The sequence below is a fragment of the Arachis hypogaea genome, chromosome 5 (genome assembly GCF_003086295.3).
Source record: "Arachis hypogaea cultivar Tifrunner chromosome 5, arahy.Tifrunner.gnm2.J5K5, whole genome shotgun sequence".
NCBI lineage: Eukaryota > Viridiplantae > Streptophyta > Magnoliopsida > Fabales > Fabaceae > Arachis > Arachis hypogaea.
The window spans coordinates 28,647,552-28,719,640 of record NC_092040.1 but is presented as its reverse complement, the minus strand read 5'-3'; the positions used below and the strand labels follow the sequence as shown (position 1 = coordinate 28,719,640).

General features: G+C 38.3%; 1 protein-coding gene, 2 non-coding genes and 1 pseudogene across 3 annotated transcripts; 2 read left to right on the top strand and 2 right to left on the bottom strand.

Annotated features, from left to right (window-relative positions):
* Positions 1-18,522: 18,522 nt before the first annotated feature.
* Positions 18,523-20,050, bottom strand: LOC140184864 (small ribosomal subunit protein uS2c-like; annotated as a pseudogene).
* An 11,612-nt stretch (positions 20,051-31,662) lies between these two features.
* On the top strand, positions 31,663-31,770 carry LOC112804588 (small nucleolar RNA R71). The gene has a single exon (XR_003203199.1). It is a non-coding gene; the product is annotated as a small nucleolar RNA R71 (small nucleolar RNA).
* Positions 31,771-42,032: 10,262 nt separating this feature from the next.
* LOC140184863 (uncharacterized) lies at positions 42,033-71,198 on the top strand. The gene is made up of 6 exons (XM_072238054.1): positions 42,033-42,227; positions 69,082-69,238; positions 69,320-69,403; positions 69,494-69,582; positions 69,685-69,843; positions 70,206-71,198. The coding sequence occupies exons 1-6, from the start codon at positions 42,033-42,035 to the stop codon at positions 71,196-71,198; spliced, it is 1,677 nt and encodes a 558-aa protein (XP_072094155.1).
* On the bottom strand, positions 47,514-47,617 carry LOC112804192 (small nucleolar RNA R71). Its single transcript, XR_003202812.1, has one exon. It is a non-coding gene; the product is annotated as a small nucleolar RNA R71 (small nucleolar RNA).
* Positions 71,199-72,089: the final 891 nt, after the last annotated feature.

The following is a 72,089-nucleotide window of genomic DNA, read 5'->3' as shown; positions in this document are numbered from 1 at the left end:
ATATAAAATTATTAGTTTTTAATTATTAAATTTTTTAAAAAGAAAAAATATTTAAATTAATAAGAAATATAGAAAAATCTTAATTAATTAAAACTCAAATGATTAAAATTGTAACTGTAGACCCCTTTAAGTCACCCCCTAAAACTATGATCATAGACCATTTTAAGTCACCACCCAAAACCGTGATCATAGACCATTTTAGGCCACCTTTCCGAAAAATCGAAACCATATACTCTTTTTGGTCACTGTAAAAAACCGTGACCATAGACCCCTTTAGGTCACCCTCAAAAACCGTGACCATAGAGCCTTTTAGGTCACCCTTCTGAAAAACCGTGACCATAGACCCTTTTTGGTCACTGTAAAAAACCGTGACCATAGACACCTTTAGGTCACCCCCAAAACCGTGACCATAGACCCTTTTAGACCACCCCCCAAAACCGTGACCATATGCCCCTTTAGGTCACCCCCCAAAACCGTGACCATAGACTCTTTTAGGTCACCCTTTTTTGAAAAACCGTGACCATAGACCCTTTTTGGTCACTGTAAAAAACCATGACCATAGACACCTTTAGGTCACCCCCAAAACCGTGACCATAGACCCTTTTAGGCCACCCCCAATACCGTGACCATAGCCCCCTTTAGGTCACCCCCAAAAACGTGACCATAGACCCTTTTAGGTCACCCTTTTTTGAAAAACCGTGACCATAGCCCCTTTTTTGTCACTGTAAAAAACCGTGACCATAGACCCTTTTAGGTCACCCCCAAAACCGTGACCATAGACCCTTTTAGGCCACCCCCAAAAACGGTGACCATAGACCCCTTTAGGTCACCCCCTAAAACCGTGACCATAGACCCTTTTAGGTCACCCTTTTTTGAAAAACCGTGACCATAAACCCTTTTTGGTTACTATAAAAAACCGTGACCATAGACCCCTTTAGGTCACCCCTCAAAACCGTGACTATAGACCCTTTTAGGCCACCCTTTTTTAAAAAACCATGACCATAGGTACTCTATGGTCACCCTTTCCACCAAAACCGTGACCATAGCTTTTTTTTGGTCACCCTAAAAAACCGTGACCATAGAGGGTCTATGGTCACGGTTTTTTACCGTGACCAAAAAAACCGTGACCATAGACCCAAAATGTTGCAGTGAATGCACCAACTAAGTGTGCAGCATGTCAATGGACAGAGTAGGTACTTCATCAGTTGGAAACTTCACCAGTTGCAAACTCAAAAACATGTTTAGACTTGTCAAATCCTACGAATATATATACATCATTACTAAAACCACACACACACTTACATTCTCAGCACTAAAGACCTTTTTAATTGCATTATTCGGATGAGTCAACGTTTTGAAAAGAACTCATTCGACTGCAACTCGTTCTTGATGTTCAGGCAAATGTTCTAATATTTGTTCCTATAAAAAAAAATAGATTAGTGTATATAAACATAGGAGGAAACAAACATATCTAGTTAGACGGTACCACAAACAAATAGCGTACTAACAACTTAAAACTACTATAAATGACCAATTTAATATGAAAAAAATTAAAATATCTAAAGAATATATTCTTACTTCAATGTAATTCCACTGTTTCTTTGTGGTTTTTTTCACTGGCCATTAAGTTTCATTATGACTTTTTCATCTTTTTTAAATGTCAAATTTAAATTGTTGTCATTTTTTTATTAGAGATTTTTTCGATAGAAATGTCTACAACTAAATACAACATTAAAAAAATAAACTAAATAAATAAATTCACAAAATAATATAAAAAATCTAGATTACCTGTATCTTTGAAATTCACAACTAAAAAGTCATTGTGATCTTTCCTTGCAGTATCACCCTATCATAATCATTCGTCATCTTTGTATCCAAAGGTCCATTATCATCTTGGTTGATCCTTATTTCATCCAAATCTTTTGCAAAGTTTTTATTATTTTCGATATTATATACTTGTCATAATTTTTCTAGAAGTGCTCTTAAACTCTTACATTTTTTATAAGGAAATAAATACCCGCTAAATAAACTATAAAACCAAAATGAGAAAGAAAAACAAATTTTAGTAGTGTGCTTAAAGAAAGTGCATTTAGGTATTACAGTAATGAAGATTCCAAAGATGTGAGTGAAGTGTTGAGCAGTTATGAAAATATAAATGAAGTATTCGACAGTTATGTTGTAGTTTTTTCAGGGTTTATGGTGTTTAATTTAACTTACCGCCAAAAGAATTAATTAATATTCAAGCACACTTTAAAATTTCAAATCTTAAAAATTCAAACATGGTGTTTAAAATTATCAAACAGTGAAATCAAGAATCATGTAAAACAAAATTAACCTAATTTGAAGAAAGAAATTCTGGTGTTTAAGATTGATTTAGAGAAAACGTATGACAGTGTTGATTGGAAGTTTTTAAAGCAGACTCTCATGAATTTCAATTTTTCTATTCCTATAGTCAACCTGATTATGAGCTGTGTCACTTTATCATCTTTGTTAATTTTCTGGAATGGCAATAGATTGGACATTTTTACTCCTAGACAGGGTCTTTGGCAAGGAGATTTTATGTCATCATATCTTTTCGTGTTGTGTATGGAGAGATTGTCCTACTTGATTAACTATCAAGTTGTTATAGGGAGGTGGAAGTCGGTTGCTATTTCTAGAGGGGATTCGAGAATTTTTCATTTAATGTTCACCGATGATTTGCTTCTCTTCTATAAAGCATTGAAACGACAAGTTCAAAATATAATGGCAGCATTGGAGAGTTTCTGTAAAGCTTCTAGGATAAAAATTAATGTGGATAAGTCTAAAGCGTTGTGTTCCCATAATGTTTCAGCGACTAGAAAAGAAATCTTTAGTGGGGTGTCCTCCATTCATTTCATCCAGCATTTGGACAAATACCTCGGGATTACTCTTAGTCTTCTTGGGTGATCCGAGCATCTTTTAATGAGGTTTTGAATGAGATACGAGGATAGCTAGCCAATTAGAAATGGCGTTTACTCAATAGGGTAGGAAGGCTCTATTTGATCAATTCGGTTGTGGCGGCTATTCCTACTTACCGCATGCAAGTCTTTCTCTTTCTCAAAGAGATAACAAATTCTATAGCATCTATGATGAGGAATTTTCTCTGAAAAGGTCAAGCCAATGGTCAGAGGTTAAATCTTGTTAGCTGGAAGGTGTAGGTCACTCCAAAGAAGTTTTGTGCTAATGTTGCTCTTCTTGGGAAGTTAATTTGGTAACTCTTTCATCATCCCTACAAGCTTTGGGTTCAACAGTTAGCACCTAAATACCGTTTTCTCTGGGTGACGCTTTTAGCCATTCTACGGATTACAAATCTTATGTTTAGAGGAGTCTATGTAAAATTTGAGATATTTTGAAGGATGGTTTTAATTGGTGTATTAGAGATTTGGACCAGAATTTTTGGTTCTCTAAATGGAAGAAAAAGGGGTAGCTATGTAATAAGATGGATTATATTAACATTTCTGATTCGGATCTTCGCATTTTGATCTATGGTTGGTTGGAGAGTGATACCTTGAGTAGGTCTATTCTCCTCTTCACCAGGTTTTGCATGAAAGCATTCTCTCCTACAACCTAGATGTGCAAGCAAATTCAGTGGTAGGATGGACTTGGTCTGGTAGGGTGGCTAAGATTTATGATGCCCATAATGGCTACTTATGGCTCTGCAAGAAGATTTTTGGATAGGAGGAGAGAGGAAACTGGCTTTGGCTTTGGCGTCAGCTTGTTCCGAAAAAGATCAAATTCTTGGCTTAGCTTTATCTGCGAGAGGCATTGGCCACTACTATTTTTTTGTCTCAGAAGAAGCCTTTCACCTACAGATAGTTATCCCAGTTGCTTGACTTTCCAGAAAATAGTTTTCTACTGTATTCGGGATTGTTCGAAAGCTCAATTTGTTTGGAAGACTCTAAAGATTTCAAGTCATCCTCTAGTTTGAAGAATTGGTTCTTGTCCCATAGCAAAGAGCTAGGAACAATGAGATTTTTAACCATCATGAACCTTGGCCTCCTTTTAAAGTGGCTTGTATGGCTTTAGCCTTCGAGAAAAAGCTTTGGAATGTCTTTGAATTGCAACAAATCTCTATTCCTTTTATGATTAGTTGCTTTTGGATTCCTCCTTCGATAGGTACTTTTAAGATCAATTGTGATGCTAGTTACTCTGGTTCTGGAGATCGGTTTGGTTTTGCCTGTGTTAATAGAGCCTGTAATGAAAATTGGCAATGAGGCTATTTGGGGACAATAGAGAGCTGCAATATTCTTCAAGGAGAGTTGTTTGCTATTTAGAGGGGATTTTTTTAGCCTGCGATTTGGGGTAAAGAGATGTAATTTGCAAAACGGATTGTCTAGAGACTTTCATTCTTGTTAACAATTCTCATGATAATGCCGGATGTGTAGATCCTTTGGTGCTTAGAGTCTGTTTGGTTACTGTCTTCAGAATAGATGGACACAAAGACAACTATACCAAAAGACATAGACACAGATAGACATAAATTTTTTAACGTGCTTGGCAACAGTGTACAAGACACAAAAATTTAATCCAATGGTCCATTTTATCCTTATTAGTTCTATACCATCATCTACCACTAACACTAACGCTGCCGTCACCATAACTTTCTACCACCACCGCCGCCACCTGCAATTTTTTAACTTTATCACAAAATACTATCTTCAACTTTCATTTATTCATCAGCTCAGCAATTCAAATTTTTCATAAAAAAAAACTGAAACATGTTGAAATAAATAAAAAAGAGAACGAAGGTGAGACAGACAGATATCAAGAATGGTCGACCACTATTTTAGACTTTTTTGGTTTTTTTTTGCCTTTTTTAATGAAATTGATTCAAGTAATAGTGGAGACAAATAGATCTAAGTAATGCCTGATGAGTGTAGACAAATAAATCTGACCAAAGATGATGACCAATGGTGGTGATGGGTGCGACTAGGGGAAGAGAGAAAGAGAGATGAAAAGGAAGAAGAAAGAAGCGGCGTCAGTGGTGGCGACTGCAGCAACGGTATGGAGGGATACAACAATGGAGGGAGAAGCAGAGTGATGGATGTGGCAATGCGAAAAGAGAAAGAGAGAAGGAGATGAGAAAGAGAGGAAAGGCAATGGCTATGGCGATGGTGTGGAGGAGGGACACAGCCATGGAAGAGGGAGGATGGAGGAAGGGACATGGAGGTTGAAAGGATTCTGCTGTTAGAAATACAGAATAGAGAAGATAATAAGAAGGGAAAAGGGGTATTAGGGTTAGATTAATTAGGGACATAGTTGGAATTTCAAAAAAAGAAAGGATAAAAATGTAAAATTTTGTATCTTATAAGTTGTGTCTCAATGTCTCAACTTAAAGGAGAGACACTAAAGACATGTATTTTGTGTATACTTGTGTCTCACCGTGTACATAAAAAATATGTGTTTCAACAAACAAATGGTGGACATGTGTCATCGTGTCCATGTCTTTAATGTCCAGGGACACCAACCAAATGCACGCTTAAAGTCAGAGATATCATGAATTGGAAATGGGGCGTTGATTTTCGCTTGATCCTGCGAGATGCAAACACAGTGGTAAACATCATGGCAAAGACGGTATTGAGATCGCATTCACAGCATGTAAAGTTTCCAGTGCCTTAAAAGGAGTTTGAGACGAATATTCAGAGGAATCATTCTGCGCCTTCTTACTCCCTTCTTTTTTTTCTTTTTGATGTGGCTATTTTAAATTTTTTGACATAAAAAATGTAACCTAATAAAATAAAAGATATTATAAATGAAGAGTTGATTCATTAAAATATAAGTAGTATAGTAAATAATTAGTATTAGATGTTAACCAATTGATATTGTATAAGACAAATTTAATTTATCTTTACATAATAATATATGAAAACAAATGGTAAAATTAATATTTATCTAAAAAAATAATTGTAAAACAAATCATAATGGTACATAACAATTAAATAATAGTATAAATATAAAAATTTAATTTATAATTTCACAATATAATTTTTAAGAAGATAAGTATGCATATAATGAGTTCTCGATTTATGTTTATTATTAAAAGTGAGATCAAATTATAAGTTAGGGACAGTACTCACAAAGATACGTAATGAGTACTAAATCATATAAATAAAGACTAACTTTTTTTTAAACTTATCTTCATTTCTTTTAAATTCAACAAATGATAAAACAATTTATTTTTAGTAAAAGATTCACTGAAACATACCTTTTTCTACTTAAAAATTACTAAATTTTTTATTATCTATCTAAATTATATTATTTTGGCTAGATAAATTTTATCTTTATAATTACCTCAAATATTAGAATATTATCTTTATCTTTATAATTTTGTTTTATTTAGATTCATTTATTTTAATTTTTTGGATTTAATTTCATAAATTTGTGTTAATGTCAAAATATTTAAAAAATAAATAATAGTATAGATTAACAAATTTAATTAAAAAATAATAATAAATTTATTCAAGGCAGGACGGCCATAGTATACATAGGAGATAGGGTTAGAGAAGGGTTAGAGAAGCAATTCATCACTGAAAGGGCAAGCAAGTAGAGAGAAAGGTGAAAGGAAAAAAGGAGAAGGTCTTCTGATACTAAAGAGATAGGTTAGAGTTTCAATTTTATTTTTGAGAGAAGAGGAAAATAATTTTACTAAAACGAGAAGTATAAACTTCGAATTCAAAGGCTAACGGTTAAAATATCAAATTTTAGCTACTGTGACAATATTTCGGGATAAATACAAGACACACTCATTTATTTTTACCACAATATAGTGTTCATAGTTAAAATTCGATGGGTAAATGATGGAAGGTAAATCTTTGTATACTAATCAATGAAAAATGTGGTACATATGATAGAATGTGATGAGTTAATTGACACTGTAAATTGCAGAAATTGAAAATAGATGCAAAGAATAGAAATAGAGTAGACTAAACAATAGAGAATTAAAGTATCAAGTATAGGTTTTCTATGAATAACAGAGAGACCCAAATTATTCTTCATGGAGCTGAGAACCTGAGAAGATGAATATAAGAATTCATAAGAGTTAGGAAGAAAAAGAAGAGAAGAAGAGAAAGAAAAGTGACAGGAGATGCATAATAGAGAGAGAAATTATACCATAACAGCCTAGTAATGATAGCCTTCCAAATGTATATCTGTAATATGCATTCTTTCACTCCTCCTTAGTGCCCGATTAGCTTGATCAAGCTCCACGTGTTCCTTTCTTCTAACTAACTCCCTTTTGTTGTGATGTGCACGTTACATTTGCTTGACTCGTGATATCTGGTTCCTTCTTCATGTACGTATCATTATTCTCCTCATTAAAAACAACATTGTCCTCAAGGTTGAAGAATGGGGAGACTTTGTTGAAACTCACGGCATGTTCTCATGTTGTTGTAGCAGCAAAAGTGGCGCCCCATTTCACCAAAACTTCTTGTATTTTTTTGCCATCACGTAGCACTATCCTTTTGCTAAGTATTTCATAAGGCTAGAGAATGTGGCCATCCTTAGTTGTTTGTAGTGATAAGGTAAGGTAGGGAGTATCGTGTTCTCCACAAAACTTATTTAATGCTGAAATATGAAAGGCATCATGAATTCGAGCTTTTAGATGTAAGTCTAGCTTATAGGCAACCTCGTTCAATTTTTTCTTGACTTGGAATGGCCCAAAGTAATGCATTTCCAATTTGTGATTCTTTCTCAATACTATAGAACTTTATCCGTAAGGTTGTAGTTTAACCATAACTAATTCCGCTTCATAAAATTCTTCTTATCTATGAAGTTTATCAGTAGCATGCTTCATGAACTGCTGAGTTTGATGTAAATTCAGCTTTAGAGAATCCAAAAGTCAAACACGCTGCACCAGCATCTCTTGCAAGGATGGCTCATCATCCTCAGAAAACTCGTAATGCACTAGTGATGGAGGATCTCTTCCAAACAAGGATTTAAATGGTGTCATCTTGATGCTGTTATGAAAGAAAGTGTTGTACTAAAATTATGCCCAAGGAATCATCTCCAACCACCTCTTTGGGTACTCAAACAAAAACAGCGGAGGTACATCTCTAGTGTGCGATTTAAAACTTTTCTCTAACCGTTCGATTGTGGATATGTTAAACTCATCGCCAAACTTGTTCCCTGTAATTTAAATAGCTGGTACCAGAAATCATTAGCACATACTTTGTTCCTATCCGAGACTATTGATTTGCGAAAATCATGTATCTTTGCCACATTTTTAACAAATGCCTCTATAACTGTCTTGCTAGAAAAGTCATGCTTGAGGGGAATAAAGTGTGAAAACTTTGTGAGACAATTGATGATCACGATAACTATCAAAAAGCCTCTAGATAGGGGTAAGGCCACAATAAAATCCATTGCAATATCCTCCCAAACCTGAGCTGGGATTGGTCAATAGAAAGAAGAACATATCCATTCAATAGTTTTGGCAATGCCAGCATGACCACCTAACGCCCATCATGAAATTTCTTGAGAATTAGTTGGATTCGACTACTGCGCTGAGGGATAACCACACGGCTACGCCATAGTAAAATGCCATTCTTGAAAGAATATTTCTTATCCTCCGAGGAATTAGAGCTACACTACCATCTGTAACAGTCCAAACCACCCGCTAGCACGATATTGTCCGCTTTGGCACACAAGGTCTCACGGTTTTGCCTTTGACAATAGGGATGATGGCCGAAGTCTCCTACACTCACCCGTCAAAATGCATCATGTTAGGGAGAGGTATTCACACCCTTATAAGGCATGCTTCGTTCCCCTCTCCAACCGATGTGGGCCTTACAATCCACCCCCCTAAGGGAGCTCAGCATCTTCGCTAGCACATCGATCCGGGTTCTGGCTCTGATACCATAATGTAACACCCTACCATACTTAATGTTATGCTTAAGTCATAAGACTGAGATAGTAAGGTATTACGACCTCTAAGAATAGTAATATATATAATAATAGAGAAAATGATACTTAACTAGGAGCCTTGAAATAGGGGTAAAACAAAATCGCAAAATAAAAAGCGCAATGCTCAGGAAAGGATTACTTGCGTGCTAAGAAACCTAATAGGAACATGATAAAGATAATCAAAAGAATAAAGGAAAATTATATATATATATATATATATATATATATATATATATATATATATATATATATATATATGTTCAATATCCTTCTTAAGGAGTTGCAGCCATTCCAAACGAGGAGTTGACCAAGCAGCAAGGAAGCAACATGAAAGAGCATCTGTTGGTATATTTTTAGGACCTGGCTTATAATGGATCTCAAAATCAAAACATAGCAGCTTGTATAACCATTGGTGTTGTTCCGGTGTATGTAAATCCTGTTCAAGCAAGGATTTCAGGCTCCGCTGGTCAGTTCGAATTATAAACTTCTTACCAAAAAAGTAATATTTAACCTTTGCAACAATTTACTGATAGCATAAAATTCTGTCACATAAGCAGATTTCTTTTGCATCATTGGAAATAACTTCTCAGAGAAAAAAGCAATAGGGTGCTTGCCTTGAGATAGCACAACACATATACCCACACCAGACACATCTGTTTCTAATTCAAATGGCAATGCAAAATTTGGTAAGGCTAATATCGATTTGGATGAAATCACCAACTTTAGGACATCAAATGCCTTAGTCATTATTGTATTCCACTCAATTGTATCTTTTTTTAGCAGATTAGTTAACGTAGCTGTCAGGAAAGTATATCTTTGAATGAATCTTTTATAGTAACTTGAGGCCAAGAAAATCACGAAGTTGCTTGGTAGTATTAGACACTGGCCAATCAAGCATAACACACATTTTATCCAACTCCATATGAACACCATTTCTAGAAATAATGTGTCCCAAATACCCAAGTTCAGAGATCCCAAACAAACACTTGAAAATTTTGGCAAATAAGGATTCTTGGAGCAGAAGCTACAGAACAATCCCCAAGTGGTATAAATATTTCTCCCAAGTGACACTATATACCAAAATGTCATAAAAAAACCAAAACAAACTTTCCTAAGTAGGGGTGAAAGATATCATTAATCAAGATTTGAAATGTGGCAGAGTATTTGTCAACCCAAATGGCATCACAAACCATTTGTACAAGCCTTGGTAAGTTCAAAATGCAATCTTAAGGTGATCTTCTGGTTTAACAAGAATCTGATGATAGCCTGAGCGCAAATCCAACTTGAAAAAAATAGTAGCACCAAACAGTTCATCTAATAATTCATTTACTATTGGTATAGGAAATCTGTCTTTTACCATAATATTGTTTAGAGCTCGATAATTCGTGCAAAAATGTCATGATCCATCCTTTTCTTTACTAGCAAAATGGGTGAAGAGAAGGGACTCTTGCTAGGTTGGATAACCCCTCTTTCAACATGTCTTGCACCATTAATTCGATTTGAGCCTTTTAGCTATGAGGGTAATGATATAGTCTAGCCTTTACGGGAGCAGCACCTTGTACCAGTAGAATGTTGTGATCATGTATTTTCAGTGGTGGGAGCCTTGATGGTAAAATAGCTGCAACTGAAGACAGAAAAGAGGCCAAATCAGGTGGCATACTCTCGGGCAACTGAAAGTTGGTATTTACTACCATATTCGTTTGTTTAACTTCCAAGGTATAACACTTAGCAATAGCATTAGTATGGGCCAAACGTCTTATGTGATGATACTGAGCCTGAATTGGAGCTGGAGTATGATCACCAAACAAAATAATGAACTTTCCCTCATGTAAGAATTTGATAAAACCTATTTCATAATCTACAATATGGGCTCGGAAAAGCTTCAACCACGTTGATCCTATCACCACCAGCTGCATTGAGAACGTACACATGCAGAAAAATGACATTATACTCTTTGAAATCCATTGCCACAGAAAGAATGCATCCTTCCATCATAAGACATCAAAACTCCCCACGATAACCTTGAAACCTGGTGCTAGTTCAACTGGCAGATTGAGAAACTTTACAATTCTGGGTTGCATAAAGTTGTCAAAACAGGCACCATCCAACAGAACCTGGATCTCTAACCCCTTAATGGCTACCGTCATGCGAATAGTTGCTGGACCATTAGTTCCATGCATAGCATTATAAGACAGGTGATGCTCCAGAACCTATTGCTCAAGCAGTTGCTTCGTATCATCTGCAGGAGAATTGTCTTGTACCACCTGCTCAGTAGTGGCATCGTCTTCTGCTTCCAATTGTAGTAACATGAGCTAGTGGTTAGCACATCGATGTGTGGGAGATAATCGTTCGTCGTGCACTAGTAACAAAGGCCCTTTTAATGCCTACTCTGCATCTCCGCAGGACTTAAGCAATGAATCGGAGGCTTGGGTGGAGCAGAGAGAGCTTGAGGGGATGGGTTAGGTAGCAGTGATGGAAGGGCACTGCACACTAAAGGACGAGCCACTGAAGAATTGGCTGTAGTTGTTATGCTAGCATAAAAAAAAGAAGGCGTGTGTCTTGGGACAGACACAAACTTGTCTTCATATAGTCATGTTAAGGTAAGAGCTCTCATCAAAGATGGAGGGCATTGAGCTTTTACCTCCCTCCTAATGTCTTGCCTCAATCCACTAATAAAACAATAATCCCACAAGGAATCTAGGGATCTATGTTAGTGTGATTTGTCAAAGACACAAATTTAGAGTAATACTCATCCACGTAGGCTGTTTATTGCAGCTTGAACAATATCTCTCTTGGTGATTCAAACAACAAAGGGCCGAATTTTAGCTCAATAACGCGCTTTATCTGAAACCATGAACGAAACTGAGTTGTGCGTTGCGACATTTGGAACCATAGGATTGCTGGTCCAGACATATGAATTACTACAATTTCGATCTATTCATCCTCAAGACTCTAAAAAATTCAAAGTACCGATCCATAGAGAAAATTCACCCCAAAGCATATGTGCCATTAAATTTTAGTAAGTCAAAATTTACCCTCTGATTCAGCCCGGAACAAGGCTAAAAGTCAAAACTCGAGTTTGAACCATGAGTGTGCTCCAACGATGGTGAATGACTTCGTGATCGATCCTGAAGAAAGCTGCGTCAAGGATGATTGAATAACATCATATTTCACATTAGCAGCTTCGTTTGCGCGAGCATGCTCAGCGCAATTTTCTTTATTCATAACCTTAATCATGTATGTGGAACAAATTTTTTAATCGGCTTCGAGACTCTTCATGCGTGTATTATCAGCAATAATAATGGTGAAATGAAAGCACCAATTGATGGAAGGTAAATCTTTGTATACTAATCAACGGAAAATGTGGTACATATGATAGAGTGGGATGAGTTAATTGGCGTTGTAAAGTGAAAAATTGAAAATAGATACAAGGAATAGAAATAAAGTAAACTAAATAGCAAAAAATTAAAGAATCAAGTGAACAACATATAGAGAACTGAATTATTCTTCATGAGGTTAAGAACCTGAGAAGACGAGTAAAAGAATTTATAAGAGTCAGGAAGAAGAAAAAGAGAAGTAGAGAAAGGAGAGTGACAGAAAATGCAAAATAGAGGGAGAAATTCTACCACAACAACCTAGTGATGATAGTCTTCCAAACGCGTAATTGTAATGCGCATTCTTCCACTCCTCCTTGGTGCCTGACTAACCTGATCAAGTTCCAAGTGTTCCTTTTCTCTAACTACTTTTTTGTTATGATGGGCACATTAGAGCAACTCCAATAGGTGAGTTCTCAACCCACTTTTTCTGACAAGATGCAGTTCTATATGTAGGAGAGGAGAGAAGATGAGTCCCTTCACATAATTCGAGAAAAATAAGTTCCTTTTTAGAGGAATTCTTGATATCCAATGGTAACTTACCATGTGGCAAGTTACCTTTAAAATAAATAATTATATTAAATAATTAAATTATAATTAATTAATAAATATTTAATTAAAATTATTTACGTAAAAAAATAAATTTAATTTTTACACATTTTAAAATAACTTTTGGTTAGATATTTATTTTTATCTATAAAATTTAAAAATGCTAATCACATTATAAAATTAGTTGTTACAAATTTAAAAATACTAATTATATTATAAATTTTTTAATATGAATATTTTTTAATAGTAAATTATTTTTAAATTCATAAATTTAAATAATATTATTGTAAAAATAGTAATTAATATAATTTTAATTATTTTAATTAATTGATTAAGTTGGACTATAACAGGAACTAAAATTAGTTCCTTTTAATGGAGAAGAGAAAAATAGTTTGAGTTTCTATTTACTGTTTATAATGCAAAAATTAATGTAGAATTACTTTTTATGACAGGTGGACCATAAATAAAAACTAAGATAAATTTTTTACTGGAGATTTCTTACATTTCTCATTTGCATGGCTCGTTTTATATGATTCTTTCTTCATGCATGTATCACTAAATCCTATTTTTGTGGTAGTGTATATGGAACAGTGAAAAATATTTAAAATTTATGATTCACTTATAAAGTATTAATTAAGATTTTAGCTTTTGAAATAAATAAATCCGTTAAAATTTATATATATTAAATAAAGGGAAAAAAGCTTATATGATTTTTGTCAAATTATTTTGAATTTAATTAATCATGAAAAATTAATGCTACACATATCAAAATATAAAGCTCGGACATTATTAATTCAGTAGATAAAAAGTTAGTTAATAATGTAAGAGTGCAAATAAGTCATATATGTCACTAAATAAAAATTATGAATTACTTGTAAACAAAATAAAACAAAAAAAAGGAAAAATATTGCCATATTGGTTCGTAAATCACAAAATGATTTGTGTATGCAGGTACTAAATACTTTTTTCCTGATAAATCTAGAACTATATAAATATGATGTAGACTGCTCTGAAAGAAAACCTCCATCATAAGAAAATGATGTACCGACAACTGCTCAATTAATAACCAAAGTTCTTTTCTAAAATAAATTAAAATACTATTCTTTTTAATCTCTGGGTGTATCTTTGGCGGAAAAAATATATCAAGAGGTCGATCAGTTCTAAAGGAACCACAGCATTTGCAATTTTGCATGAAAAAGAGAAAAAAAAGGAAAAAAACAAAGAAGTGCGGCTGCCGACTGGTTAACATAGATAGCTGATAATGACTTCCGAAAAAGCGTTCTAAATTTAACTCGGAAAGTTTTCTTTAATTATTTAACGGAATATATGACTAGCATATACACGGATTGATATCATTAAGTTTTACTGCTACTGCGTAATTATTTTTTTATTTATAATATCTGTTAATTTACTGACCTTTATAATATTAAGAAAATATAAAAAAAAATGAAGAAGGCCATCAACAATAAATTGATTAGGTAGCTAAGCCCACTAAAAAAGGCAGGTTGATTTAGGATTTGGAATCCGTCAAATTTAAAAAATTCGCTAAATTCGTACCACTAAATTGGCAGGTTTTGACAGAACGGGAGATGTCAATGGAGCAGGGCGGGGACGGGAGATGCCTCCCTGCTCCCCATCCCCGCCCCCAGATTTACTTCCCGTCTCCGTTTCCGTTCCCCGCCGTGGGAGAATATTGCTCCCCATCCCCATTCGACCACAGGACCCCATTCTCCGCAGGGACCCCATTCCCCATCTATCTGATAATTCTAACTAATTATTAATTTCCATATGAATAGGGATGTTAGTATTCATTTTATACAAAAATAACAAGATTTTATACAAAAAAATCTAAACGATTAGATGGTGACTTCTTTCGAAATGACGCAGTGGGGGAACGCAACGGCGAGCGAGAGGATAGAGAAGTGGACAAGGTGGGACACGCGGCAACAGAGAGAAGAATGGACACGACGACAAAGTTACGGAAAGGAACGCCGCAAATAGAGAGCACGACGCAGTGAGGATCATGGTACGGTGAGGTGTGACGATGCGGTGAGAAGGGAGAGCGGCGAGAGGGTGGCTGCAGAGAGGTTGGATGGAGTATGGACAGTGTTAAGAATTTCTGAATTGAAGAAGAGTTATGTGTGTGTGTGAACTTCGGGGATTAGCGGGAATGGGGCGGGGATCCCCGCTCGGGTCCCCGCGCCTGCCTCAGGGGAATTTGGTCCCCCGTCCCCATCCCCGCGGAAAAAATTCTCCATAGTCGGACCCCCATTCGTGGCAGTCCCGCAGGGATCCCCGTGTCTCGGGGAGTTTTGTTATCTCTAGGCGGAGCGAGCCGGTCCGCCAAGCCGAAGATTTTATATTTCTTTTTTTATTAAATAAAAGAGTGATTATTATTATGAAATTAATAATTATAAAATTTTTAAACACTTTTTTTTCATTTTTTGTTTTCATTTCTTTTTTAGTTATTAAATTTATTTATTTTATTTTACAATTTCGTATATATACTCAAATTATGTGACTTATTTTCTAAAATAAAAATGATTCTATTGACAAATATTATTTTGAATAATTTTATTGAAATTAAAAATTAAAAAAATAATATAAAATTATATGATAATTTGACTATTTTTTGTATTTGATTTTTTAATTATTAGTTTTTAGTTAATTTTAATAAATTTTATTTTTCTAAAAAAAAAAGAGTCAAGCGGGCTAGCCCGCCGGCTCGCCAATCCGCCATAAAACGGGACGGACTAACATTTTTGAATCTGTTTTAGTTGACAGATCAGACCGGTCTACCCTATTTATGAAACGAACCTGAGTAGAACGAGACAAATTAAGGCGGATCGATCCGCTTTGCCATCCCTAATTAAATTGCCCGTTTCAATGGCAACGCCCCCCACAATATGTGCAACAAACAATATAACAATTACTACATACATACCCAACATAATAACTGTTTTTATAATATTTGTCTTACGATGAAAAAGAAGAGAGAAATCAAAGAAATTTATATAATTAACAAGAATTAAGAATTGAGTTATTTTTTGAGTAAACTATTAAAAATGTCTTCAAAAAATTTAATTGCTAAAAAATATTCTTAACAAATAAAAAATTACATCAAAATATCTAAAAATACAAGAAAAAGTGTCCAGACCTAAATAAATAAAAAGCTAAGATAGACTTAATATTAGAATATTGTTATGATTTTTAAATTTTTTAAAAATATTTTTGTTTATTAAATTTTGAAAAATATTGTTGTCAATGACTAATTTTTAAGTGTTATTTACTATAATTTATTTATTTATTTTACTAATTGATGAGGAAACTATCATCATTCCGAAATAGTATACTTTCATTACTTTGGCAAAGATTAACTTAAAACACAATTTCTTTTTCCTCTTACAGAAAGTCACGGACGAGATAATTATCCAAATTTGTATTGTCGTAGTGATGTATCTGATGACGTTTTCACTTAGATTTTAGTGACTAATTGAGGATATTTTACTCTGAAATGAAAAAAGTCAAAAACTTAAAACGATTCAAAGTGAAAGACCATGTAGGGACGTATCACGTATGTTAGCTGATGACGTAAACACAACAGAAATTTGATGACGTGAGTTGAAGCCATGCGCTGATGTAACAGATGATGTCATACATTTATTGGTCAGGTGTGTACTAATTGGATTTGTTGGTTTATTTCTGACTTGTGCACGTGGTTTGGTGCGCCATGTGACATTATGACTCTGTGAGTTAGTTTTGCACTTTGTCACGAGCGAAACATCTATTGCCGTTATTTTTAAGGATCTTGGTGTTGGATACTTCTTTTACATATTATTTTACTGTTAGTGAATCAATTATATATTGAGTGATTTAGTAATTAATAAATTTCTGAAGCATTTTATGACACAAATAATTTGTAAGGGATGAATTGTTAGGAGAAACTTTTTTATATTTTTCTATAAGAAATTCATCAAAGGTGTATAGGGGAGAAATATTTTTTAAGAGTCTAATTCATAAGAACGTATTGACTGTTAGAGGCGTATTGTTAATTTGTGAAAACAAATTATAAATTTGATAGGAACGTATTGTAATTCTTTTATTCAAAAATATAATTAAAATATATAAAAGGGAGAAGGGAACGTTAGTGCATTTTCATTAAGATTCATTAGGAGTATAAGTATTTTTTTTTTTGAGAATTTTTTTTATAGAAATAAAAACCACTATTTTTATCTATGATAGTTTAGAAAGCAGACAAAATTATTCATAAAAAAATAAAATTAATATTTTATCTATAAATTCTGTATTACAAAAATATCCAAATATTAAATTTTAAGTTGACTTGATTAACAAATTACCCAAATTTTTAAAATTACTTGTATCTTCTCCACTACTTTCACCATCATCAATACACATTCCAACCCCACCCCTACCTAGCACCCAATAAATTTTTGGCCATTAACACCACTCTCTCATTGGCACTGCCACCGGATCTTACTTTGTCCCAACTTTCATCAACGAGCAATACAGGAGATCCAGAATTCTATATCTGTGTGCGCTGTTGAATTGTTCTTTCTCCTCCTCTTTTGCCATTCAATCCTCTTCCTTCTCATATAGTTAATCACAATCATGCTTTCCTAATCATTGATTAATAATTATTCAAAATTGCTCACCCATTCTAATGCGTGTGATTCTCAACTTCGTCCCAAATTGTATTTTTTTAGGTTTTCTCATTTCAAATCACAAACATAAAGCAAATTAGAGTCTTGTCAAACTTTTAGTTTAGTATTAAAAAATATGTGGTAGCTATCCATTCCTTTTCTTTTTTTTGGTCTTTTTATTCAATATTCAGCTTACGTTAAACCAATGCAAATTAATCAACCCGTATAAAAAGAAGGTGATTATATTTATTTAAATTTTATGTATATATTTGTAAGTAAAAATGGAGTTATGAAATGATAATGAAAATGGTAAAAGATGATATATAATAACTAAAATAGAAGAGGAGGGAATTGAAGAAGGATAGTGCGGTTAAAAAAAAAAAAAAGAGAATAACAATGATATGAGTGAGAATATGAAGAAGATGAAAGTGTCTATTGGGTGATCTAATTGAAGGAACATGACGCAAATTGAAACCGTTTTTGGGTCTGATGGTGTTGATGGAGGTTTTTAAAAGTTTAGAATTTGAGGAAAAAATGGTGGTAGTTTAAAGGTGGAAGATAAAGGGTAGGATAATTTTAAAATTTTAATTAATTTTTTAAATAGTAAACCAAAATTTAATGTCAGAATATTTTTATCATACGAAATTTATTTTTTATTGGTAAAATATTAGTTTTGTTCTTTTATGAATACTTTGGAATGCATTCTAAACTTTTATGAGTAGAAATGGTTGTTTTTCTTTTTTTTTTTATTGTGAGAAAAAAATTTGTTCCGATAAGTTAAATAAGAGTATAAAATAAAGAAAAATGTTAGTTCGAAAATATACTATATCTTAAAAGGAATTATTTTGATTTAATTTTCTATTTTTTTAATTATCTGTTAAATTTTTTATTTTGAATATCGACTAATTACTTAATATTTTTGAATTTTTATTTTTTTTGTACGATTAAGTAAATTAGTTTTAGTAACCATTTCTCTAAATCTATGAAATTTTCAATGAAATAATTTATTTTATTATTAATTAAGAATTTCGTGTATAATTAGAACGACTTTCACAAATTGCAAATACTAATTTGTTAAGAATTAACCGAATTGAAACTATAGCAACATCATTAACTGGAATCAAAATATCCGTGAGATCGAAGTTACAATTTGTATCGGTTAAAGAAACTGTGGAATTTCTAAAGGGATACATTCTCTAAGAGCGATATACTTCTCTTGCTGATAACCAACTATGACAATATCGGGTAAACTAGTCATATATTTATGTTACCCAGATAAGTTTTCAAGTGCGATAATTGTCTCTTCAAAATAGCAATATCTTTTTTTTTTTGGAAAATTATGGATTCTGCCTGCTTTTTTATTCTGTTTTCAAGGATTTGAACTTATGAAGTCTTGTTTTTGTAGTATACCAATTGGTTAACATATAGTTGAGCCATTTTTTAATAACATAATGACACCGAGTTCTTGTTGCAGCCCATGCTATTAAATTCGCAGCTTTACTTTTTTGTGCCAACAATTAAAAATTGTTTTCCCTTATTTGCTACCTCAAAAATCAAATCACAAGCTTTTGATAAAAAGCGAGCCGTTCTTATAAGATTTAGAATATGAATACCCTTACGTTTTGTGGGTATATAAGGTGCCATTCTAAAATTTTATTTTCTAGTACCATAGCTAAAATGAACTCTCGCTTCCATCATCTCTTCCAACGTTATGTTTTAATATCTTTTGTCATTGATCCCCACAAAAAAAGAGATAGAGTATCTTGAAATAAGAAAAGTTTTGTTCCGATGGAACCTTCTCTTTTATCGAAGATTGGCTCTTGACACATGGTCACGACATTCAATTTTTTTTTACTTTTTTCTTTTTTCTCTTTCAAAAATGTAATCAAACACCTTTATTCAAATTTAAAAATTCTTAATTTGAAAAAATAGGCTTTCAGAAATTATTAAATCTTTAAAAATGATTGCTGCAACGTATTACATAAATTCTCGAAATTAAAAACAAATTTTCTATGGTGGAATAGGATATCTTTTATTTTTTTTTTCAAGTAAATTTCTTTTGGAGAAATCTTAATAAGTTATTTTTACTTTGAAGGTTGTGTTACCCTTTTGAATCTGTTACCAACTATTATCATCCCCCCAAATAAATGTTTTCTTTCAGACATTTCAACCAATCAATACGACCTCGAAAATTAGCTATTGCTAAAACTCTAGTAGTTTCTTAAAAACTCAATTCGGATATAAAACTTTAGGTATTCAAAGATTTTTTTTTGTTATTCCCAATAATAGAGCTCGGTAACAAATTACTTCTTCTAAGACACATCTAACTCGTTCAACTCAAAACAATATAATTAGCTTGCTGGGATTTAATAGTAGTGTACTTTATTAATGTGTAGATAATCAAGTATTAAAAGAGTGATAAATATTCTCTGTATGTGCTACTAGGGATGGCAATGGGTCTCCATGAAACGAGGACCTCTCTCCTACCCTCCGTCCCCATTTAATAAAATACTCTCCATCCCTACCATTCACGTCACGAGTCCCCATTTATTTTCTCCCATAAGTATTCATAAATATAAGCTTTAAAAAGATTAACACAACCATAATAAAATCTAAAATACAATTCAATCAAATGTATCAAATTAAACTATTTCAGACACAGTGTAAGAATCGCAACTAATCAACTGGTTAATTAAGTGATTATATTGCCCAAATTTGATTTCGAAAAGTTAGAGCGAGAATTTGAGGTTTTAAATATTATTTTTGGACTCATTGGGTCTTTCTGAGTCAGAAAATGTGTCTTCTGCAAAAAACCATGAAAAACTGTGAACCGACAGTTGAACCGGTTTAAATCTGCCTGGTACCGCACGAGAAAAGTGAAAAATTGTTGAAAACCTTAGAAAAATGTTAGAAGTTGAAAACCGGGCGTTAATTTTAAAGGTTTGGCCCGAAATTGGGCCAAACGAACTAAAAATGCTAACGGGTTGGACTGGACCCAAGTTGGGCCAAGGCTAATATATAAACATTAAGTGAACCCTTTTCTCCTACACACATACATTAGAATTGAGAGAGGGAGAGGAGAAGAGATTGAGCACTATTCACCTCAACCTTCCGAAGCTCATATCTTGAGCTAGAGAGCTCCGATCGTCGCACCGTTTGCGGCTACGTGTTCATGTGAAGAGCTCTATAAAGCCCATACAAGAAACAGGAGAGGTACCCACGAAATCTTTTCTATTCTTCTCTCCAAAATTTTGGTTCTTAGGGTTTGTGATTAAGTGAGTTTTTGTGATTTTGGATGTTTTGGTTTGTTATAATCCTTGCTTAGCCTAGGGTTTTGACATCCAAATCAGTTGAGAAAGTTAAGAGCCACTAAATCCTTGTGAATTTATGATTAATTGGAACCCTAGGTTGATTTGAGGTGATTTATATGTATATAGTTTGATTATTGTGGCTTTGGCAGCTATTGGAACTTAATTGTGCTTATTGGAGTGGAATTGAAAGCTTGGATTGTGGTTGGAAGCTTGTTTGTGCAAATTTGAAGATTTGGTGCATATAGAAAATCGGCCAAGGTATGGTTTCGATTTCCTCTATGTAGTATATAATATTCATGGACACTTAGGCTAGTGACCCATAGGATAGGTTTGGATTTAAATGGTTGTTGAGTTGTTAAATGATGATATGTGATGATTTATGATGAATTAATGATTGTTGAGTTTGAGTATGATGAGTGATGGTAATAAGATAATGATGATTGATTGTGTAACTTGAAAAGGCATAATGATGATATAAGTGATGTTGAATTGGATGATTTGGTATTGTGGTTGTAAAAGTGTGATATATTGGTGTTGATGTTGAAGATGATGAAATGAGAAGAAAAATGTGGTAATGTTGGTGTATTATGGCACAATAGGTTAATTTTGATGAAAGATGAAGTTTTTGAATGGTTTTGTATGATTTGGAATGTTTATGGTAAGAAATTGTGTAAATGGTGAAGTTTGGTAAAATTGGGTTTTTGGTGGACTTTGTTCGATTATAACTATTGCTTTGATTTTCAAAAATTGATGAAACTCAACTAAAATTAAAGATCTTTGAAAATCCTTTAAATCGATATAAAGTTTATGAAATTTAGAATTTTGTAGAGGAAGTTATGATCATTCAAAGTTGGTGTTAAAAATCTGAAATTCTGCAAGATTGCAGAATTTCATGATTTTTGATATGTGCGGACGCACACCCTTGTGCGGGCGCACACCCTATGAAAATTTTGACCTGTGCGCACGCTCATGCAAGGAAGTGCATTCTGTTTGCCGCGCTAGCACAGCTTGTGCGCGCACATATCTAAGGAAGAATTTCAACCTGTGCGGACGCACAGGTTGGGACGGCCAACCTGTTGGGGGAGCTGGCACAGGTTGTGCGAGTGAACAGATTCTGTAAGTTTTGCCACCTGTGCGTACACACACCCCCTGTGTGTACGCACACATTTTAAAATTTCCTGGGCATGCGCACACACAGACCCCTGTACGGCCGCACACGTCCTGTTTCCCAAATTTTACTTGTTTTTCAACTATTTTACCTTCCCAACAAGGTTGTAAGCTTCTATAACACTATTTTAAGAATTTTGGACCTAGTTTTGAGTATTAGAATATGGGATATAACTTAAGGGTTTTGGTATATGATTTTATGATAAATTAGCAAACAGAGGCCTAGGTTTCTAGCGTGCTGAGAATGGTTTGACGTTAGGTGAAGGATGATTGATATATGAGATGAGGAATGATGTGTAAAACCCGGTTAATTAACGGCTAATTAACTCATAAATAAGAATTTATTCTAGAAAGCCCAAAATGTGATTTTTATGACTAAATGTGATAGAGGAGATTGAGACGAGAATTTCGGTACCAATTTTATAGAATTCGGACCAAGATTGGATCGAACGGGCCAAACCGGGCCAACTGGACCCAAAGTAGGCCCTTGGCCCAACATAACTAAACCCTAAAACCCTAGTTTTCAGCATTCTCTCTCGTCACTTATCACTCAAACACACTGAAATTAGAAGAGAGGGGGGAAGAACACTTTCTCAAGTTCTATCTCTCCCTTGATCTTCAAACCACCATAACTTTTGATCTAGAGCTCTGATTGCCGCACCATTTGCGGCCACATGTTCACCGCGAAGAGCTCTACAAAACCCATACAATTAATCTTGAGGTAAGCCACGTTTTGCTCTTCAAATTTCCAGCTTTGATCTCGAGTTCATGAGCAAAAATGTTGAGATTTTGGGCTCTTTGATGTTATAGGACCCAACTCTCTTGAAGGAGAAGGTTAATCTTGTCTCCTTGGATCTTGGGTGTGGTAAGATTCTCAACTCTAGTGTAAATTATTGTTCTATGATGTTTGGGTATTGAGATATTGTGTATGGGTATGATGATTGTGGCTTAGGTTGTGTATGTGTGAATATTGGAGCTTGATTGGTGATTTTGAAAATCTTGAAAAGGATTTGGTGGTGAAAAATCTGTTCTTAGAAGTGTTGAGGCCTTGAGAGCTTGAGGAAAAAATGGTTTGGAAGTGCTCCGGTTGAGCTTGGGAAATCGGCTAAGGTATGGTCTCGGTTTCCCGTATCTAATATGTAATGTGGTAGGAAATACTTAGGCTAGAGGCCCTAAGATAGGCATTGAATTGTTGATGTTATTGAATGGTTGAAATATATGATGTGGTCATATATGTGATGATGATTATTGATGCCTTGATGGTATGATGTATGAGAAATATGCATGTTGTGATATATACTTGATGATTGATTATGGTTGAATTGTGGGTGGAACCATGTTGATGGTGAGTATGATATTGATTGTGTACAATGATGATTTAATGGAATCGGTGTTGTTGAAAATTGGCATGAGGAAAAGTATATGATATGTCAATGTATGTGAGTTTGAGCCACTTGGGTGAAGTGGGTTAAAATGATGGGATGGTTATTTTGTGAATTGTGGTAAAGTGTCAATGTGTGAGTTGAGGAGGCTTGATGTTGAATTTGATATATTTTGATTGATTTCAAAGAAAAGGGATGAGATTGACATGTTTGGTTTAATTTTGAAAAGAGTTGAAAATGGCTTGTTTTGAAAATGGCACTTTGTGGTTTTGTATGAAAAACATGGTTTTGGGCATACTTTGGTGGGACATAACTTGGAATACGGATCTCCATTTTGTGCCAAATCTGTTTAGAAATGAAATTGGATTCGGGATGTCCATGCCGTTCAAAGAACGGGTGAAAAACGATTTAAAATGAGAAAGTTATGTCCGTTAGAAGATTGGGGGTTGAATCTGTGAATTCTGCAGCATTGAACTTAGAAAATTTTTAGCAAAATGACCCCCCGCGCGTAGGCGCACTTGGCGTATACGCGCCGTTCTTCTAGAAAGCGCCATCCACGCGTGCGCGTGGTGTGCGCAGGCGCGCCGATGTGCTGCACCCAATGCCCAGCCATTTTCCAGAGAGTTGTGCCAGAACTGTGCCAGATTTGTGCCTGGGGAACGAGAGCACCCACGCGTACGCATGGCTGATGCGTGCGCGTCGCTTGACTATTTTTCAATCCATGCATTAGCGTGCATGACGCTTACGCGTCGATGAGTTTTGTGGCCATCCATGCGTGCACGTGGAGTGCGCGTACGCGTGGCCCTGTTTTCATCCCAAAGTTGATTTTTGACTTTTAAAAGCCAAATTTCATACTTCTAAGCCTCCGATCTCACCACTTATGTCTTAAATCATTATGATATGCCTAGCTATGAGAAAAGGGGCTAGAGAATGTGGTAACTTGCGAGTGAAGCAAGGGAAAAATGAATGATCAATAAGGATCAAAGATGATTATGCGAGATGCGGAGGATGGCGGTGGAAGTGCTTGTTAAGCCATGGGCCGAAGGGCCGTAATTGTTGATGAATTGGCTAGTCATGGATTTAACCGTGAGCCGGATGGCTAGATTATTGCCGTGTTACGGTGGAGCCATGATTATGGCTATGTATAAACGCATATATGCTGTTGAATGAATTGTGAATGTTGCACTTCTACTGTTGGAGATGAGAGTTTCCCTGGAAGGAAGCATTGGCTAGCAACCATGTGCTCCAAGTTGAGACTCGAAGCTCTTTTGACCCTATGTCGTAAGGGTGGCTGGGCACTGTGAAAGCTCCGGATGATCTCGCCCCCGTAAATATTCACCAGTGAAGGTGATGGATATAGATCATGATTATGATCAAGTTTATGATGAGTATAACTCGAGTTGGGGATGCGCGACAGAGGGATAGTCCAATGGTTAGCTACCAGGACTTGTCGGGTTGGCTCTATAACTGACAGATGATATCATCAGCCACTAGGGACAGGCATTCATCATATGCATACTATGTGAATTGATTGAGATTGCCTATTTGACTGCATATTACCTATTATTTGTCTAAATGCCTTACTTGTTCCTATTGTATATCTCTTGTCTGACATAACTGTGTTTGCTATATTATACTCCTGTTGGTGGTTGGGAGGTCTGAAGGAATGGGAAAGGGAAGTATTAGTTAGACTGAAGGATCTTTAGTCAGATGCCCTTTATGGTTTAGCTTGTTTATAAGCTTTGAATTATCTGGAGGAAGTTCTAGGATTGCCTTCGGTTTTCCTCTATTATTATGTATTATATATGTGGAAGTTGTTACCATGCTGGGGACCTCTGGTTCTCACCCATGTGGATTTTGTGGTTTTCAGATGCAGGACGTGAGGCTTCTTGCTGAAGCATGATGGAGACTTCTCGATTAGCGAAGATCCTTTGTTCTCGGGACTTTGTTTTGGTTTATCTGTTTTGTTTAGATACTTTTATCTCCATTAAATAATATAAACTGTGATGACTCCTCTTATAGGAGATTTTGGAGAATAGGTTCTCAGTTTTGTGTCCCTTTGGGTTTTCCTTGAGGTTTCCTATTTTATTTACTTGTATATATATATATATATATGTTGCTATGCTCGGACCGGTTGGTGCACGAAATTGTGATCATCAATGGCGCCATCAACATGGTACGCTCAATTGCAATCTCAACTCTTTTATCACAACTTCGCACAACTAACCAGTAAGTGCACTGGGTCGTCCAAGTAATAAACCTTATGCGAGTAAGGGTCGATCCCATGGAGATTGTTGGTATGAAGCAAGCTATGGTTATTTTGTAAATCTCAGTCAGGCAGATTCAAATGGTTATGAATGATTTATGAATAAAGCATAAAATAAAGATAGAGATACTTATGTAATTCATTGGTGAGAATTTCAGATAAGCGTATAGAGATGCTTTGTCCCTTCCGTCTCTCTGCTTTCCTACCGTCTTCATCCAATCCTTCTTACTCCTTTCCATGGCAAGCGGTATGTTGGGCATCACTGTTATCAATGGCTACAGTCCCGTCCTCTTAGTGAAAATGTTCAACGCACTCTGTCACAACACGACTATTCAGCTGTCGGTTCTCGATCATGTCGGAATAGAATCCAGTGATTCTTTTGCGTCTGTCACTAACGCCCCACAATCGCGAGTTTGAAGCTCGTCACAGTCATTCAATCCTTGAATCCGACTCAAAATACCACAGACAAGGTTTAGACCTTTCGGATTCTCTTGAATACCGCCATCAATTCTAGCTTATACCACGAAGATTCCGATTAAGGGATCCAAGAGATAAACATTCAAGCCTTGTTTGCTTGTAGAACGGAGGTGGTTGTCAGGCACGCGTTCATAAGTGAGAATGATGATGAGCGTCACATAATCATCACATTCATCATGTTCTTGGGTACAAATGAATATCTTAGAACAAGAATAAGCTGAATTGAATAGAAGAACAATAGTAATTGTATTAATACTCGAGGTACAGCAGAGCTCCACACCTTAATCTATGGTGTGTAGAAACTCCACCGTTGAAAATACATAAGAACAAGGTCTAGGCATGGCCGAGAGGCCAGCCTCCATAATCTAAGAACTAGATGTCCAAAGATGATCTAGAGATCTAAAGTTATCAAAAGATGAAAAATACAATAGCAAAAGGTCCTACTTATAGAGAACTAGTAGCTTAGGGTTTACAAATATGAGTAAATGACATAAAAATCCACTTTCGGGCCCACTTGGTGTGTTCTTGGGCTGAGCATTGAAGCATTTTCGTGTAGAGACTCTTCTTGGAGTTAAACGCCAGTTTTTGTGCCAGTTTGGGCGTTTAACTCCCATTCTTGTGCCAGTTCCGGCGTTTTACGCTAGAATTCTTGAGCTGACTTGGAACGCCTATTTGGGCCATCAAATCTCGGGCAAAGTATGGACTATTATACATTTCTGGAAAGCCCAGGATGTCTACCTTCCAACGCAGTTGAGAGCGTGCCAATTGGGCTTCTGTAGCTCCAGAAAATTCCGGGAGGTCAGAATCCAACAGCATCTGCAGTCCTTTTCAGCCTCTGAATCAGATTTTTGCTCAGGTCCCTCAATTTCAGCCAGAAAATACCTGAAATCACAGAAAAACACACAAACTCATAGTAAAGTCCAGAAAAGTGAATTTTAACTAAAAACTAATAAAAATGTAATAAAAACTAACTAAAACATATTAAAAACATACTAAAAACAATGCCAAAAAGCGTATAAATTATCCGCTCATCACAACACCAAACTTAAATTGTTGCTTGTCCCCAAGCAACTGAAAATTAAATAAGATAAAAAGAAGAGAATATGCAATGAATTCCAAAAACATCTATGAAGATCAGTATTAATTAGATGACCGGGGCTTTTAGCTTTTTGCCTCTAAACAGTTTTGGCATCTCACTCTATCCTTTGTAATTCAGAATGATTGGCTTCTATAGGAACTCAAAATCCAGATAGTGTTATTGATTCTCTTAGTTAAGTATGATGATTCTTGAACATAGCTACTTTATGAGTCTTGCCTGTGGCCCAAAGCACTCTGTCTTCCAGTATTACCACCGGATACATACATGCCACATACACATAACTGGGTGAACCTTTTCAGATTGTGACTCAGCTTTGCTAGAGTCCCCAATTAGAGATGTCCAGGGTTCTTAAGCACACTCTTTTTGCCTTGGATCACAACTTTATTTTTTTCTTTTTCTTTTCCCTTTTTTTTGTTTTTTTTGAATTCAATGCTTTTTCTTGCTTTAAGAATCATTTTTATGATTTTTCAGATCCTCAGTAACATGTCTCCTTTTTCATCATTCTTTCAAGAGCCAACATTCATGAACAACAAATTCAAAAGACATATGCACTGTTCAAGCATACATTCAGAAGTCAAAGTATTGCCACCACATCAAAATGGTTAATCTGCTATAAAATTCAAAATTCATGCAATCCTTTTCCTTTTCAATTAAGAATATTTTTTTAAGAAAGGTGATGGATTCATAGGACATTCATAACTTTAAGGCATAGACACTAAGACACTAATGATCATAAGACACAAACATAGATAAACATAGGCATAAAAATTCGAAAAACAGGAAATTAAAGAACAAGGAGATTAAAGAACGGGTCCACCTAAGTGATGGCGGCTTGTTCTTCCTCTTGAAGATCTTATGGAGTGCTTGAGCTCCTCAATGTCTCTTCCTTACCTTTGTTGCTCCTCTCTCATGACTCTTTGATCTTCTCTAATTTCATGGAGGAGAATGGAATGTTCTTGGTGCTCCACCCTTAGTTGTCCCATGTTGGAACTCAATTCTCCTAGGGAGGTATTGATTTGCTCCCAATAGTTTTGTGGAGGAAAGCGCATCCCTTGAGGTATCTTAGGGATTTCATGGTGAGTGGGATCTCTTGTTTGCTCCATCCTCTTCTTAGTGATGGGCTTGTCTTCATCAATGAGGATGTCTCCCTCTATGTCAATTCCAACTGAATAACAGAGGTGACAAATGAGATGAGGGAAAGCTAACCTTGCCAAGGTAGAGGACTTGTCCGCCACCTTATAAAGTTCTTGGGATATAACCTCATGAACTTCTACTTCCTCTCCAATCATGATGCTATGAATCAAGATAGCCTGGTCTATAGTAACTTCGGACCTGTTGCTAGTGGGAATGATTGAGCGTTGGATAAACTCCAACCATCCTCTAGCCACGGGCTTGAGGTCATGCCTTCTCAGTTGAACCGGCTTCCCTCTTGAATCTCTCTTTCATTGAGCGCCCTCTTCACAAATGTCTATGAGGACTTGGTCCAACCTTTGATCAAAGTTGACCCTTCTAGTGTAAGGGTGTTCATCTCCTTGCATCATGGGCAAGTTGAATGCCAACCTTACATTTTCCGGACTAAAATCCAAGCATTTCCCCCAAACCTTTGTAAGCCAATTCTCACACTTTGATCATGGTTCTTGGTGATCCATGCATTGGCATAGAACTCTTGAGCCATTAAGATTCCGACTTGTTGAATGGGGTTGGTAAGAACTTCCCAACCTCTTCTTCGGATCTCATGTCGGATCTCCGGATATTCACTCTTTTTGAGTTTGAAAGGGACCTCGGGGATCACCTTCTTCATAGCCACAACTTCATAAAAGTGGTCTTGATGCACCCTTGAGATGAATCTCTCCATCTCCCATGACTCGGAGGTGGAAGCTTTTGCCTTCCCTTTCCTCTTTCTAGAGGTTTCTCTGGCCTTAGATGCCATAAATGGTTATGGAAAAACAAAAAGCAATGCTTTTACCACACCAAACTTAGAAGTTTTGCTCGTCCTCGAGCAAAAGAAGAAAGAAGAGAGTAGAAGAAGAAGAAATAGAGGAGATGGAGGTGGCTTTGTGGTTCGGCCAAGGGGGAGAAGTAGTGTTTTGGTTATGTGAAAATGAAGGAGTGAAGATGGGTTTATATAGGGGTGGAGAGAGGGGTAGGGTTCGGTCATGTGAGGGTAGGTTGGGAGGGAAAGTGGTTTGAATTTGAATGGTAAGGTAAGTGAGGTTTTATGAAGGATGGATGTGAGTGGTGAGGAGAATAGTGGGATTTGATAGGTGAGGGATTTTTGGGGAAGAGGTGTTGAGGTGATTGGTGAATGGGTGAAGAAGAGAGAGAGTGGTGGGGTAGGTGGGGATCCTGTGGGGTCTACAGATCCTGAGGTGTCAAGGAAAATTCATCCCTGCACCAAGTGGCGAGCAAAATTGCTCTTTATGCCAATTCTGGCATTAAACGCCGGGCTGTTGCCCATTTCTGGCGTTTAACGCCAGCTTCTTGCCCCTTCCTAGCGTTTAACGCTAGTCTGGTGCCCCTTCCTGGCGTTAAACGCCCAGAATGGTGCCAGACTGGGCGTTAAACGCCCATTTGCTGCCCTTACTGGCGTTTAAACGGCAGCAAGTTTTCCTCCAAGGTGTGCTATTTTTCTTTCTATTTTTCATGCTGTTTTTGCTTTTTCAATTGATTTTGTGACTTCCCATGATCATTAACCTGTAGAAAACATAAAATAACAAAGGAAAAATAGATAAATATAACATTGGGTTGCCTCCCAACAAGCGCTTCTTTAATGTCAGTAGCTTGACAGTGGGCTCTTATGGAGCCTCACAGATACTCAGAGCAATGTTGGAACCTCCCAACACCAAACTTAGAAGTTGGTTGTGGCCTCCCAACACCAAACTTAGAGTTTGACTGTGGGGGCTCTATTTGACTCTGTTTTGAGAGAAGCTCTTCATGCTTCCTCTCCATGGTTACAGAGGGATATCCTTGAGCCTTAAACACAAGGGATTCTTCATTCACTTGAATGATCAATTCTCCTCTGTCAACATCAATCACAGCCTTTGCTATGGCTAGGAAGGGTCTGCCAAGGATGATGGATTAATCCATGCACTTCCCAGTCTCTAGGACTATGAAATCAGCAGGGATGTAATGGTCTTCAACTTTTACCAGAACATCCTCTACAAGTCCATAAGCTTGTTTTCTTGAATTGTCTGCCATCTCTAGTGAGATTCTTGTAGCTTGTACCTCAAAGATCCCTAGCTTCTCCATTACAGAGAGAGGCATAAGGTTTATGCTTGACCTTAGGTCACACAGAGCCTTCTTGAAGGTCATGGTGCCTACTGTACAAGGTATTGAGAACTTCCCAGGGTCCTGTCTCTTTTGAGGTAACCTCTGCCTAGTCAAGTCATCCAGTTCTTTGGTGAGCAAAGGGGGTTCGTCCTCCCAAGTCTCATTACCAAATAACTTGTCATTTAACTTCATGATTGCTCCAAGGTACTTAGCAACTTGCTCTTCAGTGACATCTTCATCCTCTTCAGAGGAAGAATACTCATTAGAGCTCATGAATGGCAGAAGTAAATCCAATGGAATCTCTATGGTCTCAGTGTAAGCCTCAGATTCCCATGGTTCCTCATTAGGGAACTCATTGGAGGCCAGTGGATGTCCATTGAGGTCTTCCTCATTGGCGCTCACTGCCTCTTTCTCCTCTCCAAGTTCGGTCATGTTGATGGCCTTACACTCTCCTTTTGGATTCTCTTCTATATCGCTTGGAAGAGTACTAGGAGGGAGTTCAGTAACTTACTCAGCTGACCCACTTGTGCCTCCAAGTTTCTAATGGAGGACCTTGTTTCAGTCATTAAACTTTGAGTGGTTTTGATTATATCAGAGACCATGGTTGCTAAGTCAGAGTGGCTCTGCTTAGGATTCTCTGTCTGTTGCTGAGAAGATGATGGAAAAGGCTTGCCATTGCTAAACCTGTTTCTTCCACCATTATTGTTGTTGAAACCTTGTTGAGGTCTCTGTTGATCCTTCCATGAGAGATTTGGGTGATTTCTCCATGAAGGATTATAGGTGTTTCCATAGGGTTCTCCCATGTAATTCACCTCTTCCATTGAAGGGTTCTCAGGATCATAAGCTTCTTCTTCAGATGAAGCGTCCTTAGTACTGCCTGATGCAGCTTGCATTCCAGATAGACTTTGAAAAATCATGTTGACTTGCTGAGTCAATATTTTGTTCTGAGCTAGTATGGCATTCAGAGTATCAATCTCAAGAACTCCTTTCTTCTGATTCGTCCCATTATTCACAGGATTCCTTTCAGAAGTGTACATGAATTGGTTATTTGCAACCATTTCAATGAGTTCTTGAGCTTCTGCAGGTGTCTTCTTCAGATGAAGAGATCCTCCAGCAGAGCTATCCAATGACATCTTGGACAGTTCAGACAGACCATCATAGAAGGTACCTATGATGCTCCATTCAGAAAGCATGTCAGAAGGACACTTTCTGATCAATTGTTTTTATCTTTCCCAAGCTTCATAGAGGGATTCACCTTCCTTCTGTCTGAAGGTTTGGACTTCCACTCTAAGCTTACTCAATTTTTGAGGTGGAAAGAACTTTGCCAAGAAGGCATTGACTAGCTTTTCCCAAGAGTTCAGGCTTTCTTTAGGTTGTGAGTCCAACCATATCCTAGCTCTGTCTCTTATAGCAAAAGGGAATAGCATAAGTCTGTAGACCTTAGGGTCAACCCCATTGGTCTTAACAGTGTCATAGATTTGCAAGAATTCAGCTAAAAACTGATGAGGATCTTCCAATGGAAGTCCATGGAACTTGCAATTCGATTGCATTAGAGAAACTAATTGAGGCTTAAGCTCAAAGTTCTTTGCTCCAATGGCAGGGATAGAGATGCTTCTCCCATAGAAGTCGGGAGTAGGTGCAGTAAAGTCACCCATCACCTTCCTTGCATTGTTGGCATTGTTGTTGTTTTCGGCTGCCATGTCTTCTTCTTTGAAGATTTCTGTTAGGTCCTCTACAGAGAGTAGTGCTTTAGCTTCCCTTAGCTTTTGCTTCAAGGTCCTTTCAGGTTCAGGGTCAGCCTCAACAAGAATGCCTTTGTCTTTGCTCCTGCTCATATAAAAGAGAAGAGAACAAGAAAATATGGAATCCTCTATGTCACAGTATAGAGATTCCTTGAGGTGTCAGAGGAAAAGAAAAATAGAAGGAAGAGGTAGAAGAATTCGAACTTAGAAAGATAGAGTTCGAATTGTACATATTAGTCCATAGAAGGATGTGAGAAGAGGGGAAGAAATTTTCGAAAATAAATAAAAAAGATTTTAAAAACATTTTGAAAATTGATTGATGATTTTCGAAAACTAAGATTGAGAAAGAAGTAAAGTGATTTTTGAAAAAGATTTTGAAATTAGAAATAAAAAAGAAATTATTGAAAACTTATTTTGAAAAAGATATGATTAAAAAGATATGATTGAAAAGATATAGTTTTAAGAAGATATGATTGAGAAGATATGATTTGGAAAAATAATTTAAAAAGATTTGATTTTTAAAATCAATGACTTGGCTAACAAGAAAATATATGATTCAAACATTAAACCTTTCTCAACAGAAAAGGCAACATACTTGAAATGTTGAATCAAATCATTAATTGTTAGCAAGTATTTTTGAAAATGGAAAGAAATTGATTTTGAAAATATATGATTGAAAAGATATGATTTGAAAAAGATTTGATTTTGAAAAATTTTGAAAACTTGAAAAAAATTTGAATTAAAAACAAAATTTTCCCTCTTGTGCCATCCTGGCGTTAAACGCCCAGAATGGTATCCATTCTGGCGTTTAACGCCCAAAATGCTACCCTTTTGGGCGTTAAACGCCCAACCAGGCACCCTGGCTGGCGTTTAAACGCCAGTTTTTCTTCCTCACTAGGCATTTTAAACGCCCAGCTTTTTCTGTGTAATTCCTCTACTGTATGTTCTGAATCTTCAATTCTCTGTATTATTGACTTGAAAAGACACAAATTAAAAAATTTTTTTGGATTTTTAATGATGAGGAAAAATCAAAATGCAACTAAAATCAAATGAACAATGCATGCAAGACACAAAACTTAGAAGTTTGTATACTACTGACACTAACAAATTGAGAATGCATATGAGAAACAACAAAACACACAAAACAAGAGAATTTAAAGATCAGATCAAGTAAATCATCAAGAACAACTTGAAGATCAAAGAAGACACATGATAAATGCAAGAAGAACAGAAACATGCAATTGACACCAAACTTAAAATGAGACACTAGACTCAAACAAGAAATATTTTTGATTTTTATGATTTTGTAGTTTTTTTGGTTTTTTTCGAAAATTATATGGAAAAGAAGATAAAGAGATTCAAAATTTTTAATAAGAATTCCAGGAATCATGCAATGTTAGTCTAAAGCTTTAGTCTAAAGGAATTAGACATGGCTAGCCAAGCTTTAGCAGGACATTGCATTCAAGAGCTAAATTGATGAAGATTAATCATCTTTGGTGATGATAAGAACATCACCTTGAAACACTAGAATTCATTCTTAAAAATTCTGAAAAATACCTAATCTAAGCAACAAGATGAACCGTCAGTTGTCCAAACTCAAACAATCCCCGGCAACGGCGCCAAAAACTTGGAGCACGAAATTGTGATCATCAATGGTGCCATCAACATGGTACGCTCAATTGCAATCTCAACTCTTTTATCACAACTTCGCACAACTAACCAACAAGTGCACTGGGTCGTCCAAGTAATAAACCTTACGCGAGTAAGGGTCGATCCCACGGAGATTGTTGGTATGAAGCAAGCTATGGTCATTTTGTAAATCTCAGTCAGGCAGATTCAAATGGTTATGAATGATTTATGAATAAAGCATAAAATAAAGATAGAGATACTTATGTAATTCATTGGTGAGAATTTCAGATAAGCGTATGGAGATGCTTTGTCCCTTCCGTCTCTTTGCTTTCCTACTGTCTTCATCCAATCCTTCTTACTCCTTTCCATGGCAAGCTGTATGTTGGGCATCACCGTTGTCAATGGCTACAGTCCCGTCCTCTCAGTGAAAATGTTCAACGCGCTCTGTCACAGCACGGCTATTTAGCTGTCGGTTCTCGATCATGTCGGAATAGAATCCAGTGATTCTTTTGCGTCTGTCACTAACGCCCCACAATCGCGAGTTTGAAGCTCGTCACAGTCATTCAATTCTTGAATCCTACTCATAATACCACAGACAAGGTTTAGACCTTCCAGATTCTCTTGAATGCCGCCATCAATTCTAGCTTATACCACGAAGATTCCGATTAAGGGATCCAAGAGATAAACATTCAAGCCTTGTTTGCTTGTAGAACGGAAGTGGTTGTCAGGCACGCGTTCGTAAGTGAGAATGATGATGAGCGTCACATAATCATCACATTCATCATGTTCTTGGGTATGAATGAATATCTTAGAATAAGAATAAGCTGAATTGAATAGAAGAACAATAGTAATTGCATTAATACTCGAGGTACAGCAGAGCTCCACACCTTAATCTATGGTGTGTAGAAACTCCACCATTGAAAATACATAAGAACAAGGTCTAGGCATGGCCGAGAGGCCAGCCCCCATAATCTAAGAACTAGACGTCCAAAGATGATCTAGAGATCTAAAGTGATCAAAAGATGAAAAATACAATAGCAAAAGGTCCTACTTATAGAGAACTAGTAGCTTAGGGTTTACAAATATGAGTAAATGACATAAAAATCCACTTCCGGGCCCGCTTGGTGTGTTCTTGGGCTGAGCATTGAAGCATTTTCGTGTAGAGACTCTTCTTGGAGTTAAACGCCAGCTTTTGTGCCAGTTTGGGCGTTTAACTTCCATTCTTGTGCCAGTTCCAGTGTTTTACGCCAGAATTCTTGAGCTGACTTGGAACGCCTGTTTGGGCCATCAAATCTCGGGTAAAGTATGAATTATTAAACATTGCTGGAAAGCCCAGGATGTCTACTTTCCAACACAGTTGAGAGCGCCCCAATTGGGCTTCTGTAGCTCCAGAAAATCCACTTCGAGTGCAGGGAGGTCAGAATCCAATAGCATCTGTAGTCCTTTTTAGCCTCTGAATCAGATTTTTGCTCAGGTCCCTCAATTTCAGCCAGAAAATACCTGAAATCATAGAAAAACACAAAAACTCATAGTAAAGTCCAGAAAAGTGAATTTTAACTAAAAACTAATAAAAATGTAATAAAAACTAACTAAAACATATTAAAACATACTAAAAATAATGCCAAAAAGCGTATAAATTATTCGCTCATCACCGGTTATCTTTGCAACCGGCTTTTGAGTTTTGATATTCCTGTTTTTGACACTCCCTTGTATATATATAATCTCGCGCTGGTTTATCCTTGTTCGTTACATTATCAATCGAAGTGTTGCGCTTTCGAGTTGCGATTTTTTGTTTACCCCCTTTTCTACAAAGGCTCCTATTTATAATCAATCATTCATACTACTCTATGTACTAAACTTTTGTTTTAGAGGTTGTAATACATTACAATCTCTGAATTATGACTTAAGCATAAGACTCTGTATGGTAGGGTGTTTACATTATGGTATCAGAGCAGTTCGTTCTTGTAGAGCCTGAGGGACGGACTGACTATGCTTCTGTGCATTCTCTGTATGTGTGTTATGTGCTATTAGTATATCTGCTTGATATAATTGGCATAAATGTTCATGAGCATGCATTTGGGACTTTGAAGCACTAGACTTCCGATATTGAGACTGATCAACTTAATATCGATTGTTTGGTGTGTATAGGGACCAGATGGCGCTTCGTGGACGCAGTGGAGGCCGTAGAAGAGGTCGTACGAATGCTCGTGCGCCGGAGATTAACCCTAACGATCCGGTGAACTTTATGACAGTGTTGGAGAATATGGCTGCTGCTATGTAAGCCACTGCTGAGGCTCTTGGCCAACAGATGAACAACCATGGTAATGATGGAGGTGGAGCTCAGGGCTCGATGACACTGGCAAACTTCTTGAAGGTTAATCCACCCAAGTTCAAGGGAACTACTAGCCCGACAGAGGCTGATACATGGTTTCAGGCTATGGAGCGAGCACTACAAGCGCAAGTGGTACCTGAAGGACAACGTGTCGAGTTTGCTACCTATTTGCTCACTGGTGAAGCGTCGCATTGGTGGCAAGGTATCCGACGTCTTCTGCAGCAGGGTGATGACTATATCACCTGGAATGTCTTCCAAGAGGAGTTCTATAAGAAGTACTTTTCTGACTTCTGCCAGGACGGCTAAGGAACTTGAGTTACTGCAGCTGAAGCAGGGTATCATGTCCGTATCTGAGTATACTGACAAGTTTGAAGAGCTGTTCAGGTTCTCTCGTATGTGTTAAGGGACTCCGGTGGAGTATGAGGAATGGGAGTGTGTTAAGTATGAAGGAGGACTCCGGAGCGATATCTTCAGCTCAGTGGGACCAATGGAGATCAAAACTTTCTCCGAATTGGTGAACAAGTGTAGGGTTGCTGAAGAGTGTGTGAAGAGGGCAGCCGCTGAGAAAGGAAGTCACAATGGATCATTCCCACAGAATCGAGGGAAGAGCTTTGTAGCTAGAGGTCCGCCTTTCAAGAGGGGAGGTTCCTTTAGGAGGCCCAACAACAACAACTCCCAAGGGAAGAAGTTTGGGAAGCAGCCTCAGAATGATCAAGCTTGTACTAGATGTGGGAGTCACCATCCGGGAGCACCATGCAAGGCCGGATGGGGTTTGTGCTACAATTGTGGAAAGGCGGGGCATAAAGCCACAAGCTGTCCGGAAAAGCAGAAACAAGGTGCTGGGAAAGCACAACAGACTGGTCGGGTGTTCACCACTTCAGCTATAGGTGCTGAGGGATTTGAGGCACTTATTCGAGGTAACTGTGAAATGGCTGGTCAAACTTTAAATGCTTTATTTGATTCGGGAGCATTGCATTCATTCATTGCATTTGAGAAAGTCCATGAGTTAGGATTGAAGATTGTAACCTTAGGTTATGACCTAAAAGTGTACAATGCTACCCATGAAGCCATGGTAACTAGGCTAGGATGCCCGAGAGTTTTCTTTAGGTTCAAGCAGCGTGATTTCATTCATAATTTAGTCTGCTTGCCAAAGATCGGTCTTGATCTTATCTTGGGATTGGACTGGTTATCTGAGAACCATGTCCTGCTTGATTGTTCTACAAAGTTGGTGTACTTTATGCCGGAGGATACAGAAGGGCCGGTCGTGGTGAATAATTATTACTTGAATTCGATGATGGTGAACTGTTTCGGAACCGAATGTCTAGGTATCCTGTTGTTAACCGCAGGTGTTTCGGGTGATGATCAAAGGTTGGAACAGATTCCGGTTGTATGTGAGTTTCCGGAAGTGTTTCCCGATGATATTGATGAGTTTTCACCTAACTGAGAGGTTAAGTTTGCTATTGAATTGGTGCCTGGGGCGGGACCAATCTCGAGTGCTCCTTATAGGATGTCACCATTAGAGATGGATGAGCTAAAGTCTCAGTTAGAGGATTTGTTGGGTAAGAATTTTATACAACCAAGTGTCTCTCCGTGGGGTGCGCCAGTGCTACTGGTAAAGAAGAAAGATGGGAGTATACGGCTCTGTGTGGATTACAGGCAGTTGAACAAGGTCACAATAAAGAATAAGTACCCATTGCCGAGAATTGATGATCTCATGGATCAGTTACAAGGAGCAGGGGTTTTCTCCAAGATCAATTTGCGATCCGGTTATCACCAGATAAGGGTGAGGGGTGAGGATATCCCTAAGACCGCTTTCAAGACTCGTTATGGTCATTACGAGTACATTGTAATGTCCTTTGGGTTGACGAACGCTCCTGCGGTATTCGTGGATTACATGAACAGAGTTTTCCGTCTATTTCTGGATAAATTTGTTGTTGTCTTCATTGACGACATACTAATTTATTCCAAAACTGAAGAAGAGCATGCGAAACACTTGAGGACCGTGTTGTAGATTCTAAAGGAGAAGAAACTCTATGCAAAACTGTCTAAGTGTGAGTTTTGGAAGAGTGAGGTGAAGTTTTTGGGCCACGTGGTGAGTAAAAAAGGAATAGCCGTAGATCCAACTAAGGTGGAGGCTGTGATGGATTGGAAGTAACCAGCCACCGTAACGGAGATAAGGAGTTTTCTGGGCTTAGCTGGCTATTACCGAAGGTTTATCAAGGGCTTTTCACAGATAGCTTTGCCAATGACAAAGTTAACCCGCAAAGACACTCCGTTTGTTTGGACTCTTGAGTGCGAGGAGAGCTTTCAGGCATTGAAGAAAAAGTTGATCACTGCACCTGTGATAGTGTTACCTGAGCCGAACGAACCGTTTGAGGTGTACTGTGATGCCTCATTAAAGGGTCTAGGGTGCGTGCTGATGCAGCATCATAATGTGGTGGCGTATGCCTCACGGCAGTTGAGACCGCATGAAGTTAATTACCCTACGCACGATTTGGAGCTTGCTGCGGTTGTGTTTGCCTTGAAGGTGTGGAGGCATTACCTCTATAGGGTTAAGTTCCAAGTTTTCTCTGATCATAAGAGCTTGAAATATCTCTTTGATCAGAAAGAGCTTAATGTGACGCAGAGGAGGTAGATGAAATTATTGAAAGACTACGACTTTGAGTTGAATTACCATCCGGGAAAGGCGAACATAGTGGCGGATGCGTTAAGTCGGAAGTCGTTATATGCGGCTTGGATGATGCTTCAAGAGGAGAAGTTACTCAAGGGATTCGAGAGTCTGAAAATTGGTGCTCGAGAAGTATCCGGAACTTTGTGTTTGAACCGATTAGAAATCTAGAGTGATTTTAAGTCAGAACTCCTAAAGGCTCATCAAAATGGTGAAGCGTTATGGAAGGTGTTACCGGCTATTGAGCAAGGGAAACAGTGGAGAGTGTCGGAAGAAAAAGATGGGTTATGGAGATTCAAGGGTAGGGTCATTGTGCCGGATGTTGGCACTTTGAGGCAAGATATCTTAAAGGAGGCAAACAAAAGTGGATTCTCTGTTCATCCGGGAAGTACTAAGATGTACCATGATTTAAAGGCGATGTTTTGGTGGCCGGGTAAGAAGAATGATGTGGCGGAATATGTTTCAAAGTGCTTAACTTGTCAAAAGGTAAATATTGAACATCAAAGACCTTCTGGGATGTTGCAACCCTTAGAGATCCCGCAATGGAAATGGAAAAGTATTGCAATGGACTTTGTGTCAAGATTGCCAAGGACTAGGGCTGGTTTTGATGCTATCTGGGTGATTGTGGACCGACTGACGAAGTCAGCTCACTTTTTACCCATTCGTATGACTTACACCCTTGAGGAGCTAGCACGGTTATACATAAAGGAGATTGTGAGACTTCATGGTGTGCCTGCTACTATAATCTCTAATAGAGATCCTCATTTCACTTCAAGGTTTTGGGGTGCATTTCAGAAAGCTTTTAGAACCCGACTAAGCTTGAGCACGGCTTACCATCCTCAAACAGATGGTCAATTCGAGAGGACGATCCAAACACTAGAGGATATGTTGAGAGCTTGTGTTTTGGACCAACCGGCGAGTTGGGATCGGTATATGCCATTAGTGGAGTTTGCATACAATAATAGTTACCATGCGAGCATCGGAATGGCTCCGTATGAGGCCTTGTATGGGAGGAAATGTCAATCTCCACTATGTTGGTATGAAGCTGGAGACAAAGGCTTGTTGGGGCCGGAAATGATAGCTGAGACCACTGAACAAGTTAAGAAAATCCGAGATAGGATGCTTATGGCGTAGAGTCGTCAAAAGAGTTACGCCGATCAGAGGCGAAAGCCCTTAGAATTTGAGGAAGGAGACCATGTCTTCCTTAAGGTTACTCCGACCATGGGAGTAGGTAGGGCGATTAAAGCAAGAAAGTTGAATCCTCGATACATTGGTCCATTTCAAATCCTGGAGAGGGTTGGACCGGTGGCGTATCGGATGGCTCTACCACCTCATCTTTCGAACCTGCACAACGTGTTTCACGGGTCGCAGCTTCGGAAGTACACTCCTGATGCTAGCCAAGTGTTAGAACCAGAATCGGTTCAGTTAAGAGAAGATCTGACGCTTCCAGTGGCTCTGGTCAGAATTGATGACACTAGTATCAAACGGTTGTGTGGAAAAGAGGCTTCATTAGTCAAAGTGGCATGGAGTCGAGGCGGTGTTGAGGAACACACTTGGGAACTTGAGTCGGAGATGCAAACGAATTATCCGCACTTATTCTCAGGTAATTGCATTTGAATTTTGTAGGCAAAATTCCCAATTAGGTGTGTAGAATGTAAAACCCGGTTAATTAACGGCTAATTAACCCATAAATGAAAATTTATTCTAGAAAGCCCAAAATGTGATTTTTATGGCTAAATGTGATAGAGGAGATTGAGACGAGAATTTCGGTACCAATTTTATAGAATTCGGACCAAGATTGGACCGAACAGGCTAAACTGCGCCAACCAGACCCAAAGTGGGCCCTTGGCCCAACATAACTAAACCTTAAACCCTAGTTTTCAGCATTCTCTCTCCTCACTTATCACCCAAACACGCTGAAATTAGAAGAGAGGGGGGAAGAACACTCTCTCAAGTTCTATTTCTCCCTTGATCTTCAAACCACCATAACTTTTGATCTAGAGCTCCGATTGCCGCACAGTTTGCGGCCACGTGTTCACCGCAGAGAGCTCTACAAAATCCATACAATTAATCTTGAGGTAAGCCACGTTTTTCTCTTCGAATTTCCAGCTTTGATTTCGAGTTCATGAGCAAAAATGTTGAGATTTTGGGCTCTTTGATGTTATAGGACCCAACTCTCTTGAAGGAGAAGGTTAATCTTATCTCCTTGGACCTTAGGTGTCGTAAGATTCTCAATCCTAGTGTAAATTATTGTTCTATGATGTTTGGGTGTTGAGATGTTGTGTATGGGTATGATGATTGTGGCTTAGGTTGTGTGTGTGTGAATATTGGAGCTTGATTGGTGATTTTGAAAAGCTTGAAAATGGATTTGGTGGTGAAAAATATATTCTTGGAAGTGTTGAGGCCTTGAGAGCTTGAGGAAAAAGTGGTTTGGAAGTGCTCCGGTTGAACTTGGAAAATCGGCTAAGGTATGGTCTTGGTTTTCCGTATCTAATATGTAATGTGGAAGGAAATACTTAGGCTAGAGGCCTTAAGATAGGCATTGAATTGTTGATGTTATTGAATGGTTGAAATATATGATATGGTCATATATGTGATGATGATTATTGATGCCTTGATGGTATGATGTATGAGAAATATGCATGTTGTGATATATGCTTGATGATTGATTATAGTTGAATTGTGGGTGGAACCATGTTGATGGTGAGTATGATATTGATTGTGTACAATGATGATTTAATGGAATTGGTGTTGTTGAAAATTGGCATGAGGAAGAGTATATGATATGTCAATGTGTGTGAGTTTGAGCCACTTGGGTGAAGTGGGTTAAAATGATGGGATGGTGATTTTGTGAATTGTGGTAAAGTGTCAATGTGTGAGTTGAGGAAGCTTGATGTTGAATTTGATATATTTTGATTGATTTCAAAGAAAAGGGATGAGATTGAATTGCATACTCTGTGTCTTTTCTTTGACTCTATTAGGTTATCTGTTTGACATTGCATTGCATGCTTGTCTATGAGTGCCTGTTTGGGATAATTGAAGCACTACAGTTTTGATATTGAGACTGATCACCTTGATATCGATTGTTTGATGTAGACAGGAACCCTAATAGCCACTTGTGGGAGAGGTCAAACATGACCCCAAGAAAGTAGGAATGAGCAACCAGCTGATAATCATATCGAATTCATGGCGGCCATGGCGAATCTCACTAATACCATAGAAGCTAATGCTGCTGCAACTCTGCAAGCTATGCAGAGATTGGGCCAATCGGCCGGGAACGGAAATGGCAATGGGAATGGCAAAGGAAATACCGATGATAATGCTGAGGGTAACGGCGATAACACGGGAGGAGTTTCGATGACCTTGGCGACGTTCTTCAAGGTTCATCTGCCAACCTTCTGAGGATCCACAAATCCTACTGAAGTGGATCACTGGTTTCATGCCATGGAGCGTGCTTTACAGGCGTAGCATGTTCCCCTCAATCAATATGTCGAGTTTGTCGCTTATCAGCTAGCGGGAGAGGCCCAGCCCTGGTGGCAAGCAGAGTGTCACTTGCTACAGCTACAGAATGCTGATATTCCATGGGAAGTGTTCTAAACTGACTTCTATAAGAAATACTTCCCTAATTCTACAAGGGAAGTAAAGGAGACGGAACTAATGCAACTGAAGCAAGGTTCTCTATCTGTGGCGGACTACACCAACAAGTTTGAGGAGCTCCGTAGGTTTTCTAGGGTGTGTCAAGGTGCCCCGGAGACTAATGAGAGCTGGAAGTGCATTAAGTACCAGAGGGGTTTAAAGGATAGTATTATGACTGCTGGTGCACGAAATTGCAATCACACTTTTGCAATTCCACACAACTAACCAGCAAGTACACTGGGTCGTCCAAGTAATACCTTACGTGAGTAAGGATCGATCCCATGGAGATTGTTGGCTTGAAGCAAGCTATGGTTATCTTGTAACTTTTAGTCAGGATATCAATAATTCTCAGGTTTAATTGTGAAAAGTAAAAGAACATGAAATAAATACTTGTGTTTTGCAGTAATGGAGAACAGGTTGAGGTTTTGGAGATGCTCTATCTTCTGAATCTCTGCTTTCCTACTGTCTTCTTCTTCATGCACGCAAGGCTCCTTCCATGGCAAGCTGTATGTAGAGTTTCACCGTTGTCAATGGCTACCTCCCATCCTCTCAGTGAAAATGTTCAACGCGCTCTGTCACAGCACGACTAATCATCTGTCGGTTCTCAATCAGGTTGGAATAGAATCCAGTGATTCTTTTGCGTCTGTCACTAACGCCCAGCTCTCAGGAGTTTGAAGCTCGTCACAGTCATTCAATCCTTGAATCCTACTCAGAATACCACAGACAAGGTTTAGACCTTCCGGATTCTCTTGAATGCCGCCATCAATTCTAGCTTATACCACGAAGATTCCGATTAAGGGATCCAAGAGATATTCACTCAATCTAAGGTAGAACGGAGGTGGTTGTCAGGCACACGTTCATAGGTGAGAATGATGATGAGTGTCACGGATCACCACATTCATCAAGTTGAGGAACAAGTGATATCTTAGAATAGAAGCAAGCATGATTGAATGAAAAACAGTAGTAATTGTATTAATCCATCAAGACATAGCAGAGCTCCTCACCCCCAACCATGGGGTTTAGAGACTCATGCCATAGAAGATACAATAAGAAACGTGTAATGTGTCATGAGGTAAAGATACAATGTTAAAATATCCTATTTATAGTGAACTAGTAACCTAGGGTATACAGAAGTGAGTAAATGAAGTAAAAATCCACTTCTGGGGTCCACTTGGTGTGTGCTTGGGCTGAGTGATGAGCGGATAATTTATACGCTTTTTGGCATTGTTTTTAGATAGTTTTTAGTAAGTTTGAGCTACTTTTAGGGATGTTTTCATTAGTTTTTATGTTAAAATCACATTTCTGGACTTTACTATGCGTTTGTGTGTTTTTCTGTGATTTCAGGTAAATTCTGGCTGAAATTGAGGGACTTGAGCAAAAATCTGAAGAAGGCTGACAAAAGGACTGCTGATGCTGTTGGAATCTGACCTCCCTGCACTCGAAATGGATTTTTTGGAGCTACAGAACTCCAATTGACGCGCTCTCAACGGCGTTGGAAAGTAGACATCCAGGGCTTTCCAGCAATATATAATGGTCTATACTTTATTCGAATATTGACGACGTAACTTGGCGTTGAACTCCAAGTACATGCTGCTGTCTGGAGTTAAACGCCAGAAAAACGTCATGATCCGGAGTTGAACGCCCAAAACACGTCATAACTCGGAGTTCAACTCCAAGAGAAGCCTCAGCTCGTGGATTAATCAAGCTCAGCCCAAACATACACCAAGTGGGCCCCAGAAGTGAATTTATGCATCAATTACTTACTCATGTAAACCCTAGGAGCTAGTTTATTATAAATAGAACATTTAACTATTGTATTAGACATCTTTTGACAGTTTAATCTCTTGATCATTCGGTCACTTGATCATGGAGAGGGCTGGCCATTCGGCCATGCCTGAACTCTTTGCTTATGTATTTTCAACGGTGGAGTTTCTGCACACCATAGATTAAGGGTGTGGAGCTCTGCTGTACCTCAAGTATTAATGCAATTCTATTTTCTTTTATTCAAATCTCTCTTATTCTTATTCCAAGATATTCATTCGTACCCAAGAACATGATGAGTGTAATGATGAAAGTGACGATCATTATCATTCTCACTTATGAACGCACGTGATTGACAACCACTTCCGTTCTACATGCAACCGAGCTTGAATGTGTATCTCTTAGATTCCCCAACAGAATCTTCGTGGTATAAGCTAGATAGATGGCGGCATTTATGAGGGTCCGGAAGGTCTCACCTTGTCTGTGGTATTCCGAGTAGGATCCTGGGAATCCGGAAAGTCTAACCTTGTCTGTGGTATTCCGAGTAGGATTCCGGTAATGAATGACTGTGACGTGCTTCAAACTTGCAAGTGCTGGGCGTTAGTGATAGACGCAAAAGAATCAAGGGATTCTATTCCAGTAGGCGCAGGAACCAACCAGTGATTAGCCGTGCTGTGACAGAGTGTGTGAGCGTAGTTTTCACTGCGAGGATGGGATGTAGCCATCAACCATGGGTGATGCCTCCAGACGATTAGCCGTGCGAGTGACAGCCGCATAGGATCATTTTCCCGAGAGGATTGAAAGTAGCCACCGCTGATGGTGAACCCCTATACACAGCTTGCCATGGAAAGGAGTAAGAAGGATTGAGTTGAAGAAGTGGGAAAGCAGGCGTCCTTGAGCCATACAGTATCTCCATTCGCTTATCTGAAATTTCCACCAATGAATCTGCATAAGTATTTTATCCCTTTTATTATTTATTTTCTTATTTCTATTGTCGAAACCCATAAACCAATTTAATCTGCCTAACTGAGATTTACAAGGTGACCATAGCTTGCTTCATACCAACAATCTCTGTGGGATCGACCCTTACTCACGTAAGGTTTATTACTTGGATGACCCAGTACACTTGCTGGTTAGTTGAACGGAGTTGTGAGCTTCTCTACCAGTGCCTGAAACTCTTTTATCACAATTTCGTCCACCAAGTTTTTGGCGCCGTTGCCGGGGATTGTTCGAGTATGGACAACTGACGGTTCATCTTGTTGCTCAGATTAGGTAATTTTCTTTTCAAAAACTTTTTCAAAAATTTTTCTTTTCTTTTTCGTTTTTCCAAAAATGTTTTTCGAAAAAAATTAATAAAAATACAAAAAAATTAGAAAATCATAAAAACCAAAAATATTTTGTGTTTCTTGTTTGAGTCTTGTGTTAATTTTTAAGTTTGGTGTCAATTGCATGCTTTTAAAATTTTTCTTGCATTCTTTTCGAAAATCTCATGCATTCATAGTGTTCTTCATGATCTTCAAGTTGTTCTTGATAAGTCTTCTTGTTTGATCTTGATGATTTCTTGTTTTGTGTTGTTTGTTGTTTTTCATGTGCACTTTTGCATTCATATTTTCCATGCACTAAAGATTTCTAAGTTTGGTGTCTTGCATGTTTTCTTTGCATTAAAAATTTTTCAAAATTATGTTCTTGATGTTCATCATGATCTTCAAAGTGTTCTTGGTGTTCATCTTGACATTCATAGCATTCTTGCATGCATTCATTGTTTTGATCTAAAAATTTCATGCATTGAATATTTTTGTTGTTTTTCTCTTTCATAATTAAAAATTCAAAAAATCAAAAAAATATCTTTTCCTTATTTTCCTCCAAATTTTCGAAATTTTGGGTTGACTTGGTCAAAAATTTTTAAAATTAGTTGTTTCTTACAAGTCAAGTCAAAATTTCAATTTTAAAAATCTTATCTTTTCAAAATCTTTTTCAAAAGTCATATCTTTTTCAATTTTTTTTAAATTTCGAAAATTTCAAAAATCTTTTTCAAAATATTTTCAAAATCTTTTTCTTATTTTTATATCTAATTTTCGAAAATATGCTAACAATTAATGTGATTGATTCAAAAAGTTGAAGTTTGTTACTTTCTTGTTAAGAAAGGTTCAATCTTTAAATTCTAGAATCTTATCTTGTAGTTTCTTGTTAGTTAAGTCTTTTTAAAGATTAAATCTTTTTCAAAATATCTTTTTATTAAAATTTTTATCTTATCTTTTTATCTTTTATCTTATCTTTTTCAAAATTTGATTTCAAAATATATTATCTAACTTCTTATCTTCTTATCTTTTCAAAATTTGATTTCAAATCTTTTTCAATCAACTAACTAACTTTTTGTTTGTTTCTTATCTTTTTCAAAACCACCTAACTACTTTTCCCTCTCTAATTTTCGAAAATTCTCCCTCTCTTTTTCAAAAACTCTTATTGTTTCAAGTTTTAATTTTAATTTTAATTCATCTTTAATTTTCGAAAATACTAACCCCTTTTTCAAAAATTATTTTCGAAATTTCTCTTCTCTTCTCTTATTCTATTTAATTATTTAATTACTAACACTTCTCTTCACCTCTCTTCATCCAAAAATCCGAATCCCCATCTCCATTCTTCTAACCTCTTTCTTCTTCTACTAACATAAGGGAATCTCTATACTGTGACATAGAGGATTCCTCTTTCTTTTCTTGTTTTCTTCTCTTTCATATGAGCAGGAACAGGGAAAAAGGCACTCTTGTTGAAATTGATCCAGAACCTGAAAGGACTCTGAAGAGAAAATTAAGAGAAGCTAAATTACAACAATCCAGAAACAACCTTTCAGAAATTTTCGAACAAGAGAAGGACATGGCAGCCGAAAATAATAATAATAATGCAAGGAGAATGCTTGGTGACTTCACAAAGCCAACGTCCAAGTTTGATGGAAGAAGCATCTCCATTCCTGCCATTGGAGCCAATAACTTTGAGCTTAAGCCTCAACTAGTTGCATTAATGCAACAAAACTGCAAGTTTTATGGACTTCCATCTGAAGATCCTTATCAGTTTTTAACTGAGTTCTTGCAGATCTGTGAGACTGTAAAGACAAATGGAGTTGATCCTGAAGTCTACAGACTTATGCTTTTCCCTTTTGCTGTAAGAGACAGAGCTAGAATATGGTTGGATTCACAACCTAAGGATAGCCTGGACTCCTGGGATAAGCTGGTCACTGTCTTCTTGGATAAATTCTTTCCTCCTCAAAAGCTGAGCAAGCTGAGAGTGGATGTTCAAACCTTCAAACAAAAAGATGGTGAATCCCTCTATGAAGCTTGGGAAAGATATAAGCAATTGACCAAAAGATGTCCATCTGACATGTTTTCAGAATGGACCCTATTAGATATATTCTATTATGGTCTCTCTGAATTTTCGAAAATGTCACTGGACCATTCTGCAGGTGGATCTATTCACCTGAAGAAAACGCCTGAAGAGGCTCAAGAACTCATTGACATGGTTGCAAACAACCAATTCATGTACACCTCTGAGAGGAATTCCGTGAATAATGGGATACCTCAGAAGAAGGGAGTTCTTGAAATTGATGCTCTGAATGCCATATTGGCTCAGAATAAAGTGTTGACTCAACAGGTCAACATGATATCTCAAAATCTGAATGGATTGCAACATGCATCCAACAGTACTAGAGAGGCAGCTTCTGAAGAAGCTTATGATCCTGAGAACCCTGCCATGGCAGAGGTTAATTACATGGGTGAACCTTATGGAAACACCTATAATCCATCATGGAGAAATCATCCAAATTTCTCCTGGAAGGATCAACAAAAGCCTCAACAAGGCTTTAACAATGGTGGACGCAATAGGCTGAATAATAGTAAGCCATATCCATCATCTTCTCAGCAACAGACAGAGGATTCAGAACAAAATACTTCTAATTTAGCCAATATAGTCTCTGATTTGTCAAAGGCCACTTTCAGTTTCATGAATGAAACAAGATCCTCCATTAGAAATTTGGAGGCACAAGTAGGCCAGCTGAGTAAGAAAGTCATTGAAACTCCTCCCAGTATTCTCCCAAGCAATACAGAAGAGAATCCAAAAGGAGAGTGCAAGGCCATTGATTTGATCAAAGTGGCCGAATGCACTAGGGAGGAGGAGGACGAAAATCCTAGTGAGGAAGACCTCCTGGGACGTCCTGCAAGCAAGAAGGAGTTTCCTATTAAGGATCCAGAGGAATCTGAGGCTCATATAGAGACCATAGAGATTCCATTAAATCTCCTTCTGCCATTCATGAGCTCTGAAGACTATTCTTCCTCTGAAGAGAATGAAGATGTGACTGGAGAGCAAGTTGCTCAGTACTTAGGAGCTATCATGAAGCTGAATGACAAGTTGTTTGGTAATGAGACTTGTGAAAGTGAACATCCCTTGCTCATTAGTGAACTAGATACTTGGATTCAGAAATCTCTACCTCAAAAGAAACAAGATCCTGGCAAGTTCTTAATACCTTGTACCATTGGCACCATGAGCTTTGAAAAAGCTCTATGTGATCTGGGGTCAGGGATAAATCTTATGCCACTCTCTGTAATGGAGAAGCTGGGGATCATTGAGGTACAACCTGCCTTGTTCTCATTGCAATTAGCAGATAAGTCATTGAGACAAGCTTATGGAATAGTAGAGGACGTGCTAGTAAAGGTTGAAGGCCTTTACATCCCTGCTGATTTCATAATCCTAGACACTAGGAAGAAAGATGATGAATGCATCATCCTTGGAAGACCCTTCCTAGCCACAGCAGGAGCTGTGATAGATGTCAACAGAGGTGAATTAGTCCTTCAATTGAATGGGGACTACCTTGTGTTTAAGGCACATGGCCATCCCTCTGTGACAAAAGAGAGTAAGCATGAAGAGCTACTCTCAGTTCAGAGTCAAGAAGAGCCCACACAGTCAAACTCTAAGTTTGATGTTGTGAGGCCACAACCAAGCTCTAAGTTTGGTGTTAAGATCCCATATCCAAACTCTAAGTTTGGTGTTGGGACTACACTAACATTGACCTGATCACCTCGTGGCTCCATGAGAGCCACTGTCAAGCTATTGACATTAAAGAAGCGCTTGTTGGGAGGCAACCCAATTTTATTTATCTAATTTTTATTTTTATTGTTATTTTGTGTTTTATTAGGTACATGATCATAAGGAGTCACGAAAAAATCAAAAAATTAAAAACAGAGTCAAAAAAAAAAAAAATTTCACCCTGGAGGACGCACAGGCTGGCGTTCAACGCCAGTAAGGTGCATCTGGCCGGCGTTCAACGCCAGAACAGAGCACCATTCTGGCGCTGAACGCCAGAAACAAGCAACATCCTGGCGCTGAACGCCAGGAATGTGCCCAGAAAGGAAAAACTGGCGCTGAACGCCAGTAACAAGCATGAAACTGGCGTTCAACGCCAGAAACATGCTTTACATGGGCGTTGAACGCCCAGAACGTGCACCAATGGGCGTTTAAACGCCAGAATGATGCACGAAGGCATTTTACATGCCTATATGGTGAAGGAATGGTATTTCTTTTCACCTCAGGATTTGTGGACCCCACAGGATCATCTCAGGATCTGTGGACCTCACAGGATCCCCACCTACCTCGCCCTCTCTCTTTCCATTCATGGTCATTCCTTCTATTTTTCATTCACCACCTACATCTATCCACTCTTCCCCATACACCCCTCACTCACCTCCATTTTCTTCTTCTTCTTCTTCCTCTCTTCTTTCTTCTCTTGCTCGAGGGCGAGCAATATTTTAAGTTTGGTGTGGTAAAAGCATAGTTTTTTTGCTTTTCCATTACCATTAATGGCACCTAAGGCCAGAGAAACCTCAAAGGGAAGACAAAAGCTTCCACCTCTGAGTCTTGGGAGATGGAAAGACTATAAGCCGTCATAGCTCAGTGGTAGAACATGTGGCTACAAATCAAGAGATCCCTGAGATACCTCAGGGAATAAGTTATCCTCCACACAAATATTGGAAGCAACTAAGGGTAGAAACACCAAAATTACTAGGAATCATTCAACAGAAGCAAGGAAGAGACATAGAGGAGCTCAAAAAGCACCATTGGGCCTTCAAGAAGGCGCCACCCTCACTCAGGTGGATTCATTCCTTGTTCTTTATTTCTTTCTGTTTTCGGTTTTTAATGTTGTGTTTATCTATGTTTTGTGTCTCTACTTCATGATCATTAGTATGTAACCATGCCTTAAAGCTATGAATAAAATCCATTAATCCTTCACCTCTCTTAAATGAAAAATGTTTTAATTTAAAAGAACAAGAAGTACATGAATTTCGAATTTATCCTTGAATTTAATTTAATTATATTGATGTGGTGGCAATACTTTTTGTTTTCTGAATGAATGCTTGAACAGTGCATATTTTTGATCTTGTTGTTTATGAGTGTTAAAATTGTTGGCTCTTGAAAGAATGATGAACAAAGAGAAATGTTATTGATGATCTGAAAAATCATGAAATTGATTCTTGAAGCAAGAAAAAGCAGTGAAAAAAGAAGCTTGCGAAAAAAAAAAAGTGGCGAAAAAAAAATAGAAAGAAAAAGAAGGAGCAGTAGAAAAAGCCAATAGCCCTTAAAACCAAAAGGCAAGGGTAAAAAGGATCCAAGGCTTTGAGCATCAATGGATAGGAGGGCCCAAGGAAATAAAATCCAGGCCTAAGCGGCTAAATCAAGCTGTCCCTAACCATGTGCTTGTGTCATGAAGGTCCAAGTGAAAAGCTTGAGACTAAGTGGTTAAAGTCGTGATCCAAGGCAAAAGAGTGTGCTTAAGAGCTCGGGACACCACTAACTGGGGACTCTAGCAAAGCTGAGTCACAATCTGAAAAGGTTCAGCCAGTTATGTGTCTGTGGCATTGATGTATCCGGTGGTAATACTGGAAAACAAAATGCTTAGGGCCACGGCCAAGACTCATAAGTAGCTGTGTTCAAGAATCAACATGCTTAACTAGGAAAGTCAATAACACTATCCGAAACTCTGAGTTCCCTGAGACGCCAATCACTCTGAACTTCAAAGTAAAAAGTGAGATGCCAAAACTATTCAGAAGCAAAAAGCTACAAGTCCCGCTCATCTAATTAAATTAATATTCATTGATATTCTGGAATTTATAGTATATTCTCTTCTTTTATCCTATTTGATTTTCAGTTGCTTGGGGACAAGCAACAATTTAAGTTTGGTGTTGTGATGAGCGGATAATTTATACGCTTTTTGGCATTGTTTTTAGATAGTTTTTAGTAAGTTTGAGCTACTTTTAGGGATGTTTTCATTAGTTTTTATGTTAAAATCACATTTCTGGACTTTACTATGAGTTTGTGTGTTTTTCTGTGATTTCAGGTAAATTCTGGCTGAAATTGAGGGACTTGAGCAAAAATCTGAAGAAGGCTGACAAAAGGACTGCTGATGCTGTTGGAATCTGACCTCCCTGCACTCGAAATGGATTTTTTGGAGCTACAGAACTCCAATTGGCGCGCTCTCAACGGCGTTGGAAAGTAGACATCCAGGGCTTTCCAGCAATATGTAATAGTTCATACTTTATTCGAAGATTGACGACGTAACTTGGCGTTGAACGCCAAGTACATGCTGCTGTCTGGAGTTAAACGCCAGAAAAACGTCATGATCCGGAGTTGAACGCCCAAAACACGTCATAACTCGGAGTTCAACTCCAAGAGAAGCCTCAGCTCGTGGATTAATCAAGCTCAGCCCAAACATACACCAAGTGGGCCCCAGAAGTGAATTTATGCATCAATTACTTACTCATGTAAACCCTAGGAGCTAGTTTATTATAAATAGAACATTTAACTATTGTATTAGACATCTTTTGACAGTTTAATCTCTTGATCATTCGGTCACTTGATCATGGAGAGGGCTGGCCATTCGGCCATGCCTGAACTCTTTGCTTATGTATTTTCAACGGTGGAGTTTCTGCACACCATAGATTAAGGGTGTGGAGCTCTGCTGTACCTCAAGTATTAATGCAATTCTATTTTCTTTTATTCAAATCTCTCTTATTCTTATTCCAAGATATTCATTCGTACCCAAGAACATGATGAGTGTAATGATGAAAGTGACGATCATTATCATTCTCACTTATGAACGCACGTGATTGACAACCACTTCCGTTCTACATGCAACCGAGCTTGAATGTGTATCTCTTAGATTCCCCAACAGAATCTTCGTGGTATAAGCTAGATAGATGGCGGCATTTATGAGGGTCCGGAAAGTCTCACCTTGTCTGTGGTATTCCGAGTAGGATCCTGGGAATCCGGAAAGTCTAACCTTGTCTGTGGTATTCCGAGTAGGATTCCGGTAATGAATGACTGTGACGTGCTTCAAACTTGCAAGTGCTGGGCGTTAGTGATAGACGCAAAAGAATCAAGGGATTCTATTCCAGTAGGCGCAGGAACTAACCAGTGATTAGCCGTGCTGTGACAGAGTGCGTGAGCGTAGTTTTCACTGCGAGGATGGGATGTAGCCATCAACCATGGGTGATGCCTCCAGACGATTAGCCGTGCGAGTGACAGCCGCATAGGATCATTTTCCCGAGAGGATTGAAAGTAGCCACCGCTGATGGTGAACCCCTATACACAGCTTGCCATGGAAAGGAGTAAGAAGGATTGAGTTGAAGAAGTGGGAAAGCAGGCGTCCTTGAGCCATACAGTATCTCCATTCGCTTATCTGAAATTTCCACCAATGAATCTGCATAAGTATTTTATCCTTTTTATTATTTATTTTCTTATTTCTATTGTCGAAACCCATAAACCAATTTAATCTGCCTAACTGAGATTTACAAGGTGACCATAGCTTGCTTCATACCAACAATCTCTGTGGGATCGACCCTTACTCACGTAAGGTTTATTACTTGGACGACCCAGTACACTTGCTGGTTAGTTGAACGGAGTTGTGAGCTTCTCTACCAGTGCCTGAAACTCTTTTATCACAATTTCGTCCACCACTGAGCATTGAAGCTTTCATGTGTAGAGACTTTTATTGGAGTTAAACGCCAGCTTTTGTGCCAGTTTGGGCGTTTAACTCCAATTTTTGTGCCAGTTCCGGCGTTAAACGCCGGGAATTCTGAAGCTGATTTGCAACGCCAGTTTGGGCCATCAAATCTCGAGCAAAGTATGAACTATTATACATTGCTGGAAAGTCCAGGATATCTACTTTCCAACGCAATTGAGAGCGTACTCATTGGGTTTCTGTAGCTCTAGAAAATCCACTTCAAGTGCAGGGAGGTCAGAATCCAACAGCATCTGCAGTCCTTTTTCAGCCTCTAAATCAGATTTTTGCTCAGGTCCCTCAATTTCAGCCAGAAAATACCTGAAATCACAGAAAAACACACAAAATCATAGTAAAGCCTAGAAAAGTGAATTTTAAATAAAAACTAATAAAAATATAATAAAAACTAATTAAAACATACTAGAAACATACTAAAAACAGTGCCAAAAAGCGTATAAATTATCCGCTCATCACAACACCAAACTTAAATTGTTGCTTGTCCCCAAGCAACTGAAAATCAATTAGGATAAAAAGAAGAGAATATACTATAGACTCCAAAATATCAATGAAACTTAGCTCCAATTAGATGAGCAGGACTAGTAGCTTTTTGCCTCTGAACAGTTTTGGCATCTCACTTTATCCTTTGGAGTTCAGAATGATTGGCTTCTATAGGAACTCAGAATCCAGATAGTGTTATTGATTCTCCTAGTTAAGTATGTTGATTCTTGAACACAGCTACTTCATGAATCTTGGCCGTGGCCCAAAGCACTCTGTTTTCCAGTATTTTCACTGGATACATATATGCCACAAACACATAAATGGGTGAACCTTTTCAGATTGTGACTCAGCTTTGCTAGAGTCCCCAATTAGAGGTGTCCAGGGTTCTTAAGCACACTCTTTTTGCCTTGGATCACGACTTTAACCACTCAGTCTCAAGTTTTCACTTGACACCTTCACGCCACAAGCACATGGTTAGGGACAGCTTGGTTTAGCCGCTTAGGCCAGGATGTTATTCCCGTAGGCCCTCCTATCCACTGATGCTCAAAGCCATGGATCCTTTTTATTTTTACCCTTGCCTTTTGGTTTACAGGGCTATTGGCTTTTTCTGCTTGCTTTTTTTTGTATTCACTGCTTTTTCTTGCTTCAAGAATCAATTTGATGATTTTTCAGATCCTCAATAATAGTTCTCCTTTTCCATCATTCTTTCAAGAGCCAACAATTTTAACATTCTTAAAATAACAAATTCAAAAGACATATGCACTGTTCAAGCATTCATTCAGAAAACAAAAAGTATTGTCACCACATCAAACTAATTCAACTAGTTTCAAAGATGAATTTGAAATCCTGTACTTCTTGTTCTTTTGTGATTAAAGCATTTTTCATTTTAAGAGAGGTGATGGATTCATAGGACATTTATAACTTTAAGGCATAGACACTAAGACACTAATGATTATGAAATAAAGACACAGACATAGATAAACATAAAGCATAAAAATTCGAAAAACAGAAAATAAAGAACAAGGAAATTAAAGAACGGGTCCACCTTAGTGATGGCGGCTTGTTCTTCCTCTTGAAAATCTTATAGAGTGCTTTTGAGCTCCTCTATGTCTCTTCCTTGTCTTTGTTGCTCTTCTCTCATGATTCTTTGATCTTCTCTAATTTCATGGAGGAGGATGGAATGTTCTTGGTGCTCCACCCTTAGTTGTCCCATGTTGGAACTCAATTCTCCTAGGGAGGTGTTGATTTGCTCCCAATAATTTTGTGGAGGAAAGTGCATCCCTTGAGGCATCTCAAGGATTTCATGATGAGGAATTTCCTCAAGCTCTTGTTTGCTCCATCCTTTTCTTAATGATGAGTTTTTGAGATGAATCTCTCCATCTCCCAGACTCAGAGGTGGAAGCTTTTGCCTTCCCTTTCCTCTTTCTAGAGGTTTCTCTGGCCTTAAGTGTCATACATGGTTATGGAAAAACAAAAAGCAACGCTTTTACCACACCAAACTTAGAAGGTTTGCTCATCCTCGAGCAAAAGAAGAGAAGAGGGAGTAGAGGAAGAAGAAGAAAATAGATGAGATGGAGATGTGTGAGTGGTTCGGCCAAGGGAGTGTTAGGTGGTTATGATGTGGGAAAAGGAAGGAGTGATGGTTTGAATTTGAGTGGGTGGGTGTAGGTGGGTTGTATGATGGTTTTGGAGGATTAATGGAGGTGATTGATGGAGGTTATTTTGGGGAAGAGTGTTATGAAAGGGTGTGAAGAGGAGAGAAGAAGAAGTGAGGTAAGTGGGGTTTTATGAAGGATGGATGTGAGTGGTGAAGAGAATGGTGGGATTTGATAGGTGAGGGATTTTTGGGGAAGAGGTGTTGAGGTGATTGGTGAATGGGTGAAGAAGAGAGAGAGTGGTGGGGTAGGTGGGGATCCTGTGGGGTCCACAGATCCAGAGGTGTCAAGGAAAATTCATCCCTGCACCAAGTGGCGAGCAAAAATGCTCTTTATGCCAATTCTGGCGTTAAACACCGGGCTGGTGCCCATTTCTAGCATTTAACGCCAGCTTCTTGCCCCTTCCTGACGTTTAACGCCAGTCTGGTGCCCCTTTCTGGCGTTAAACACCAAGAATGGTGCCAGACTGGGCGTTAAACGCCCATTTGCTACCCTTACTGGCGTTTAAACGCCAGCATGTTTTTCCTCCAGGGTGTGCTGTTTTTCTTTCTATTTTTCATTCTGTTTTTGCTTTGTTAATTGATTTTGTGACTTTACATGATCATCAACCTGCAGAAAATATAAAATAACAATGGAAAATAGATAAATATAACATTGGGTTGCCTCCCAACAAGCGCTTCTTTAATGTCAGTAGCTTGACAGTGGGCTCTCTTGGAGCCTCACGGATACTCAGAGCAATGTTGGAACCTCCCAACACCAAACTTAGAGTTTGACTGTGGGGGTTCAACACCAAACTTAGAATTTGGTTGTGGCCCCCCAACACCAAACTTAGAGATTGACTGTGGGGGCTCTGTTTGACTCTGTTTTGAGAGAAGCTTTTCATGCTTCTTCCCTTTCCTGTCTGCAAGCCATGGTACTTCCTGAACGGTGAAGAGTTGCTCATCCGGAAAGGTTTCAGAGATCTCAGTAGGAGGGTGGGGCGCTCCCGCTACTGGTTCTATACGGGACAGGTGATCAGCTACTTGATTCTCTGTCCTTTTTCTGTCTCTTATTTCTATATCAAACTCTTGTAGAAGCAACACCCATCTTATGAGCCTGGGTTTTGAATCCTGCTTTGTGAGTAGATATTTAAGAGCAGCATGGTCAGTGTACACAATCACTTTTGATCCTACTAGATAGGATCTAAACTTGTCAATGGCATAAATCACTGCAAGTAACTCTTTTTCTGTGGTTGTGTAATTCTTCTGTGCATCATTTAAAACACGGCTAGCATAATAAATGACGTGTAGAAGCTTGTTATGCCTCTATCCCAACACTGCACCTATGGTATGGTCACTGGCATCACACATTAGTTCGAATGGTAATGTCCAATCTGGTGCAGAGATGACTGGTGCTGTGACCAGCTTAGCTTTCAGAGTCTCAAACGCCTGCAGACACTCCTTATCAAAGATAAATGGCGTGTCAGCAGCTAGCAGATTACTCAGAGGTTTGGCAATTTTTGAAAAATCCTTTATAAACTTTCTGTAGAATCCTGCATGCCCCAGAAAGCTTCTGATTGCCTTAACATTGGTAGGTGGTGGTAATTTTTTAATTACTTCAACTTTAGCTTGATCCACCTCTATTCCCTTGTTTGAAATTTTATGCCCAAGGACAATCCCCAGTCACCATAAAGTGACATTTTTCCCAATTTAAAACTAGGTTGGTCTCTTGGCATCTTTTCAAAACAAGTGCTAGATGGTTAAGGCAGGAGCTGAATGAGTCTCCAAATACTGAAAAGTCATCCATGAAGACTTCCAGAAATTTCTCTACCATATCTGAGAAAATAGAGAGCATGCACCTCTGAAAGGTTACAGGTGCATTACACAGACCAAAAGGCATCCTTCTGTAGGCAAACACTCTAGAAGGACATGTGAATGATGTTTTCTCTTGGTCCTGATGATCTACTGCAATTTGGTTGTAACCTGAATAGCCATCCAAAAAGCAGTAGTATTCATGACCTGCTAGTCTCTCTAGCATCTGGTCTATAAATGGTAAAGGAAAATGATCATTTCTGGTGGCTGTATTGAGCCTTCTGTAGTCAATACACATACGCCACCCTGTAACTATTCTTGTAGGAACCAGTTCATTCTTTTCATTATAAACCACTGTCATGCCTCCCTTTTTGGGGACAACATGGACAGGGCTCACCCAGGGGCTATCAGAAATAGGATAAATAATCCCAGCCTCTAGTAACTTAGTGATCTCTTTCTGCACCACCTCCTTCATGGCTGGATTTAGCCGCCTCTGTGGTTGAACCACTGGCTTAGCATCATCCTCCAATAGGATCTTGTGCATGCATCTTGCTGGGCTAATGCCCTTAAGATCACTTATGGACCACCCAAGAGCTGTCTTGTGTGTCCTTAGCACTTGAATTAGTGCTTCCTCTTCCTGTGGATTTAAAGCAGAGCTTATGATCACTGGAAAAGTATCACCTTCTCCCAGAAATGCATATTTCAGGGATGGTGGTAGTGGCTTGAGCTCGGGTTTAGGAGGCTTATCCTCTTCTTGAGGAATTTTCAGAATTTCTTTTATTTCCTTTAGTTCCTTCAGATCAGGCTGAACATCTTTAAAGATGTTCTCTAGCTCTGATTCGAGACTTTCAGTCATATTGACCTCCTCTACCAAAGAGTCAATAATATCAGTGCTCATGCAGTCATTTGATGTGTTTGGATGCTGCATAGCTTTGACAACATTCAACTTGAACTCATCCTCATTGACTCTCAGGGTTAATTCCCCTTTTTGGACGTCAATGAGAGTTCGTCCAGTTGCTAGGAAGGGTCTTCCTAGGATGAGAGTTGCACTTTTGTGCTCCTCCATTTCCAGCACTACAAAGTCAGTTGGAAAGGCAAATGGCCCAACCTTGACAATCATGTCCTCAATTATGCCTGATGGGTATTTAATGGAGCCATCAGCAAGTTGGAGGCATATCCGGGTTGGTTTGACTTCTTTAGTCAACCCAAGCTTTCTGATAGTGGATGCAGGTATTAGATTGATACTTGCTCCAAGTTCACATAGGGCTGTCTTGGTACAAGCACCTTCTAATGTGCATGGTATCATAAAGCTTCCTGGATCTTGAAGCTTCTCTGGTAAGCTCTTCAGAATGACTGCACTACATTCTTCAGTGAGAAACACTTTTTCAGTTTCTCTCCAATCCTTCTTATGACTTAAGATCTCTTTCATGAACTTAGCATAAGAGGGTATTTGCTCAAGTGCTTCTGCAAACGGAATCTTTATTTCAAGAGTTCTGAGATAGTCTGCAAAGCGGGTAAATTGCTTATCCTGTTCTGCTTGGTGGAGTTTCTAAGGATAAGGCATCTTGGCTTTATACTCTTCAACCTTAGTTGCTGCAGGTTTATTTCCTACAGAAGTGGTTGGAGAACCTGCTTAAGGGGGTTGTTATCAGCACTTGCAAGTGTCTGACCCCTTTATGGCATTTGAACGCCAGGATTGGGTGCCTTTTGGGCGTTTAACGCCAGATTGCAACCTTTTTCTGGCATTTGAACGCCAGAATTGGCTACCCATTGGGCGTTTAACGCCACTTTCTTACCCTTTTCTGGCGTTTGAACGCCAAATCATTCCTCTCTGGGCTCTTACTGTCCTCAGAGGGATTTTGGGTAGTTGGTGGGTCATCCTCTGTCAGTTGTTCCTTTCTTAGCTTTCTACTGCTTTGAGTTGATACATTCAATGTCTTCCCATTCCTTAATTTAACAGCTTGGCATTCTTCTGTTATCTGTTTAGATAGTTGCTGTCTTGTCTGATTTAATTGTGCTTCCATATTCTTGTTAGCAGTTTTAGTTTCTTGGAGCATCTCTTTAAATTCTGCTAACTGTTTTGTCATCATGAGTAATTTCTGATTAAGCTCAACCATCTGTTCTTGAGGGTTAGGATCAGTAGTTACTGCCATAGCTTCTTCTTTTATAGAGGACTCACTGCTTGAGTATAAATGTTGATTTCTAGCAACCGTATCTATGAGCTCTTGAGCTTCTTTAATCGTCTTCCTCATGTGTATAGATCCACCAGCTGAGTGGTCTAAAGACATCTGAGCTTTTTCTGTAAGCCCATAATAGAAGATGTCTAACTGTACCCACTCTAAAAATATTTCAGAGGGGCATTTCCTTAGCATACCTATATACCTCTCCCAGGCATTATAAAGGGATTCATTATCCTCTTGTTTAAAGCCTTGGATGTCCAGCCTTAGCTGTGTCATCCTTTTTAGAGGGTAAAATTGATTCAGGAATTTGTCTAATAACTGTCTCCATGTTTTTATGCTTGCTGTGGGTTGGTTATTCAACCACCTCTTAGCTTGATCTTTTACAGCAAATGAAAACAGTAACAATCTGTAGACATCCTGATCCACTTCTTTATCATGTACTGTGTCAGCAAGTTGTAAGAACTGTGCCAGAAACTCAGTAGGTTCTTCCTGTGGAAGACCGGAATATTGGCAATTTTGCTGCACCATGATAATGAGTTGAGGATTTAGCTCAAAGCTGCTTGCTTTAATGGGAGGTATACAGATGCTACTACCATATGCAGCTGTAATGGGGTTAGCGTATGACCCCAGAGTCCTTCTGGACTGCTCAATTCCACTTAGGTCCATGATGGAGAAAGGGAGATGATGTGGATATTATTTTATTTTATTATTATTATATATTTTTTTTAATTAAGTGTAACCGAATAAAATAACATAAATAAAAATTCAAAAACCAAAAGAGAATAAAATCAAAGCAAATTGAAAGCTAAATTAATTAATTAATTAAAACGATTTTGGAATTAGCAATTTAAAAAGATATGATTGAAGAAATTAAAAAGATTTGATTTTTGAAAAAGATTTGAAAAGATCAATTTTTGAAATTAGAATTTTGACTTGACTAAAAAAAATATGATTTTGAAAGAGATTTGATTTTTTTGAAGTGAGGAAAGAGAAAAACAACAAAATGACACCAAACTTAAAATTTTTAGAAAATCAAACACAAATTTTCGAAAATTTTAAAGGAAAACACAAAGAAGACACCAAACTTAAAATATGAAACTAAAATCAAATAAAAGACTCTAAACCAACAAAAATAAAATATTCCTAATCTAAGCAACAAGATAAACCGTCAGTTGTCCAAACTCGAACAATCCCCGGCAACGGCGCCAAAAAATTGGTGCACGAAATTGCAATCACACTTTTGCAATTCCGCACAACTAACCAGCAAGTGCACTGGGTCGTCCAAGTAATACCTTACGTGAGTAAGGGTCGATCCCACGGAGATTGTTGGCTTGAAGCAAGCTATGGTTATCTTGTAACTCTTAGTCAGGATATTAATAATTCTCAGGTTTAATTGTGAAAAGTAAAAGAACATGAAATAAATACTTGTGTTTTGCAGTAATGGAGAACAGGTTGAGGTTTTGGAGATGCTCTATCTTCTGAATCTCTGCTTTTCTACTGTCTTCTTCTTCATACACGCAAGGCTCCTTCCATGGCAAGCTGTATGTAGGGTTTCACCATTGTCAATGGCTACCTCCCATCCTCTCAGTGAAAATGTTCAACGCGCTCTGTCACAACACGGCTAATCATCTGTCGGTTCTCAATCAGGTTGGAATAGAATCCAGTGATTCTTTTGTGTCTGTCACTAACGCCCAGCCCTCGGGAGTTTGAAGCTCGTCACAGTCATTCAATCCTTGAATCCTACTCAGAATACCACAGACAAGGTTTAGACCTTCCGGATTCTCTTGAATGCCGCCATCAATTCTAGCTTATACCACGAAGATTCCGATTAAGGGATCCAAGAGATATTCACTCAATCTAAGGTAGAACGGAGGTGGTTGATGACAAGTCATCTTAGCCTAGTTTCACTAGTCTTTTTCCTTTGTTTTCATTTAGTTTTGTGCACTTTCTTAAGCCATAAGTAAGTCAATTGGGTTGAAATTCATGTTTCCTTTGATTCAATCAACCATGGATAAATTGATGCATTTTCATGAGTTTTTGCACCATAATTGCTCACATGACAAGAAGAAGAATAACTCTCATGATTATGCCATAGCTTTGATACAATTGTTGATTGATGATAGGTGAAATAAAGCTTGGAAGAAGGTTGCAAGAATAGGCTTGAAAAGAGGGATTCACGTTTGAGCTAACGTTTGACTCAAACGTTAACTCAAACGTGAGAAGCAGATCAAGAAAGCCCAGGGAAGCCTCAACGTTTGCGCCAACGTTTGCCTCAAACGTTGAGGCAAACGTTGGTTGAAAGAAAGCAAGGGAGGAAGGAAACGTTTACGCCAACGTTTGCCTCAAACGTGAGGTCAAACGTTGGCGCCAAAATGAAGGAAAATGGCATCCTAGAAGCATGCAACGTTTGTGCCAACGTTTGCCTCAAACGTGAGGTCAAACGTTGGCTATATCTTAGCAAGGAAGAGACCCCTGATTGATGATGATTGATGAGCCACGTTTGCACCAACGTTTGCCTCAAACGTTGGGCCAAACGTTGGCCAAAAAGGGAGCATGGGGGAGCCACGTTTGAGCTCACGTTTGACCTCAAACGTTGAGCCAAACGTGGATGACAGCATTTTGGGCCTAGCTGCATAATTGTTCACATGGCACGTTTGAGTCAACGTTTGCCTCAAACGTTGGCTCAAACTTGAAAGCTACATGGCCCGGTTCAAGAATTGATTTCTTCCCAACACCAAGAGCAAGCAACAGAGGCATGATTCAACCCAATTCCATCAAGGCCAAGGCCTAAATCAAGGCTTAATGATCATTTGAAGAAAGTGTATAAATAGCTTAGGATTTGAAGTTTTTGGAGAGCTTTTCTTTTTGGAGCTTTCTTCTTAGAATTTTTAGAGAGCTTTTCTTTTAGAATTTTTATAGTGCTTATGGAGGAGAGCTTACTTTGCATTTTAGAGAGTTTCTGGGAGGAGAATTGAATTCTCTTCCTCTGGGTTTTATTGTTTTCTTTTCTGCAAAGCTTTACTTGAGTCTTGGGTGTTGAGAATTTAGGAAATTTTGTCTCAATCTCACCTTGAGATCTCTCTCTGTTTTGAGCTATTGCACATTTGAGAAATTGATATTTGAATTCCTTTATTCCACTACTTGATCTTCAATTCTCTTGCAATTGTTTTCAGAACTTGGATCTAGGAAGGCATTGAGATCTAGACTTAGTTATCTATTCTCTTGAGTCCTGAGATCTGGAATTTTCATTTTAAACTTCACTGTTTAATTGCTACACCAAGCTGATTTTCATTTTCGTTTAAGATCTGGTTTAATTGAATCCATCTTCTACTCTTCCGTTTGTTGAATTTTACTTTCCTTGGTTAATTTCTGCAATCCCATATCCCTAACCCATTTAAGTTTCTGCAATTTACATTTCTTTCAATTTAAGTTTCTGCAGTTTACATTACTTGCACTTTAAGATTCAGTTCTTTTTCTTTTTTTTGTTCCCTTTAATTTCCTGCAAATCACCCATTCCCCTTTATATTCTCTGCAATTTAATTCCTATCAACACAATTTCACACAACCAACACTTGTTTGCTTGACTAAATCAACCACTAAACTAAAGTTGCTCAATCCTTCAATCCCTGTGGGATCGACCTCACTCCCGTGAGTTTTATTACTTGATGCGACCCGGTGCACTTGCCTGTGAGTTTTGTGTCGGATCATTTTCCGCACATCAAGTTTTTGGTGCCGTTGTCGGGGATTGAAATAGATTGACAATGATTAAGTGACGTGGTAGTTTAGATCAAGCACTTTTTCTTTATTTTGACTAACCCACTAACTGTTTGAGGATTTGCTTCTACTAACCCACTAACTGTTTGAAGTTTTGTCTCAACTGACTACACTCAATTTTCAAAAGTACCACTGTGTGTTCCGTTTGTTGATTTATATGTCACAGGAAAGAAGAGAGGCCAGAGGGAAGGCTATCATTAAAGAAGGAGTTTCTGAGAAAGAAGAACACCACAACATGAAGCTGCAACTCATTACACTAATCAAGAACAATTGCTCCTATGGTGGAAATCCATTGGAGGATCCTAAACAGCACATATCCATTTTTTTGAGGACTTGTGGTGCTGTAAATCTCGATGGTGTAAATCATGATACCTATAAGCTCTTGTTATTTCCTTTCTGACTGAGGGATGAAGCAGCACAATGGCTTGAAACCTTTCCCCAAGGAAGTATCACTAGTTGGGATGATTTGGTTGCCAAGTTTCTAGCCAAATTCTCCTCATTCCAACAAAACATCAAGATGAAAGAGGAAATACATCCATTCATACAAAAAGAGGAAGAACCATTGTTCAAAGCATGGGAAAGATACAAGAAAGCAAGTGACAAAGTGGGTTTCCAAGCTTTCTATGAAGGATTAACCTCAGAAACAAAAAGAGCGGTGGATTACTTCTCAGATGGCCTACTCAAAGCAACAGCAACCGGCCAAGGAACTGCAGAGTTCAATGACAAAAGAGTCAATAATCAACACTCAATTGAGAAACAACAGAATGCAATTTCAGAAAAGGAAGTGATGAATCTTGAAAGAGTGAAGGCAGTCATGAATCAAAACAAGCAGCTACACCATCAAACTCAGCAACAATTGGAGTCAATAGCTAGACAAATTGATTTTCTACATTCTACTACAGTGAATGCACAATTTCCACCATGGAAGCCACATTCTTATCTAAGAATAGGGGAATATCAACATCAGGAACAAAGGAGTTCCAATATAGGCAAACCCATGATCACAAACAACCAAAGTCACCCATTCAATAATGCCAAACAAAACCAATGCTCACAAAACATGCACCCTCAATCTCATAACAACCCACAAAATCCACAGAATACCTTTGCGACACCTACATTTTACCCGCACAATACATGTGGGATTCCTTCACAAAGTTTTCCACAACCACCAACCCATCTCATACATTTAAACCATTTTAAGAGGATCACTGACTTAGAATCGATGATGGAAAAACTCATGGAAATTCAAGTCCAGGAGACCAAACACCATGAGGAAGCGCTTAAGAAGCTTGAAGAACACGTATTGCTGTTGGCTAAGCAGTTTTCACAAATGAGGGAGAAAGAGGGCACCAACCAAGAAAAACACAACAAAGAAGTTTCACAAGTAGGGACAGAGGATAGAATTGGAGAGAAACAGAAAATCCCTACTGAAAAATTTGCACTAGGGGATAAAGTGCTACTAAACACTCAATCCACAAAGGTGTCTCCACAGCTGTTTGATCACTATATTGTGACTGGGAATCCTTCCACGAGAACTCATAGAGATCATCAAAGAAGAAACCGGAAGGAAATTCACAGTAAAGAAAGATAAGCTAAGGCACTGTGATCTTCAGCCTCCATAATCATAGAATGGAAGATGTCAAGTTAGTGACAGTAAAGAAGCGCTTGTTGGGAGGCAACCCAACCTGAGGTAGTTTTCTTTTCATAGCTATTTCAATAAAAATGTAGAGTAGTTTTATCTATAGTGCAAGGAGCTAAGTTTGGTGTTTCACACCAAAATAATTTGAGGAAGAGTGAAGGATGCTAAGTTTGGTGTTCCACCAAAAATCTCATTTGAAAACACATTTTCACCTTCTGGATAATCAGTGCCAGCTCCAAACACCAGAGAAGCTACTTAACAACTGTTTAGTTTTTAGTTCGAAGTCTGTTCTCTAGTTCATAGCTTGCTTTTCTAGTTTATAGTGTGTTTTCTTACTAAGAGCACATGTATTTTTTTTGCATATGAACAAACTGCTATATAAGGCAAGGACCTAAGTTTGGTGTTTGCACACCAATCTAAGTTTAAGAGCCCACAAACATACATGCATGCTAACCATTTTAGAGTGCTTGGGGAACAAGCAACTTTCAAAGTTTATTGTAGGCAGTCACTTGAATCTAAGAAAGGATTAAGCACCATCAACCAAAGAGACAAAGAGGGATACAAAGATCAACAATGGCGCTGAGAAGGAGTGAAGCAAGTGAACTCCAACAGGTTGTATTGTTAAGTGACTGTCTTTTATTCAAAACTGTTATGATTGGAAGTGATATTGTGTCCCTGTTCAGTATAATTTCCTTGTAGTTCAATAACTAAGATGTTTGGTATATCATAGCACCATACACTTGAAAATTGCTTGCACTTAAGGATTGGAAAAATATAAATAGAAAACATTTCTTTGAAGAAAAGGATTGAGGAATCAAAAATTCATCTTGAGGTAAGCAAAAGATTAAGTGAAGTGGTGGTTCTGGTTGTATGAATGCGTATTGAGGTTGCATGTTTGTGAAAACCTGCATGGGAGCTCATAGGCAGGAAATAGAGTTCAAAGAAGTATTGTGGAGATTCTCAAACATCTTTTGATCCAAGAAGCAGCAAAAGAAAACAAAAAAAATAATAAATAAAAAGAACATGGCCCAAGGCTCTGAGCATCAATTACTAGGTAAAAAAAAAAGAAACAAGAACTCAAAGAGTTACTAGCCTAGTAAATGCTTGTGGTCGAATTGTGTCAAAGAGAGAGGCTTGAGCAAGTAAATCCTCAGGGGTGCTTTAACACCTAATACCTTAAAACCAACTGGTTTCGGAGTATTGATTGAAAGCTTATCTAAAGAGCCGCTTTGAGACATGACACTTAGAGTCAAGGCCAAGACACAGAAATCATAAACTGCTTCAAGGTGATTATCTATAAAGAGATCTCCACAGTATCATTTGGGTGAAATTCCTAAGACCTAAGACTTCCAAGATGTGGGGACTAGTAAACACTGAAGCCCTTGCATAAACATATGATTCAGAGTTCACTCCACTGTCAATTAATCACTTCACTCACAGAGCATTACATGTCATTCTTCAATCCATTCTAATCTGACAGAAATTTTGAGCTTAAATTCTTTTCTTGCTTGGGGACAAGCAAGTTTTAAGTTTGGTGTTGTGATGACAAGTCATCTTAGCCTAGTTTCACTAGTCTTTTTCCTTTGTTTTCATTTAGTTTTGTGCACTTTCTTAAGCCATAAGTAAGCCAATTGGGTTGAAATTCATGTTTCCTTTGATTCAATCAACCATGGATAAATTGATGCATTTTCATGAGTTTTTGCACCATAATTGCTCACATGACAAGAAGAAGAATAACTCTCATGATTATGCCATAGCTTTGATACAATTGTTGATTAATGATAGGTGAAATAAAGTTTGGAAGAAGGTTGCAAGAATAGGCTTGAAAAGAGGGATTCACGTTTGAGCTAACGTTTGACTCAAACGTTAACTCAAACGTGAGAAGCAGATCAAGAAAGCCCAGGGAAGCCTCAACGTTTACGCCAACGTTTGCCTCAAACGTTGAGGCAAACGTTGGTTGAAAGAAAGCAAGGGAGGAAGGCAACGTTTGCGCCAACGTTTGCCTCAAACGTGAGGTCAAACGTTGGCGCCAAAATGAAGGAAAATGGCATCCTAGAAGCATGCAACGTTTGTGCCAACGTTTGCCTCAAACGTGAGGTCAAACGTTGGCTATATCTTAGCAAGGAAGAGACCCCTAATTGATGATGATTGATGAGCCACGTTTGCGCCAACGTTTGCCTCAAACGTTGGGCCAAATGTTGGCCAAAAAGGGAGCATGGGGGAGCCACGTTTGAGCTCACGTTTGACCTCAAACGTTGAGCCAAACGTGGATGACAGCATTTTGGGCCTAGCTGCATAATTGTTCACATGGCACGTTTGAGTCAACATTTGCCTCAAACGTTGGCTCAAACGTGAAAGCTACATGGCCCGGTTCAAGAATTGATTTCTTCCCAACACCAAGAGCAAGCAACAGAGGCATGATTTAACCCAATTCCATCAAGGCCAAGGCCCAAATCAAGGCTTAATGATCATTTGAAGAAAGTGTATAAATAGCTTAGGATTTGAAGTTTTTGGAGAGCTTTTCTTTTTGGAGCTTTCTTCTTAGAATTTTTAGAGAGCTTTTCTTTTAGAATTTTTATAGTGCTTATGGAGGAGAGCTTACTTTGCATTTTAGAGAGTTTCTGGGAGGAGAATTGAATTCTCTTCCTCTGGGTTTTATTGTTTTCTTTTCTGCAAAGCTTTACTTGAGTCTTGGGTGTTGAGAATTGAGAAAATTATGTCTCAATCTCACCTTGAGATCTCTCTCTGTTTTGAGCTACTGCACATTTGAAAAATTGATATTTGATTCCTTTATTCCACTGCTTGATCTTCAATTCTCTTGCAATTGTTTTCAGAACTTGGATCTAGGAAGGCATTGAGATCTATACTTAGTTATCTAGTCTCTTGAGTCCTGAGATCTGGAATTTTCATTTTAAACTTCACTGTTTAATTGCTACACCAAGCTGATTTTCATTTTTGTTTAAGATCTGGTTTAATTGAATCCATCTTCTACTCTTCCGTTTGTTGAATTTTACTTTCCTTGGTTAATTTCTTCAATCCCATATCCCTAACCCATTTAAGTTTCTGCAATTTACATTTCTTGCAATTTAAGTTTCTGCAGTTTACATTACTTGCACATTAAGATTCAGTTCTTTTTCTTTTTTTTTGTTCCCTTTAATTTCCTGCAAATCACCCACTCCCCTTTACATTCTCTGCAATTTAATTCCTGTCAACACAATTTCACACAACCAACACTTGTTTGCTTGACTAAATCAACCACTAAACTAAAGTTGCTCAATCCTTCAATCCCTGTGGAATCGACCTCACTCCCGTGAGTTTTATTACTTGATGCGACCCGATGCACTTGCCGGTGAGTTTTGTGTCGGATCGTTTTCCACACATCAGTGATTGTCAGGCACACGTTCATAGGTGAGAATGATGATGAGTGTCACGGATCATCACATTCATCAAGTTGAGGAACAAGTGATATCTTAGAATAGAAGCAAGCGTGATTGAATGAAAAACAATAGTAATTGTATTAATCCATCAAGACACAGCAAAGCTCCTCACCCCCAACCATGGGGTTTAGAGACTCATGCCGTAGAAGATACAATAAGAAACGTGTAATGTGTCATGAGGTAAAGATACAATGTCAAAATATCCTATTTATAGTGAACTAGTAACCTAGGGTATACAGAAGTGAGTAAATGAAGTAAAAAATCCACTTCTGGGGTCCACTTGGTGTGTGCTTGGGCTGAGCATTGAAGCTTTCATGTGTAGAGACTTTTCCTGGAGTTAAACGCCAGCTTTTGTGCCAGTTTGGGCGTTTAACTCCAATTTTTGTGCCAGTTTCGGCGTTAAACGCCGGGAATTCTGAAGCTGATTTGCAACGCCGGTTTGGGCCATCAAATATGGGGCAAAGTATGGACTATTATACATTTCCGGAAAGCCCAGGATGTCTACTTTCCAACTCAATTGAGAGCGCGCTTATTAGACTTCTGTAGCTCCAGAAAATCCACTTCGAGTGCAGAGAGGTCAGAATCCAACAGCATCTGCAGTTTTTTTCAGCCTCTGAATCAAATTTTTGCTCAGGTCCCTCAATTTTAGCCAGAAAATACCTGAAATCACAGAAAAACACACAAACTCATAGTAAAGCCCAGAAAAGTGAATTTTAAATAAAAACTAATAAAAATATAATAAAAACTAATTAAAACATACTAAAAACATACTAAAACATACTTTGTGATCGTTGTGGACGTTTTCACCCTTATGACTCATGCAAGATTGGCTTAGGTGGTTGCTTCAATTGTGGGTTATCTAGCCACATTGCGAGGGATTGCACTCATGGGAGAAATCAGAATGTGGGCCAGAGTCAGCATCAAGGTCGAGTCTTTGTTGTGAATGCCAAGGATGCTTCTAAGGCGGATCCATTGATGAAAGGTATATGTCTAATAGGTGATAAATCCTTAGTTGCATTATATGATACTGGAGCTTCGCATTCATTTATTTCATTTGCTAAAGTTGAGGAATTAGGCTTGAAAGTATTAGAGTTACCTTTTGATCAACATGTACATACTCCACATCAAACAGTTATGACTAGGTCAGGTTGTAGACAAGTAGGTTTCAAGCTTGAGGGAAGAGACTTTTTGCATGACTTGATCTGTTTGCCGATGGTTGGATTGGAAATGATTTTAGGGTTTGATTGGTTATCGAAGAATCGGGTTTTGTTAGATTGCTTTGAACGGACTATTTGGTTTATGCCGGAAGGAGAGAAGGGAGCAGTGGTAGCTATGAGGTATTACCTGAACTTTGTAATGGTGCATTGTAGTGGGTAGGAGTGTTAGGGTTATATTCTGTTGGCTGCTAATGCGTTGGGTGATGCCCAGAACTTAAGTCAGATTTCAGTGGTTAGAGATTTTCCAGAAGTGTTCCCGGAAGATATCCCTGGGTTCCCACCTCAAAGGGAAATTGAACTTGCAATTGAATTGGTGCCGGGAGTTAGACCAGTGTCGATTGCGGCGTATATAATGGCTCTGATAGAGCTGGTATAATTAAAGATTCAGTTGGAAGAGCTTCTGAATAAGAGGTTCATTCGACCGAGTGTATCACCGTGGGAAGCGCCAATTTTATTGGTAAAGAAGAAGGATGGAGGGATGCGTTTGTACGTGGATTACTGACAGTTAAATAAAGTGACAGTGAAGAACAAGTATCCGCTGCCAAGGATAGATGACTTAATGGATCAATTTCAAGGAGCTGGAGTGTTTTCTAAGATTAATTTGAGATCCGGTTACCATCAGATAAGGGTGAAGGAGGATGATATCCTTAAGACTACATTTAGAACATGTTATGGACACTACGAGTTTACAGTGATGTCCTTTGGGTTAACAAATGCACATGCTGTTTTCAGGAAAATATGAACAGAGTCTTTCGTCCCTTTTTGGACAAATTTGTGGTGATTTTCATAGATGACATCTTAGTTTACTCTAAGACGGCAAAGGAGTATGAGGAACACTTGAGGATTGTGTTGCAAATCTTAAAGGAACAAAAGTTGTATGCTAAATTGTCAAAGTGCGAGTTCTGGAAGGAGGAAGTAAAGTTCTTAGGCCACATGGTGAGTAAAGGAGGAATAGTTGTAGATCCTTCTCTGGTGGAAGCGGTGATGGAATGGGAAAGACCGACAATGGTGACGGAAGTCAGAAGCTTCTTGGGTTTAGCCGGATATTATAGGAGGTTTATTGAAGGATTTTCTTGGATTGCCTTACTGATGACAAAATTGACAAGGAAAGAAGTGCCATTCGTATGGACGTCGGAGTGCGAAGAGAGTTTTCAGACTTTAAAGCGGAGATTAACTTCAGCACCTGTTTTGATCTTACCAGAACTGCATGAACCATTTGAAGTATATTGTGATGCTTCTTTGAAGGGTCTGGGTTGCGTGTTGATGCAACACCGGAATGTGGTGACTTACGCATCGCGTCAGCTGAGACCGCATGAGGTGAATTACCCAACTCGTGACTTGGAATTAGCGGCGCTTGTGTTTGCTTTGAAGATTTGGAGACACCACTTGTACGGAGTAAGGTTTAGTGTCTTTTCCGATCATAAGAGTCTCAAGTACATCTTTGATCAGAAAGAGCTAAATATGCGCCAGAGAAGGTGGATGGAATTGCTTAAATATTATGATTTCGAATTGAGTTACCATCCTAGAAAGGCGAACATGGTAGCAAATGCTTTGAGTCAGAAATCTTTAACAATTGCTTGGATGAGAATCAAGGAAGAAGAGCTAGTGGATAAGTTTGGGGATCTTAAGCTGGATATTGGTGAAGTGGCCAGAAGAGCTTGTTTGAACCAGTTACAGATCTCAAGCACGTTTAAATCAAAAAATACAAAGGGCTCAGCAAGATGAGCAGAAGCTTCAGCAATTATTTCAACCACTTGGTGATATAAAGCGTGAAGAATTCACTAAGGATGATGAAGGGTTATGGAGATACAAGGGAAGAATTTGCATACCGGATGTAGGTAGTTTGAGGCCGGACTTGTTGTCGGAAGCTCACAATAGTGGATTTTCTATTCATCCCGGAAGCACGAAGATGTATTATGGCTTAAAGAAGATGTTCCGGTGGCCTAGGATGAAAGGTGATGTAGCAACAGTGGTATCCAAGTGCCTAACTTGCTAGAAAGTAAAGATAGAACACCAGAAACCGTCAGGAATGCTACAGCCTCTTGAGATTCCTCAGTGAAAATGGGAAGGAATTGCAATGGATTTTGTGACCGGTTTACCAAGGACTAGGTTGGGATTTGATGCAATTTGGGTGATTGTGGATCGCTTAACCAAATCCGCTCATTTTCTGCCTATCCGAGTAAACTGTTCTATGGAAGAGCTGGCGAGATTGTACATCAAGGAGATAGTAAGGTTGCATGGTGTGCCGTCGAGCATAGTATCGGACCATAATCCCCGATTTACATCAAGGTTTTGGGGAGCTTTCGAAAGAGCCTTCGGTATGAAGCTATGCCTCAGTATCGCATATCATCCACAAACCGATGGACAGTCAGAAAGGACTATTCAGACGTTAGAAGATATGCTGAGAGCATGTGTTTTAGATCAACCCAGAAGTTGGGACCGATACATGTCATTAGTGGAGTTTGCGTATAACAACAGCTTTTATGCGAGCATTGGGATGGCTCTGTATGAGGCTTTGTATAGACGGAAGTGCCAGTCTCCACTTTGTTGGTATGAATCGGGGGAAGCAAGTGTTTTGGGTCCAGATTTGGTAGCAGAGACTACTGAGAACATTAA

Coding starts and splice junctions, on each gene's coding strand:
- LOC140184863 (XM_072238054.1), top strand. CDS start 42,033: ATGGCGGCCATGGCGAATCTCACTAATACCATAGAAGCTAATGCTGCT. Junction 42,228..69,081: donor CCTTGGCGACGTTCTTCAAG/GTTCATCTGCCA, acceptor GACTCATGCAAG/ATTGGCTTAGGTGGTTGCTT. Junction 69,404..69,493: donor AACAGTTATGACTAGGTCAG/GTTGTAGACAAG, acceptor AAATGATTTTAG/GGTTTGATTGGTTATCGAAG.